This window comes from Erinaceus europaeus, chromosome 2, assembly GCF_950295315.1.
Source record: "Erinaceus europaeus chromosome 2, mEriEur2.1, whole genome shotgun sequence".
NCBI classification, from domain to species: Eukaryota; Metazoa; Chordata; class Mammalia; order Eulipotyphla; family Erinaceidae; genus Erinaceus; species Erinaceus europaeus.
Genome location: NC_080163.1, coordinates 150,694,781 through 150,766,869, shown reverse-complemented (window position 1 = coordinate 150,766,869; position 72,089 = coordinate 150,694,781). Strand labels below are relative to the sequence as shown.

At 43.5% G+C, this 72,089-nt stretch overlaps 1 protein-coding gene across 5 annotated transcripts; it reads right to left on the bottom strand.

The window, feature by feature from the left end:
* Positions 1-29,392: 29,392 nt before the first annotated feature.
* SLC38A7 (solute carrier family 38 member 7) lies at positions 29,393-71,840 on the bottom strand. 5 transcript variants are annotated; one of them, XM_060185442.1, is made up of 12 exons: positions 71,810-71,840; positions 64,487-64,887; positions 61,209-61,407; positions 60,883-61,021; positions 59,995-60,093; positions 59,204-59,261; positions 58,874-58,988; positions 47,061-47,208; positions 46,392-46,591; positions 36,824-36,878; positions 36,524-36,622; positions 29,393-31,339 (listed from the first exon to the last, which is right to left on the bottom strand). In XM_060185442.1, exons 2-12 carry the CDS (start codon positions 64,754-64,756, stop codon positions 31,237-31,239), a joined length of 1,485 nt encoding a protein of 494 aa, XP_060041425.1. In that variant the 5' UTR covers positions 64,757-64,887; positions 71,810-71,840; the 3' UTR covers positions 29,393-31,236. The 5 variants fall into 5 exon arrangements, with proteins under 5 accessions (XP_060041425.1, XP_060041424.1, XP_060041426.1 ...); XM_060185441.1 differs by lacking the exon at positions 71,810-71,840 and adding an exon at positions 68,214-68,328; XM_060185443.1 differs by lacking the exons at positions 36,524-36,622; positions 71,810-71,840 and adding an exon at positions 68,214-68,327 and having other exon boundaries at positions 46,392-46,454.
* Between the last annotated feature and the right edge of the window lie 249 nt (positions 71,841-72,089).

Here is a 72,089-nt window from a genome sequence, read left to right as displayed (position 1 = left end):
AGGTGCTCCACCACCTGGCCCCCAAAAATAAATTCTCTCTCTCTCTCCCTCTCTCTCTTTCACTATCTGTCTCCTTCTCTCTCTCCTTCTTTAAAAAATATTTAACTGGGAGTCAGGCGGTAGCACAGCAGGTTGAGCACACATGGCGCAAAGTGCAAGGACTGGCTTAAGGACCCCGGTTCCAGTCCCTGGCTCCCCACCTGCAGGGTAGTTGCTTCACAGGCAGCGAAGCAGGTCTGCAGGTGTTTATCTTTCTCCCTCTATCTTCCCCTCCTCTCTCTATTTCTCTCTGTCCTGTCTAACAAGGATGACATCAATAACAAAAAATAATAATAACTACAACAACAATAAAAAACAAGGGCAACAAAATGAAAAATAAATATTTTTTAAAAACTAACTTATCATTTGTTTATGAGAGAAAAATAACTATAGCATCAGTCTGGCACATGTGATTCTGGAGGGATCTGTCTTAAGATATCATACTCACAAGCTCATTTCACAGATGAGAAAATTAGGCCTACAGAGGTTGCATAACTTTAATTTATAGCTCTAACTCCCAGGCCAGCAGTGATTCTTTGCCTGTATCTGCTCAAAGCAAGCAAACTGTGGAGAGGGAGCATTCATTTTACACTGGGTTAGACCTTGGACTCCTGTCATCTTAAACTGCATTAAGTTAGATTTTAGGTTCATGGCAGGCAGAATCCCATAGGCTGTGAAAAACTAGATTTGAGAGTCAATAAAAGCAGCAAGATTCAAGCAAACTGGTACACAAAGACTTCCTCCATTTTTCTGAAAGGTTAAGCAGGTTTATTTTGCACATAAAAATTCATCAGAGAGTCAGGCGGTAGTGCAGCGGGTTAAGTGCACGTGGCGCAAAGCGCAAGGACCAGCGTAAGGATCCCAGTTCGAGCCCCTGGCACCCCACCTGCAGGGGAATCGCTCCCCTTCTTTGTCCCCTCCTCTCTCCATTTCTCTCTGTCCTATACAACAACAACGGCATCAATAACAACAACAATAATAACTACAACAATAAAACAACAAGGGCAACAAAAGGAAATAAATACATTAAAAAATTCAGCTGAGCCCCCACACCTATGGACATCTAATCTTTGACAAGGGGGCTCAGACTATTAAATGGGGAAAGCAGAGTCTCTTCAACAAATGTTGTTGGAAACAATGGGTTGAAACATGCAGAAGAATGAAACTGAACCACTGTATTTCACCAAATACAAAAGTAAATTCCAAGTGGATCAAGGACTTGGATGTTAGACCACAAACTATCAGATACTTAGAAGAAAATATTGGCAGAACTCTTTTCCGCATAAATTTTAAAGACATCTTCAATGAAACGAATCCAATTACAAAGAAGACTAAGGCAAGTATAAACCTATGGGACTATATCAAATTAAAAGGCTTCTGTACAGCAAAAGAAACCACTACCCAAACCAAGAGACCCCTCACAGAATGGGAGAAGATCTTTACATGCCATACATCAGACAAGAGTTTAATAACCAACATATATAAAGAGCTTGCCAAACTCAACAACAAGACAACAAATAACCCCACCCAAAAATGGGGGGAGGACTTGGACAGAATATTCACCACAGAAGATATCCAAAAGGCCGAGAAACACATAAAAAAATGCTCCAAGTCTCTGTCAGAGAAATGCAAATAAAGACAACAATGAGATACCACTTCACTCCTGTGAGAATGTCATACATCAGAAAAGGTAACAGCAGCAAATGCTGGAGAGGGTGTGGGGTCAGAGGAACCCTCCTGCACTGCTGGTGGGAATGTCAATTGGTCCAACCTCTGTGGAGAACAGTCTGGAGAACTCTCAGAAGGCTAGAAATGGACCTACCTTATGACCCTGCAATTCCTCTCCTGGGGATATATTCTAAGGAACCCAACATATCCATCCAAAAAGATCTGTGTACACATATGTTGTTGGCAGCACAATTTGTAATAGCCAAAACCTGGAAGCAATCCAGGTGTCCAAAAACAGATGAGTGGCTGAGCAAGTTGTGGTATACATACACAATGGAATACTACTCAGCTGTAAAAAATGGTGACTTCACCGTTTTCAGCCGATCTTGGATGGACCTTGAAAAAATTATGTTGAGTGAAATAAGTCAGAAACAGAAGGATGAATATGGGATGTTCTCACTCTGAGGGCAAAGTTGAAAAATAGGATCAGAAAAGAAAACACAAGTAGAACCTGAAATGGAATTGGCGCATCGCACCAAAGTAAAAGACTCTGGGGTGGGTGGGTGGGTGAGGAGAATACAGGTCCAGGAAGGATTCAGAGGACCTAGTGGGGGTTGTATTGTTATATGGGAAACTGGGGAATGTTATGCATGTACAAACTATTGTACTTAACTGTTGAATGTCAAACATTAATTTCCCAATAAAAAAGAAGAAAAAAAGAAATTAAAATGAAAAAAAAATTCAGCTATGACAATATAAGGTTAATATTTAATCTGAGCTCACAATGTTGAGAATGACTCTCTCCTGAAGAGGCCCCGAGGGTCCTAAAGGTCAAGAAGTTCAGGGTTAGGCCTGAGATAGCCTATGCAGTGATCACTAGGTTAGAGATTCTTCCAGATGGTGTTGTCAAAAGGTTCAGCAGATACAATGGCATCTCAGACTTTTTTTGGTGGACTTTGCTTCTTGGGATTTTCCCTTCTTTCTTTCTTTCTTTCTTTCTTTCTTTCTTTCTTTCTTTCTTTCTTTCTTTCTTCTTTTTGCCTCTAGAGTTATTGTTGGGACTTGGTGCCTGCACTACACTACGAATCCACTGCTCCTGGAGGCCATTTTTTCCCATCTTTGTTGCTTTTGTTGTTGTATTTTTTTTAATTTCTTTATTGGGGAATTAATGTTTTACATTCAATAAATACAGTTTTACATTACAGTAAATACAGTAGTTTGTACATGCATAACATTTCCCAGTTTTCCATATAACAATACAACGCCCACTAGGTCCTCTGTCATGTTGTTGTATTTATTGTTATTGTTGTCACTGCTGCTGTTGTTGTTGTTGTTGTATAGAACAGATAGAAATCTAGAGAGGGGGGCCAGGTGGTGGCGCACCTGGTTGAGCACACGTTACAATGCTCAAGGACCTAGGTTCAAGCCCCCAGTCCCCGCCTGCAGGGTGAAAGCTTTGCGAGTGGTGAAGCAGGGCTATAGGTGTCTCTCTGTCTCTTTCACTCACTATTTCCCCCTTCTTCTCAATTTCTGGCTGTCTCTATACAATAAATTAATAAAGATAATTTAAAAAAAGAAAAGAAAAAAAGAAGTCTAGAGGGGGGAGAGAAAGATAGACAACTGCAGACCTGCTTCACCTGCTTCCCCCCCCCCCCCCCCGAAGATGGGGATCTGGAAGACTTGAATTGGGATTCTTATCCTGGTTGGTGAGCTTTGTGCCATGTGCCCTTAACCCACTGTGCTACCGCCTGGCCCCCTGCTTCTTGGGATTTGATGGCGGTTCTTTTTATTCTTTGCTGATTCTTTGGAGAGAGAGACATTGTAGGAGCAAGTCCTTGAAACACTGGTTCTTCTTGTGACATAGCCTCAGGGCATCAACTGTTCGGGATGAGTGAAGGGCTGAGGCTGGATTGAAGTCACACTGGACATAAAGTCTTCTTCTTATTATTATTTTACTAGAGCACTACTCAGCTCTGGCTTTTGGTGGTATGGGGGTGCTGAACCTGGGGCTTTGGAGCCTCAGGCATGGAAGTCTTTTTGCATAACCGTTATGCTATCTCTCCCAACCATTATGCAGCAGGTTCAGACCCTGTGCTCTACAACAAGGTTCTTTCATTTTATTTATTTACTTATTCATTTATTTATTTTTGTCTTTTTATTTTTCACTTGTGGTTAGTAGTAAGTTACAAGATTATGAAATTGTAGACTGTAGTTCCACACAACACCCACCACCAAAGTTCTGTGTCTTTACCATCCCATCCCCCGAAGATAAAGTTGTCACTGTTAGACTGTTTGCTTGGGAGTCGGGCGGTAGCGCAGTGGGTTAAGCACATGTGATGCAAAGCACAAGGACCGGAGTAAGGACCCTGGTTCGAGCCCCCAGCTCCCCACCTACAGGGGAGTCGCTTCAAAAATGGTGAAGCAGGTCTGCAGGTGTCTGTCTTTCTCTCCTCTCTGTCTTCCCCTCCTCTCTCCATTTCTCTGTCCTATCCAATAAAAAAAAATGGAAAAAAAAAGGTTGCCAGGAGCAATGGATTTATAGTGAGGGCACTGAGCCCCAGTGATAATTCTGGAGTCAAAGAAAACAAAAACAAAACAAGAAGAAGGGGAAAAAAAGGAGGAGGAGGAGAAGGAAAAGAAGGAGGAGAAGAAGAAAGGAAGAAAAAAAAATAGCCTACTTTGCCACATACCCAGGTTCAAGCCTTGTCCACACTGCACAGGAGGAAACTTCAAGTGTTGGTGTGTCTTTCCCTCTCCTTCTGTCTCACTTTTATCTGAAAAAGCTTCTTCAAAGCAGTGAAGTCCCAGCAATGGCAAAGGGAAAACAGAAAAATAAAAACCAAAACTGACTATCCAGATCTTGTCTGTGAACATTCAGTAGTGATGTGTTTTGGCTGCCACACCTACTGTGCCCACACTCTGGGTTAAGCCTGGTGCCAAGGGCTTTCCAACAGGGAACTCCTCTAATCCACCCAACAAACCTGTCAGTTGCTATTTTTGTTTCCACTTTGCAGATGTAGAAATTGATACTCAGAGAGGTAAAGTGCCTTTCCTGAAATCTCTTACGCAATGCTTTAGAGCTTACTAACTGAATGAGATAATGCAAGGGCAGTGTTGAACATAATGCCAGATATATAGTAAGTGCTCAATAAAAGTTAGGTATTAAAAAATGTTAAGGGTTTGGGCAGTGGCACACCTAGCTAAGTGCACATATTACCAAATACAAGGACCTGGGTTCAAGCCCCTACTCCCCACAAGCAGTGAAGCAGGTCTGCAGATGTCTTTGTTTCCCACTTTTTAAAAAATTTTTACTTATTTATTTCCCCTTTTGTTGCCCTTGTTGTAGTTATTATTGTTGTTGTTATTGATGTTGTTGTTGTTAGGACAGAGAGAAATGGAGAGAGGAGGGGAAGACAGAGAGGGGGAGAGAAAAATTGACACCTGCAGACCTGCTTCACTGCTTGTGAAGCGACTCCCCTGCAGGAGATGGAAGGGAAGGAAGGAAAGAAGGAAGAGATAATGGCACACCTAGTAGAGTGAGCATGTTCCCATACCCAAGGACCTAGGTTCAAGTCCCTGTACCTACTTACAAGGGAGTAATTTCATGGGTGGTGAAACAGATATCTCTCTTTCTTCCCTTCTCTCCCTACTCTCTTCCCTCTTCATTTCTCTTTCTCTGTTAAAAAAAAAAAAAAACAGAGAGGAAGAGGAAAGAATGATTCACCAGGGAGTGGTAGTTTCAGAGCACAGGCATCAAGGCGGCAAAATAACAACAGCAACAAAGGCTGGAGAGACAGCATAATGGTTATGCAAAAGACTTTCATGTCTGAGGCTCTAAGGTCCCAGGTTTAGTCCCTAGCACCACCATATACCAGTAGCTTAGCAGATCTCTGGTAAAAATCTATCATAAAGAATTAAACTTTCAAGCATGATGTCCTGAGTTTGATTCCTTGCAGCATATATGTACCAGAGTGATGTCTAGTTCTTTCTCTTCTCCTACCTTTCTAATAAATAAAAAAAATCTTTAAAAAATCAATCAATTTGAGGCAAAATTTTGTTTGCCTCTGGGGTTACTGTTGGGGCTCAGTGCCTGCACCATGAATCCACTGCTCCTGGAGGCCATTTTCCTCCTCTTTTGTTGCCCTTGTTGTGGTTATTATTGTTATTGTTGATGTTGTTCATTGTTGTATAGGACAGAGACAAATGGAGAGAGGAAGAGAAGACAGAGAGGGGGAGAGAAAGATAGACACCTGCAGACTTGCTTCACCGCCTGTGAAGCGACTCCCCTGCAGGTAGGGAGCTGGGGGCTCGAACCTGGATCTGGATCCTTACACGGGTCCTTGTGCTTTGCCCCACGTGCGCTTAACCCGCTGCGCCACCGCCTGACTCCCAATTTTAATGATTTTTTAAAGTTATTTATGTATGTATGTATGTATGCATGCATGCCTGCATTATTTATTTATTTATTTATTTATTTATTTATTTATAAGATAGAAAGAACGAGACATCATTCTGATACCTGTGCTGCCAAGGGTTGAACTTAGGACCTCATGCTTGAGAGTCAGCACTTTATCTACTGCACCAGCTCCTGGACCACAATTAAAACGACTTTTTGCAAAGCACAAGGACCGGCATAAGGATCCCGGTTCAAACCCCGGCTCCCCACCTGCAGGGGAGTCGCTTCACAGGCGGTGAAGCAGGTCTGCAGGTGTCTATCTTTCTCTCCCCCCCTCTGTCTTCCCCTCCTCTTTCCATTTCTCTCTGTCCTATCCAACAACGACAACAACAATAATAACTACAACAATAAAAAACAACAAGGGCAACAAAAGGGAATAAATAAATAAAATAAATATTTTTAAAATAACGATTTTTTTACATTTTTTTTAAACTTAAATTTTTTTTTTCCCTTTTGTTGCTCTTGTTGTTTATTGTCATTGTTGTTGTTATTATTGCTGTCGTCGTTGTTGGATAGGACAGAGAGAAATTGAGAGGAGGGGAAAACAGAGAGGGGAAGCGAAAGACACCTGCAGACCCGCTTCACCGAGTGTGAAGCAACCCCCTTGCAGGTGGGGAACCGGGGGCAACCAGGATCCATAAGCGGGCCCTTGCGCTCTGCAGCACGTGCGCAAAACCCGCTGCACCACCACGCGGCTCCCCAAAACGATTTTTTTAAATAACTGAATTATTTATTTTCCTTTTTGTTGCCCTTGTTTTTTTATTGTTTCTATAGTTACTGTTGTTGTTATTGATATCGTCGTTGTTGGGTAGGACAGAGAGAAGTGGAGAGAGGAGGGGAAGGCAGAGAGGGGGACAGAAAGATAGACACCTGTAGACCTGCTTCGCTGCCTGTGAAGTGAACCGGCTGAAACCGGGATCCTTACGATGGTTCTTGTGCTTCACACCACGTGCGCTTAACCTGCGGCTATGCCTGACGCCCTAAAACGATTTTTAAAAGGTTGGGTATACAAGACCTCACTGACTGGAAACGATAAAATCAGATTTAGATGCAGATCTAATCCAATTCCATTCCAATGTTTTATTATCTGGACTCTTGTGATGCTGATTGGTTAAATCTCAGGTGACTTGTACTCAGTTATATAGAGTTCACAATTCAGTTTATTTTTCCCTAAACTTTCACCTCAAAAGAGTGGGAAAGGGGGTGTTAGCGCACCTGGTTAAGCACATGTTACAATGCTCAAGGACCAGGAGGAAAGCTTTGCAAGTGGTGAAGCAGTGTTGCAGGTATCTCTGTCCCTCTCTATCACTCCCTTCCCTCTGGACTTCTATCTCTACCAAATAAAGATAATAAAAATATTTTTAGTGGTGCGAGAGGTGGCGCAGTGGTGAAGCTTTGGACTCTCAAACATGAGGGCTCCAGCTCAATCCCCGGCAGCACATGTGCCAGAGTGATGTCTGGTTCTTTCTCTCACCTTCTATCTTTCTCATAAATAAGTAAAATCTTTAAAAATACATACTTTTTTTTTAAAAAGAGTGGAAAAAGTAGCAAAGCCACAACAAACAAACTATGATTCAGATGTTAGTGTAAGAAAGCGAGTCCTAAGTACCCACTCTAACTGCTTGTGTTTTCTATGTCCTGAAGCCTAAACAGAGGATGGTAAATGATAACACTTTCTTTTTCTTTTTTTCTTTTTTTTCTTTTTTTTTTTTTGTTTTTTTTTTTTGTTTTAACACTTTCTTTTTCTTTGAACAGGGTTAACACTGGAGCTCAGTGCCTGCATGATTCCACTGATCTTGGCAGTCATTTGAAATAAATGTATTTATTTGGATAGAGGCAATGAGAAATCAAGAAGGGAAGGAGAGACAGAAAGGGAGACTGAGACATAGCAGTAGCACTGTTTTCATCTTTCATAAAGCTCCTCACTCTGTAGGTGAGGGGGCAGGGGTTTGAACCCAGGTGCACTGACCACTGTTTTCTTTCTTCTAGATAGAGGATGAGAGACAAAGAAAAGAGATAAGAGAGGAGAGACACCCCTTTTGTTTGTAAAACTTCCCTTGTGCAGGCTTGAACCCAGATCCTTGTGCTTTTCACTTTGTGTGCTTAACCTGGTGCGCTGCAGCCTGGTCCCTATTTTATTTTATTTTATTTATCTATTTATTGGGCAGGAATGATAGCATAATGGTTACACAAAAAGGCTTTCAGGCCTGTGACTCTGAGGTCCAAATTTTCATTTGTACCTTCCTATACCACCATAAACTAGAGCTGATCAGTGTTCTATTAAAAAAAAAGGGTGAGTCAGGCAGTAGCTCATCGAGTTAAGCACAGGTGGCACAAAGCGCAAGGACTGGCCTAAGGATCCTGGTTCAAGCCCCAGCTCCCCACCCGCAAGGGAGTCGCTTCACAGGTGGAGAAGCAGGTCTTCAGGTGTCTATCTTTCTCTCCCCCTCTCTGTCTTCCTCTTCTCTCTCCATTTTTCTCTGTCCTATCCAACAGTGATAACAACAACAGTAACTACAACAGTAAAACAACAAGGGCAACAAAAGGAAATAACTAAATAAAATGTATTTACTTATAAATAGGGGAAAGGGGAGAACCAGAGTTACCACATGTGATACCAAGGATAAAACTTGGTCCTTTCAGCGGGTTAAGCACAGGTGGCGCAAAGCACAAGGACCGGCATAAGGATCCCGGTTCGAACCCCGGCTCCCCACCTGCAGGGGAGTCGCTTCACAGGCGGTGAAGCAGGTCTGCAGGTGTCTATCTTTCTCTCCTCCTCTCTGTCTTCCCCTCCTCTCTCCATTTCTCTCTGTCCTATCCAACAACGACAACAACAATAATAACTACAACAATAAAAAACAATAAGGGCAACAAAAGGGAATAAATAAATAAAATAAATAATAAAAAAAATTAAAAAAAAAAACTTGGTCCTTCATACTTGAGTCCAATACTTTATCTACTTACTATACTACCTCCTAGGCTACTCTTTAACAAAGATTTATTTATTTATTTATTTATTTATTTTAATTAGTTAATTAATTTTACCTTTTTTTCCCCATTTTAATTGTTGTTGTAGTTATTATTGTTGTTGTTATTGATGTCGTCATTGTTAGATAGGACAGAGAGAAATGGAGAGAGGAGGGGAAGACAGGGGGAGAGAAAGATAGACACCTGCAGACCTGCTTCACTGCTTGTGAAGTGACTCCCCTGCAGGTGGGGAGCCGGGGGCTCGAAGCGGGATCCTTACTCCAGTCCTTGTGCTTTGCGTCACCTAAGCATAACCTGCTGCACTACCACCCGACTCCCAGATTTATTTATTTATTTATTAATGAGAAAAGAAGAGAGAGAGAGAAAGAACCAGACATCACTCTGGTACATGTGCTGATGGTGAATGAACTCAGGATCTCATGCTTGAGAGTACAGTGTTTTATCCATGATCCTACCTCTTGGACCACAGGCCTTTTTTTTTTTAACTTTTTAATTTTAATTTTATATTTATTTATTTATTTCCTCCAGGGTTATTGCTGGGGTTATTGCATGCACTATGAATCCACTGCTCCTGGAGGCCATTTTTCCCATTTTGTTGCCCTTGTTGTTGTTATTATTATTATTGTTAACATTGCTGTTGTTGGATAAGACAGAGAAATCGAGAGAGGAATACAGAGGAGGAGAGAAAGATAGACACCTGCAGACCTGCTTCACCGCTTGTGAAGCGACCCCCCCCTCCCCCATGCAGGTGGGAAGCCAGGGGCTCAAACCGGGATCCTTACTCTGGTCCTTGCATCTTGCGCCATTTGCGCTTAACCTGCTGCGCTACCGCCCAACCACGACCTTTTTTTTTTTTTTAAGATATTATTACTACTACCACTACCACTACCACTAGAAAAGAATGAGGGAAAGAACAAGAACATCACTTTGGTACATGTCTTGCCACTACATTACCTACACTACAATACCACTGAGCTACCAAATAGATTTACTACCTAATTTAATTACAGCTTCAGCCTCTCCTAGGAATGGAATCTTAAAATCAGTCAGTCAGGAATTACCTGGCCAGGTAGTGAGGTAATTTGCCTCATAAAACCCTGCCCTCCCTTAAAGGAAGGTGACTTTGTCATAGCTGATCTGCTTTTCTTAGTGTGTCTTCCTGATTTTGTTTCCTTCTGCCTGTAGATTTTTTTTTTCTTCTTTTGAACAAAGAAAGGATCTCCTTTCTGTCAGAGATGCTGCCTGATTTATGAATCATAGCATAAAGAATACCATCTCATTAAAATTCATGTAGGCATCCCAGGGGGTGACACAGTGGCACAGTTCAAGACGTTCAAGTCCTGAGTTAGGTCACTGGCATCGCATGTGCCAAGGCAATACTCTGGATCTCTGTCTCTCTTATGAAATGTTGTGAATTTGGTTTTTTTGTTTGTTTGTTTTTATATTTATTTTATTTATTTATTCCCTTTTTGTTGCCCTTGTTGTTTTATTGTTGTAGTTATTATTGTTGTTGTTGTTGGATAGGACAGAGAGAAATGGAGAGAGGAGGGGAAGACAGAGAGGAGGAGAGAAAGACAGACACCTGCAGACCTGCTTCACCGCCTGTGAAGCGACTCCCCTGCAGGTGGGGAGCCGGGGTTCGAACCGGGATCCTTATGCCGGTCCTTGTGCTTTGCGCCACCTGCGCTTAACCCGCTGCACTACAGCCCGACTCCCGTGAATTTGTTTTTATTGGGTTTGGGGAAATGGCTAGAGAATAATGTTTGTTTTGATCTTCCTGGGACTTTTTTTTTTCCTTTTTCTTGGAGCTATTCTTCCAGCAACCTCTTCAAGTTCACTGCTGGGTGGCTCATTAGTGAATTTCCTTTTCTTTTTCTTGGTAAGTCTTTGTCTCTTCCTGATAACTAACTGGTTCCTCTTTGGGTGATTTTTTCCTCTTGGGAAGACTTACAATACTGATTGTCTCTTCAAGAGCACTATTAAGATCATTATCCCGGGAGTCATGCAGTAGTGCAGTGGGTTAAGCGCAGGTGGAGCAAAGCTCAAGGACCAGCCTAAGGATCCCTGTTCCAGCTCCCGGCTCCCCATCTACAGGGGAGTCGCCTTACAGGCGGTAAAGCGGGTCTGCATGTGTCTATCTTTCTCTCCCGTTCTCTGTCTTCCCCATTTCTCTCCATTTCTCTCTGTCCTAACAACAAAGACATCAATAACAACAACAATAATAACTACAACAACAACAAAAAAAGAATGATAGGTGGAGAGAAAAAAATCAGGTACATGTGCTGCCAGGGACTGAACTTGGGACCTCATCCTTGAGAATTCAGTGCTTTATCCACTGCACCATCTTCCAGACCACTGTAATTTTTTTTTTAAAGATTTTTTTTTAAAGATAATATTGCATCCGCCGATCACAACCTAACCAAAGCAACGATTGCCATCTCAACATGCTTCACCTCAGAGTGTATCCAGAGACTTCGCGTGTGGAATGACAACCCTTCAGCTTCATTACTCGGGTGAGACCTTTCCTTTTATAGTACACTCTAATTTCATCTCAGGTGGTTCACTTTCTGGCAGGGTCCCATGACCTAGACATACACCAGTTTCTGTGAGAGAGAGCGTATGTGCACACGTATCCATAAACTACTGCAAAATATATACCTGAAAGCAGGATTACACTGGAGTTTGCAGTGAGTACCTCCCTAACACTTCCTCTCCACTATTCCAAACTTGGGATCCATGATTGCTCAACAAATTGTTTGGCTTTGTGTGTTAACTCTCTTTTCAATCACCAGGTTCCAGATGCCACCAGGATGCTGGCTAGGCTTCCCTGGATTGAAGACCCCACCAATGTGTCCTGGAGCTCAGCTTCCCCAGAGACACACCTTACTAGGGAAAGAGAGAGGCAGACTGGGAGTATGGACCGACCAGTCAACGCCCATGTTCAGCGGGGAAGCAATTACAGAAGCCAGACCCTCTACCTTCTGCAACCCTTAACGACCCTGGGTCCATGCTCCCAGAGGGCTAGAGAATGGGAGGGCTATCATGGGAGAGGGTGGGTTGTGGGGATTGGGTGGTGGGAATTGTGTGGAGTTGTACCCCTCCTACCTTGTGCTTTTGTTCACTAATCCTTTCTTAAATAAAAAATTAAAAAAAAAAAGATTTTGTTCACTTATGAGAAAGATAGGAGAGAGAGAGAGAGAGAGAGCCAGACATCACTCTGGTACATGTGCTGCCGGGTATTGAACTCAGGATCTCATGCTTGATAGTCTAATGCTCCATCCACTGCGCCACCTCCTGAACCACAACTTTTTTTTTTTTAATTTTCTGATTTTTTTTTTTTCTTTTTAACCAGTACACTACTCAGCTCTGGCTTATGGTGGAGTGGGGGATTGAACCTGAGACTTCAGAGCCTCAGGCATGGGAGTCTCTTTGCATAACCATTATGCTATCTACCCCCACTTTTTTTTTCTTTTAATTTTCTGTATGACATATCAGAGTTTCACATAAGGACACACAGAGAAAATGCCAAAATACCACTCTGGCATATGCAGCATTGGAAATCAAATCAAGAACCTTGGGTATCCAAGTCTGACACTCTATTAGTTGAGCTATTTTTCTAGCTCCAACTTTTTTTTTAAATAGGTGCTTCACTGTGATTTACTAGGCAGTAGCTGAATCACCAGCAGTCCTACTGACTCAGAGACTTGGAACTTTCTTTTATTTATTTATTTTTAATCTTTTAACCTGAGCACAGTTCAGCTCTGGCTTATGGTGGTGTGGGGAATTGAACCTGGGACTTTGGAACCTCAAGCATGAGAATCTGTTTGCATAACCATTATGCCATCTACCCTCCGCCCAGAACTTTCTATTTTTTAAAAAATATTTTATTTATTTATCCCCTTTTGTTGTTTTATTGTTGTAGTTATTGTTATTGATGTCATTGTTGTTGGATAGGACAGAGAGAAATGGAGAGAGGAGAGGAAGACAGAGAGGGGGAGAGAAAGACAGACACCTGCAGACCTGCTTCACCACCTGTGAAGCGACTCCCCCGATGGTGGGAAGCCAGGGGCTTGAACCGGGATCCCTGTGCTGGTCCTTGTGCTTTGCTCCACATGCGCTTAACCCACTGTGCTACCACCCGACTCCCGGAAGTTTCTGTTTTTAACTTGAAACATTTTTATTGAGACCTGGAATCTTTGAAATCACAGCCACCTTATTTTTATAAACAGAAATTACACAAAGGTGACCTCTGTTGATCAAGGGTAGGAACTACAGTTCTAACACTCCACCAACATACTGCAGCTACATGCCAAGCACTTCACATGTATGATTATATCATCTGCCCTTAGATTTGTATGTGCAGTTGTCTCTTAGTTTCTGGGAGGAGATATTTCTTTTTTAAAAAAAATATTTATTTTATTTACTTATTCCCTTTTGTTGCCCTTGTTGAGGAGGACATATTTCTAAGACACCCCCCCATGGATACTAAAATCCAAGAATATGCAAATCCCTTATATAAAATGGAATAGTATTTGCACATAACCTATACCCATCTTGCAGGATATGTGCACTTACGCAAGCACACACATACATACATTTTCTTTTTTCTTTTTAATTTTTTTGCTTCCAGAGTTATCGCTGGGTTCTGTGCCAGCACTACAAATCCACTGCTCCTAGTGGTCATTTTTTTTTTCTCTTTTCTTAAATCTTTATTTATTTACTGGATAGAGATAGTCAGAAATCAAGAGAGGAGAGCATGATAGAGAGGGAGAGAGACAGAGAGATACTTGTAGCCCTGCTTCACCACTCATGTAGTTTTCCCTCTGCAGACGGGGACTGGGCACTTGAACCTGAGTCTTTGTGCATTGTAACATGTGCACTCAACCAGGTGTGCCACCACCCAGCCCTCTGTGGTCATTTCCCCCCATTTTATTTGATAGGATAGAGAAATTGAGAGAGGTGGTCCAGGAGGTGGTGCAGTGGATAAGGCACTGGTCTCTCAATCATGAGGTCTCAAGTTTAGTCCCTGGCAGTACATGTACCACAATGATGTCTAGTTCTTTCTCTCCTCCTAACTTTTTCATTAGTAAATAAATAAAATGTTAGGGGCCAGGTGGTAGTGTACCTGGTTGAGTACACTTGTTATAATGTGCAAGGACCCAGGTTCAAGCCCCTGGTCCCCACCTGTAGGGGGAAAGCTTCATGAGTGGTGAAGCAGGGCTGCAGGTGTCTCTCTGTCTCTCTCCCTCTCTATCTCCTCCTTCCCTCTCAATTTTTGGCTGTCTCTAACCAATAAATATATAAAGATAATTTAAAAAATATAAATAAATAAAATCTTAAAAGAGAGAGAGGGAAATTGAGAGGGGGGGGAAATAGAAGAGAGAAAGCCCGGGAGTCGGGAGGTAGCGCAGCGGGTTAAGCCCACGTGGCGCAAAGCTCAAGAACCGGCATAAGGATCCCGGTTCGAACCCCAGGCTCCCCACCTGCAGGGGAGTCACTTCACGGTTGGTGAAGCAGGTCTGCAGGTGTCTCTCTTTCTCTCCCCCTCTCTGTCTTCCCCTCCTCTCTCCATTTCTCTCTCTGTCCTATCTAACAACGACGACATCAATAACAACAACAATAATAATAACTACAACAATGAAAAACAACAAGGGCAACAAAAGGGAAAACAACTAAATATAAAAAAATTAAAGAAAAAGAAGAGAGAGAGTGCTAAGCAGTGGCATACTTGGTTAAGCACACATTAGTGCATGAGGACCCAGGTTCAACCCTCTGTTCCCCACCTGCAGGGAGAAAACTTAAGGAGTAGTGAAGCAAGGCTGCAGGTGTGTGTCTCTCTTCTCTCTCTCCCTCCCATCTCTCTGTCACTATCCAATAATAAATGGATAAATAATATTTTAAGGGTGGGGCTGGGTTGCATAATGGTTATGCAAAGAGTCTCTTGTGTCTGAGGCTCCAGAGTCCCAGGGTCAATCTTCCACACCACCATAAGCCAGAGCTGAGCAGTGCTCTGGTTAAAAAAAAAAAAAAAAAAAGTGGTCTAGGAGGTGGTGCAGTGGATCAAGGATTAGATTGTAAAGCTTGAGGTCCTGAGTTCAATCCCTGGCAGCACATGAGCCAGAATGATGTCTGGTTCTTTCTCTCTCTGTTTCCATCCTTCTTGTAAATAAATAAATAAATAAACCTTTAAAATAATATTTTCTTAAATATTTATTTTATTTATTTATTCCCTTTTGTTGCCCTTGTTGTTTTATTGTTGTAGTAAAATAATATTTTTTAAAATGAGGAAAGAGAGACACCTGCAAACTTGCTTCACCATCTGTGAAGCATCTCCTCTGTAGGTGAGGAACAGAGCTCAAACCCGGAACCTTGCACATCATATTATATGCACTTAACTGAGTGCCTCATCACCTGGTCCCCCACACATACATTTTGGTTAGGCCTTACGCATGTATTATTTCACCTCTGTGGTCCTTTTTTATTTATTTATCTATTCCCTTTTGTTACCCTTTTTTTTTAAAATTGTTGTAGTAATTATTGATGTCGTTGTTGGAGAGGACAGAGAGAAATGGAGAGAGGAGGGGAAGACAGAGAGGGGGAGAGAAAGATAGACACCTGCAGACCTGCTTCACTGCTTGTGAAGCGACTCCCCTGCAGGTGGGGAGCAGGGGGCTCGAACTGGGGATCCTTCCGCTGTGCTTGCGCTTTGCGCCACATGTGCTTAGCCCGCTGCACGACCGCCCGACTCCCCTCTGTGGTCCTTTTTATTTTTATTTTTTTACCAGAGCACTGATCAACTCTGTGTTTGTTTTTTTTTTTGCTTCCAGGGTTATTGCTGGGGCCCGGTGCCTGTGCCATGAATTCACTGCTCCTGGAGGCCATTTTTCCTTTTTTTTTAATGTTTTACATTCAACAGCAAATACAATAGTTTGTACATGCATAACATTTCCCAGTTTCCCATTTAACAATAGAACCCCCACTATGTCATTTATCATCCTTCATGGACCTGTATTCTCCCCACCCACCCACCCCAGAGTCTTTTACTTTGGTGCAATATGCCAATTCCAGTTCAGGTTCTACTTGTGTTTTCTTTTCTGATCTTGTCTTTCAACTTCGGCCTGAGAGTGAGATCATCCCATATTCATCCTTCTGTTTCTGACTTATTTCACTCAACATGATTTTTTCAAGGTCCATCCAAGATCGTCTGAAAATGGTGAAGTCACCATTTTTTACAGCTGAGTAGTATTCCATTCTGTATATATACCACACTTGCTCAGCCACTCATCTGTTGTTGGACACCTGGGTTGCTTCCAGGTTTTGGCTATTACAAATTGTGCTGCCAAGAACATATGTGTACACAGATCTTTTTGGATGGATGTGTTGGGTACCTTAAGATATATCCCCAGGAGAGGAATTGCAGGGTCATAGGGTAGGTCCATTTCTAGGCTTCTGAGAGTTCTCCAGACTGTTCTCCACAGAGGTTGGACCAATTGACATTCCCACCAGCAGTGCAGGAGGGTTCCTTTGACCCCACACCCTCTCCAGCATTTGATGCTGTTACCTTTTCTGATGTATGACATTCTCACAGGAGTGAAGTGGTATCTCATTGTTGTCTTTATTTGCATTTCTCTGACAATCAGAGACTTGGAGCAATTTTTCATGTGTTTCTCGGCCTTTTGGATCTCTTCTGTGGTGAATATTCTGTCCATGTCCTCCCCCCATTTTTGTATGATAGTTTTCCATCCTTTCACTTTAAGTCTGTGTTTGTCTTGTTGCGTTAGGTGAGTTTCCTGTAGACAACATATTGTTGGGTTGTGTTTTCTGATCCATCTTCCTACTCTGTGTCTTTTAATAGGTGAATTCAGGCCATTGACATTTATTGATATCAAAGATTGAAGATATTTTAACGCCATTCTTGTAGAGTTTTAGAGTGTTTTGATATATGTTCTATTTGTGGTGGTCTGGTTGTTTATAGGAAACCTTTCAGAACTTCTTTCAAGGCAGGCTTGGTGATGGTTGCTTCCTTCAACTGTTGCTTGTCTGAGAAGGTTTTGATGCTTCCATCTAGTCTGAATGACAGTCTAGCAGGATATAGTATTCTTGGCTGAAAGCCTTTCTCATTGAGCACTCGATAGATATCTTGCCATTCTCTTCTGGCCTGTAGTGTTTGTATGGAGAAGTCTGCTGCTAATCTTATGGGTTTTCCTTTGTAGGTGACTCTTTGTTTTTCTCTTGCAGCCTTGAGGATCCTTTCTTTATCCTTATTCCTTTCCAATCTAAGTATGACATGTCTTGGTGTCTTTAGGTCTGGGTTAATTCTGTTTGGGACCCTCTGGGCTTCTTGAATCTTTATGTCTTTGGTGTTGTCTAGACTAGAGAAATTTTCAGCTATTATGGCCTGGAGAACGCTTTCTTCCTCTCCTTCTCTTTCTTCCTCTGGTAAGCCAATAATGCGTATATTGTTTCTTTTGAAGTCATCCCATAGGACTCTGTTGTTGTTTTCAGCATCTCTTAATCTCTTTTTGAGGTCTCTTACTTCTTTTTTAGTTGTCTCTAATTCATCCTCAATCTTGCTAATTCTGTCTTCAGCCTCATTGATTCTATTCTCTCTGCCCTCTACTGCTTTCTGGAGTTCATCTATTTTGTTGCCCTGCTCTGATACTGTTTTAGCTTGTTCAGCTAGTTGCCTTCTTAGCTCAGCAATTTCAGCTTTCAGCTCTCTAATAACCATGAGATTATTAGAATTTTCTTCCATATTCTCATTTGTTGTTCCTGCAGTTCTGATTACAATTTTTTCAAATTCTTTACTCACTCCTGTTATTATTTCCTTAGCTAATGTTTGGATGTTGAACTCGTTGTTTTGTGCTTCACCCTCTGGAGGACTTTTAGCTGGACTCTTGTCCTGGTTCGAGTCTCCATTATTTTTTCTTGTTGTTTTAACCATTTTATATAAGTTAACAGTTTTTTCAATCCCTGAGTTGGAGTTCAGTGGTGTAAAAGCCTTTTTTTTTTCCCCCTGTAGGCTACGGTAGCCTGAGGGCTTTTAAACTATCAATAGGCTTCTTGGTTTAATCAATGACTCCTGACCAAGTGATAAAGCAGGGTGTGGCAGAGATAATCCAGTGGTTATGCAAAGAGACTTTCACAGCCCTTCAGCTATGCCACCGAGGTATAGATCTTCTCCTGAGTTTCCCGGTTAGATCTCTGTGCCCTCCCTGTTGCTGCTCCAGATTCTGAGGGTAGTAGCAATGGATACTCAGAGTTGTACTTGGTGAGTCTCTGGGGAGTCCTTTCCTCCCTTCAGCTGTCCCCTTGTTGGTGGAGCAGACTGGAGGTGGTGTCTCCACTGACAAACTGTCGAACTGTTAGCAGTCACTTAATCTCTCCTTAGGCCCCTCTCTCCTCTCTGTCACCAGCCACGCGTGTTTGTACTCACGGGTGATTTACTGGGTTCCCGTGGTCATTCTAGTCCTGTCCTGCTTCGGTCCGGGTGTTCTCCTTTGGTATTCCTAGTTGATCCGGGAGAGGAGAGGAGAGGAGAGAAAGCGATCTGCTGCTCGTAGCTCCGCCTCCGGAAGTCGAATCCAACTCCCCCCATTTTTGGATGGGGTTATTTGTTGTCTTGTTGAGTTTGGCAAGCTCTTTATATATGTTGGTTATTAAACTCTTATCTGATGTATGGCATGTAAAGATCTTCTCCCATTCTGAGAGGGGTCTCTTGGTTTGGGTAGTGGTTTCTTTTGCTATACAGAAGCTTTTTAATTTGATGTAGTCCCATAGGTTTATACTTGCCTTAGTCTTCCTTGTAATTGGATTCGTTTCATTGAAAATGTCTTTAAAATTTATGTGGAAAAGAGTTCTGCCAATATTTTCTTCTAAGTATCTGATAGTTTGTGGTCTAACATCCAAGTCCTTGATCCACTTGGAATTTACTTTTGTATTTGGTGAAATACAGTGATTCAGTTTCATTCTTCTGCATGTTTCAACCCATTGTTTCTAACAACATTTGTTGAAGAGACTCTGCTTTTCCCATGTAATAGTCTGGGCCCCTTTGTCAAAGATTAGATGTCCATAGGTGTGGGGCTTTTTTTTTTTTTTTTTTTTTTTTAACCAGAGCACTGTTCAGCTCTGGCTTATGGTGGTGCAGGGAATTGAACCTGGGACTTGATGGAGCCTCGGGCATGAGAGTCTGTTTGCATAACCATTATGATATCTATTCCCACCCAATTTTTCCCATTTTGTTGCCCTTATTATTATTATTGTTGTCATTTCTGTTGGATAGGACAGAAATCGAGAGAAGAGGGGAAGACAGAGGGGGACAGAAAGACAGACACCTGCATACCTGCTTTACCGCTTGTGAAATGACTCCCCTGCAGGTGGGGAGCCAGGAGATCGAACCAGGATCCTTACACTGGTCCTTGCGCTTAGTGCCATGTGCGCTTAACCCGCTGCGCTACTGTCCCACACCCCCCTTTTTAAACATTCAGATATACACAGAGAGAGACACTACAGCACCAGGGCCTTCTCCAGTATTATAGAGGTGCTAGAAACTTGAACCTTTGGTCACAAACCTTGGCATGTGCCCTACCCATTGAGTTGTCTCCCCAGTCTTGCAGCACACTTTAGATCATCTTGTGATTACTTATAATATTTTTCATTGTTGTAGTTATTGTTGTTGTTATTTATGTTATTGTTGGATAGGACAGAGAGAAATGGAGAGAGGAGGGCAAAGCAAAGAGGGGGAGAGAAAGATAGACACCTGTAGACCTGCTTCACCACCTGTGAAGCGACTCCCCTACAGGTGGGAAGCCGGAGCTCGAACCCGGATCCTTACACCAATCCTTGCGCTTTGCGCCACGTGCACTTAACCCGCTGCACTACTGCCTGATTCCCATTACTTATAATACTTAACATGATGTGAATGTAGATTGTTATACGGTACTGTTTGGGGATAATGACAATGAAGATAAAAAGTCTGTACTTTTTGGTACAACCATCATGCCTAGTTACCCTATTTTTGAACCAAGGTTGGTTAAAGCAGTGGATACAGAAGGCTGGTCACACATCCACTAAGTGGACACTATTACTTTTAGTAGTTGGGCAAAATGGGGTTTCCTGAGAAGTGGGTTGACTCAAAAACTTTTCACTAGTCGGGTTAAGCACACATGGCGTTAAGCGCAAGGACCGGAGTAAGGATCCACGATCGAGCCCTTGGCTGCCCACCTATAGGGGGGGGTCGCTTCATGGGCCATGAAGCAGCTCTGTAGGTGTCTTTCTCTCCTACTCTCTGTCTTCCACTCCTATCTTTCTCTCCCCCTGATTGTCTTCCACTGCTCTCTGGATTTCTCTCTGTCCTATCCAACAGTAGTAGTAATGGCAACAATAAACACAACAAGGGCAACAAAATGGGAAAATGGCCTCCAGTTAAAAAAAAAATAGGGGTGTCGGGGCGGTAGCGCAGCGGGTTAAGTGCACGTGGCGCAAAGCTCAAGGACTGACATAAGGATGAGGGTTAAGGCGGAGCTACAAGCAGCAGATCGCTTTCTCTCCTCTCCTCTCCTCTCCTCTCCTTGATCAACTAGGAATACCAAAGGAGACCACCCGGACCGAAACAAGACAGGACTAGAATGACCACAGAAACCCAGTAAATCACCCGTGAGTACAAACACGCGTGGCTGGTGACAGAGAGGAGAGAGGGGCCTAAGGAGAGATTAAGTGGCTGCTAACAGTTCAACAGTTTATCAGTGGAGACACCAACTCCAGTCTGCTCCACAACAAGGGGACAGCTGAAGGGAGGAAAGGACTCCCCAGAGACTCACTAAGTGCAACTCTGAGTCTCCATTGCTACTACCCTCAGAATCTGGAGCAGCAACAGAGAGGGACACCAGGGGACAGAGATCTAACCAGGAAAACTCAGGAGAAGACCTATACCTCGGTGGCATAGCTGAGGGGCTGTGAAAGTCTCTTTGCATAACCACTAGATTATCTCTGCCACACCCTGCTTTATCTCTTGGTCCGGAGTCAGTGATTAAGCTGAAGCCTATTGATAGTTTAAAAGCCCTCAGGCTCCCATAGCCTACAGAGAAGAAAAAAAACGAGGCTTTTACACCACTGAGCTCCAACTCAGGGACTGAAAAAACTGTTAACATATATAGAATGGTTAAAACAACAAGAAGAAATATTGGAGACTCGAACCAGGACAAGAGTCCAGCTAAAAGTCCTCCAGAGGGTGAAGCACAAAACAACGAGTTCAACATCCAAACATTAGCTAAGGAAATAATAACAGGAGTGAGTAAAGAATTTGAAAAAATTGTAATCAGAAATGCAGGAACAACAAATGAGAAAATGGAAGAAAATTCTAATAATCTCATGGTTATTAGAGAGCTGAAAGCTAAAATTGCTGCGCTAAGAAGGCAACTAGCTGAACAAGCTAAAACAGTATCAGAGCAAGGCAACAAAATAGATGAACTCCAGAAAGCAGTAGAGGGCAGAGAGAATAGAATCAATGAGGCTGAAAACAGAATTAGCAAGATTGAGGATGAATTAGAGACAACTAAAAAAGAAGTAAGAGATCTCAAAAAGAGATTAAGAGATGCTGAAAACAACAACAGAGTCCTATGGGATGACTTCAAAAGAAACAATATACGCATTATTGGCTTACCAGAGGAAGAAAGAGAAGGGGAAGAAGAAAGCATTCTCCAGGCCATAATAGCTGAAAATTTCTCTAGTCTAGACAACACCAAAGACATAAAGATTCAAGAAGCCCAGAGGGTCCCAAACAGAATTAACCCAGACCTAAAGACACCAAGACATGTCATACTTAAAATGGAAAGGAATAAGGATAAAGAAAGGATCCTCAAGGCTGCAAGAGAAAAACAAAGAGTCACCTACAAAGGAAAACCCATAAGATTAGCAGCAGACTTCTCCATACAAACACTACAGGCCAGAAGAGAATGGCAAGATATCTATCGAGTGCTCAATGAGAAAGGCTTTCAGCCAAGAATACTATATCCTGCTAGACTGTCATTCAGACTAGATGGAAGCATCAAAACCTTCTCAGACAAGCAACAGTTGAAGGAAGCAACCATCACCAAGCCTGCCCTGAAAGAAGTTCTGAAAGGTCTCCTATAAACAACCAGACCACCACAAATAGGACATATATCAAAACACTCTAAAACTCTACAAGAATGGCGTTAAAATATCTTCAATCTTTGATATCAATAAATGTCAATGGCCTGAATTCACCTATTAAAAGACACAGAGTAGGAAGATGGATCAGAAAACACAACCCAACAATATGTTGTCTACAGGAAACTCACCTAACGCAACAAGACAAACACAGACTTAAAGTGAAAGGATGGAAAACTATCATACAAGCCAATGGCCCACAAAAAAGGGCAGGAACAGCTATTCTCATATCTGACATGATAGACTTTAAAATAGATAAGATTAAAAAAGATAGGAATGGACACTATTTAATGCTCAGAGGATCAGTCAATCAAGAGGACTTAACAATTATTAATATCTATGCACCCAATGAGAAGCCATCTAAATACATCAAACTTCTACTGAAAGAGCTACAGCAATATATTAAATGGACCTACCCTATGACCCTGCAATTCCCCTCCTGGGGATATATCCTAAGGAACCCAACACATCCATCCAAAAAGATCTGTATACACATATGTTCTTGGCAGCACAATTTGTAATAGCCAAAACTTGGAAGCAACCCAGGTGTCCAACAACAGATGAGTGGCTGAGCAAATTGTGGTATATATACACAATGGAATACTACTCAGCTGTAAAAAAAAACCGTTTTCAGCCGATCTTGGATGGACCTTGAAAAAATCATGTTGAGTGAAATAAGTCAGAAAGTGAAGGATGAATATGGGATGATCTCACTCTCAGGCCGAAGTTGAAAAACAAGATTAGAAAAGAAAACACAAGTCGAACCTGAAATGGAATTGGAGTATTACACCAAAGTAAAAGACTCTGGGGTGGGTGGGTGGGTGGGGAGAATACAGGTCCATGAAAAATGATGTATGAAATAGTGGGGGTTGTATTGTTAAATGGGAATCTGGGGGATGTTATGCATGTACAAACTATTGTATTTACTGTTGAATGTAAAGCATTAATTCCCCAATAAAGAAATAAATTTATTTAAAAAAAAAGGATGAGGGTTAGAGCCCCCGACTCCCCACCTGCAGGGGAGTCGCTTCACAGGTGGTGAAGCAGGTCTGCAGGTGTCTTTCTCTCCCCCTCTCTGTCTTCCCCTCCTCTCTCCATTTCTCTCTGTCCTATCCAACAATGAATGAAATCAACCATAACAATAATGACCACAGCAAGGCTACAACAGCAAGGGCAACAAAAGGGGGGAAAAATGGCCTCCAGGAGCAGTGGATTCATGGTGCAGGCACTGAGCCCCAGCAATAACCCTGGAGGCAAAAAATAAATAAATAAATAAAATTAGAAAACTATTACTTTGAAGCAACCCAGGTCTGAAAGGCCAAAACATCTGCTCTACTCTGTCCACCAGTCCCTAGCCTCTGAATATCTTTTTTGTCAGGACTAAGGAGGGAGACTGGCTCCACAACTAGGACTCTGGGACGACTATTTTTTTTAAAATCATTTTTAAGAAAGTATTTATTTATTCCCTTTTGTTGCCCTTGTTTTATTGTTGTAGTTATTAATGTTGTCGTTGTTGGATAGGACAGAGAGAAATGGAGAGAGGAGGGTAAGACAGAGAGGGGGAGAGAAAGATAGATACCTGCAGACCTGCTTCACTGCCTGTGAAGCGACTCCCCTGCAGGTGGGGAGCCAGGAGCTCGAACATTTTATTTATTTTTGAGAGAGATGCAGAGAAAGACAGAGAGAAACACCAGAACACTACACAGCTCTGGCTTATTGTGGTGGGGGGGATTGAACCTGGGACTTTGGAGCCTCAGGCATGAGAGTCAGTTTGCATAACCATTATGCTATCTACCCCTGCCCTCTTTTCCTCTGTCTCCCCCTCCTTCCTCAATTTCTGTCTCTATCCAAAGGGGGGAAACGATTAAAAAATAATACTAAAAAAGGGAAAGACACCATGGCACTGCTGCAATGTTCATGAGGCTTCATACTTCTTTGTGGTGGTCCAGGGCTACAATCTGCCTTCCTGTGCATGGCAAAGCATATACTCTACTGGATGAATTATCTCCTGGCTCTTAAGAAAATACATATATATACATACATATATATATATATATATATATATAATTTTATTTATTCCCTTTTGTTACCCTTGTTGTTTTATTGTTGTAGTTATTATCGATGTCATTGTTGTTGGATAGGACAGAGAGAAATGGAGAGAGGAGGGGAAGACAGAGGAGAGAAAGATAGACACCTGCAGACCTGCTTCACCGCCTGTGAAGTGACTCCCATGCAGGTGGGGAGCTGGGGGCTCAAACTGGGATCCTTTCACTGCTCCTTGTGTTTGGCACCACCTGCGCTTAACCCGCTGTGCGACTGCCCGATTCCCGTCAAATACATATATATTTAAGTTTGTAAACATTAACAACCACAACAAAAGATTTGTGTGACCTGGGAGATGGTGTGGTGGATAAAGCACTGGACTCTCAGCCATGAAGTCCTGAGTTCAAACCTTGGCATTGCATTTTCATTGAAGTCTCGAAACATTTTGATTTCTTCCTTGATTTCCTCTTTGACCCAGAAGTTGTTAAGAAGTGTACTGTTGAGCTTCCACATTTTGGGACTGTTACTAATCTTTTGTTGATTGGTAAGTGTTAGTTTAATTCCACTGTGGTCTGAGAAGATGCTTGGGATGATTTTAGTGCTCTTGAATTGACTGATGTTGTCTTTGTGGCCTAATATATGGTCTATCCTTGAGAATGACCCATGTGGATTTGAATAAAATGTGTATTCCAGTTTCTTGGGATGAATGACTCTGAAAATGTCCAATAGTTCTAGTTTATCTATCTCTTCATTTAGCTTCCTTATGTCTTTATTGATTTTCTGCCTGGATGATCTGTCAAGTTGATAGAGTGGGGTGTTGAAGTCCCCTACTATGATTGTGTTACTGTTAATGCATTGCTGTAGCTCTTTCAGTAGAAGTTTGATGTATTTAGATGGCTTCTCATTGGTTGCATAGATGTTAATAATTGTTAAGTCCTCTTGATTGACTGATCCTCTGAGCATTAAGTAGTGTCCATTCCTATCTTTTTTAATCTTATCTATTTTAAAGTCTATCATGTCAGATATGAGAATAGCTGTTCCTGCCCTTTTTTGTGGGCCATTGGCTTGTATGATAGTTTTCCATCCTTTCACTTTAAGTCTGTGTTTGTCTTGTTGAGTTAGGTGGGTTTCCTGTAGACAGCATATTGTTGGGTTGTGTTTTCTGATCCATCTTCCTACTCTGTGTCTTTTAATAGGTGAATTCAGGCCATTGACATTTATTGATATCAAAGATTGAAGATATTTTAACGCCATTCTTGTAGAGTTTTAGAGTGTTTTGATATATGTCCTATTTGTGGTGGTCTGGTTGTTTATAGGAGACCTTTCAGAACTTCTTTCAGGGCAGGCTTGGTGATGGTTGCTTCCTTCAACTGTTGCTTGTCTGAGAAGGTTTTGATGCTTCCATCTAGTCTGAATGACAGTCTAGCAGGATATAGTATTCTTGGCTGAAAGCCTTTCTCATTGAGCACTCGATAGATATCTTGCCATTCTCTTCTGGCCTGTAGTGTTTGTATGGAGAAGTCTGCTGCTAATCTTATGGGTTTTCCTTTGTAGGTGACTCTTTGTTTTTCTCTTGCAGCCTTGAGGATCCTTTCTTTATCCTTATTCCTTTCCATTCTAAGTATGATATGTCTTGGTGTCTTTAGATCTGGGTTAATTCTGTTTGGGACCCTCTGGGCTTCTTGAATCTTTATGTCTTTGATGTTGTCTAGACTAGAGAAAATTTCAGCTATTATGGCCTGGAAAATGCTTTCTTCCTCTCCTTCTCTTTCTTCCTCTGGTATGCCAATAATGCGTATATTGTTTCTTTTGAAGTCATCCCATAGGACTCTGTTGTTGTTTTCAGCATCTCTTAATCTCTTTTTGAGATCTCTTACTTCTTTTTTAGTTGTCTCTAATTCATCCTCAACCTTGCTAATTCTGTCTTCAGCCTCATAGATTCTATTCTCTCTGCCCTCTACTGCTTTCTGGAGTTCATCTATTTTGTTGCCCTGTTCTGTTACTGTTTTAGCTTGTTCAGCTAGTTGCGTTCTTAGCTCAGCGATTTCAGCTTCCAGCTCTCTAATAACCATGAGATAATTAGTATTTTCTCCCATAGTCTCATTTGTTGTTCCTGTATTTCTGATTACAATTTTTTCTAATTCTTTACTCATTCCTGTTATTATTTCCTTAGCTAATGTTTGGATATTGAACTCATTATTTTGTGCTTCACCCTCTGGAGGACTTTTAGCTGGACTCTTGTCCTGGTTCAATTCTCCAATATTTCTTCTTGTTGTTTTAACCATTTTATATATTATGAGTTCCCTTTATCAATACTTTTCAAATTATTGTTCACTGTTGCCTGGATTGACTTGTGTCTAAGTAAGTTAATTAAAGGGTTCACAGTGGTGAAAGTTAGCAGTTGTTTCAATAGTATTTTAATCCCTGAGTTGGAGCTCAGTGGTTTAAAAGCCTTTTTTTTTCTTCCCTGTAGGCTATGGGAGCCTGAGGGCTTTTAAACTATCAGTAGGCTTTTTAGCTTAATCACTGACTCCTGACCAAGAGATAAAGCAGGGTGTGGCAGAGATAATCTAGTGGTTATGCAAAGAGACTTTCACAGCCCCTCAGCTATGCCACTGAGGTATAGGTCTTCTCCTGAGTTTTCCTGGTTAGATCTCTGTCCCCTGGTGTCGCTCCCTGTCGCTGCTTCAGATTCTGAGGGTAGTAGCAATGGAGACTCAGAGTTGCACTTGGTGAGTCTCTGGGGAGTCCTTTCCTCCCTTCAGCTGTCCCCTTGTTGGTGGAGCAGACTGGAGGTGGTGTCTCCACTGATAAACTGTTGAACTGTTAGCAGTCACTTAATCTCTCCTTAGGCTCCTCTTTCCTCTCTGTCAGCAGCCACACGTGTTGTACTCACCAGTGATTTACTGGGTTCCTGTGGTCATTCTAGTCCTGTCTTGTTTCGGTCCCGGGTGGTCTCCTTTGGTATTCCTAGTTGATCTGGGAGAGGAGAGGAGAGGAGAGAAAGCGATCTGCTGCTGCTCGTAACTCCACCTCCGGAAGTCCCATGCATCAAACCTTGGCATTGCATATGCTGGGATGACACTGACCTTTTTCTATCTCATGAATACAGTATTTTGTTTGTTTGTTTGTTTTCTGCCTCCAGGGTTACCATTGGGGCTCAGTGCCAGCACTATGAATCCACTGCTCCTGGAAGCCATTTCCCCCCCCCCATTTTTGTTGCCCTTGTTGTTATTATTGTTATGTCATTGTTGTTGGGTAGGACAGAGAAATGTAGAAAGGAGGGGAAGACAGAGAGGGAGAAAGATAGACATCTGCAGACCTGCTTCACTGCTTTCAAAGTGACCCACCTGCAGGTGGGGAGACAGGAGCTTGAACCGGGATCCTTACGCCAATCTTTGCATTTTGAGATATGTTCTTAACCCACTGTGCTACTGCCCGACCCCCCTTATTCTATTTTTTAAATTTTTTATTTATTCCCTTTTGTTGCCCATGTTGTTTTATTGTTGTAGTTATTGATGTCGTTGTTGTTGGATAGGACAGAGAGAAACTGAGATAGGAGGGGAAGAGAGGAGGAAAGGTAAGACACCTGCAGACCTGCTTCACCACTTATGAAGTGACTCTCCTGTGGGGGGGAGCTGGGGACTCAAACTGGGATCCTTACAACCGGTCCTTGTGCTTTGTGCCACGTGTGCTTAACCCACTGCACTACTGCCCAACTCCCTTTTTATTGTTTTTTTTAAAATTTTTATTTATAAAATAAAAATATTGACAAGACTATAGGAGGGATACACTGCCACAGAATTCCCACCCCCAGAGCTCATATCCAATTCTCTCCCTTGTTAGCTTCCCTGTTCTTTATCCCTCTGTGAGTATGGACCCAGGATCATTGTGTGGTGCAGAAGGTGGAAGGTCTGGATTCTGTAATTGCTTCTTCAATGAACATGAGCACTGGAAGGTTGATCCATACTCCCAGTCTGTCTCTCTCTTTCCCTAGTGGGGCAGGGATCTGAGGAGGCAAGGCTCCAAGACACATGGTGGGGTCATCTGCTCAAGAAAGTTGGTTGGCATCATGGTAGCATCTGGAACCTGGTGGCCAAGAGTCCCAAGTTGAAAGCAGCTTCCTTACAGAACTCACACCAGGTGTTGTCTCTCCAAGCCTCCATCTTGGCTCCACCTTCTCATTTTTTTTTTTAATTAGGGAAGAGAAATTGAGAGGGGTGGGAGGGAGAAAGGGAGACAGAGACACCTGCAGACCTGCTTCACCATGTGTGAAGTCCCCCCCCCCCCCACAAATAGGAAGCCAGGGGCTGAAACTAGATCCTTGTGCTTCCTACTATGTATGCTTAACCTGGTGTGTCACCACTGGGCTCCACAATAAGCTGTTTTAAAAAGACTTGTTTGGGCTGGGAGATAGCATAATTTATGCAAAAAAGAATTTGTTCATTTCAATAGAAACAAGAATTAGAGAGTCAGAGCCAGACAGAGAATATTAGCACCTGTGTTGCTGGGATTGAACATAGCACCTTACCTGCAATCTCACTGTTTGAAAGTCTCACTTTCTACTACTGAGCCACCTCCCTAGCCTATAAATATATCCTTAACAGAGAGGGGGGTGGTGGAGACAGACAGGAAGATAGCATAGTGGTTACACAAGAAAACTTTCATGCCCCTCTCTCTCCCTGTCTATCTTCCCCTCCCCTCTCAATTTCCCTCTGTCCTATAAAAAAACAACAAAAAAACTTTCATGTCTGAGACTCAAGAGATCCCAGGTTCAATTTCTGATGTCATCAAAAGTCAGAGCTATGTAGTGCTCTCATTCTTTTTTTTTTTTTTTTTTTTCCATTTGAAGTTTTCTTTTTTGGTAAAGACATCATGAAACTGGTACATGTTTCTGAGACACATGGTAAAGCCAAAGGCATTGCTGCAACCCACCTCCAACCCCCCCCCCCCCACACTGTGTGAAGAGACTTGAATTCCATCTTCAGCAGCAGACACAGGCCACACAGCTCAGCAGCACAAGCCCCTTTATTAAATTCCCTAACCTGCATGTGTGCAGGAAGAAAACAAACAGTAATGTGGCCTGGTGGCCAGGACAGGATGGGGATGCCTGAGTTTAGGCCAGAAGGCTTAATTTCAGCTTCTTTTTCCAACAGATCTATGCAGTGGCCCTGCTTACTCCACCCACTTCCATTCCTGATGCCGTGATGGAGGCTCTGCAGTCCCGCTAACTGTGTCATCCTGACCTTGTCAGGCTGGGTGCTGTGTAGCAGGTGAGAAGTAACAACAGAGTGGGTCTGGCTTTGGGCCTGAAAAGGGATGTGAAGAAATGCAAGTCATATAGTCTGAGACCAAGTACACATGATCAATTTTGTTGTCCTGAGTGGGAAGGCTGATGGCTGGTTGGGGGGTGGGGGGAGAAGGGTCTGCTTCCCCTACCACATACCCCAGCGTGTAAGTTTTGTGCAGGTGGGATTGAGGAGTTTACTGAGTGTTCCAGAAGGAAGTCTAATTTGGTGCTTGTGGTTGGCCAAAGTAAAGGGGCCAAGGTAGCTCTATGGGAGTACTGGGGGGGGAGGGGTGGACGTGGGTAGTATCCTGTTCAACCCTGCCTGGGGCAGTAATCCAGATGTGACTCCATTGTGATTGACAGGCTGCCATGGGCGGGCTTGGTAGGTGTGTGGAATTGAGGAAACAAGCAAAGAAGACTCGGAATAGCCCCTCTCACCCTCCCATACTTAGGTGAGCAGGAGAGATTGAGCTGTGCAGAGAAATGGGGTAGGGGGGGTTAGAAGTGACAGACAGTGAGATTCAGATTGGGAGGGAAACCTGCATCTGTGTTGCTCAGTCAGCCTTTCTTCTCTCTGGGTTATCATGGTAGGGCTGGCTGGGGAGGGGGAGAGAAGTAGGCATGGGAAAGGGAAGCAATCATAGGAGAGAAGACATCAGGGAGGTTCTCCTTGACCCTGACCTGCCCAGCCTGCATAGGTCTAAAAGGCTCTGAGCTTCTCCATCACCCAAACTAGTGTCTCTGAAAAAGGAGCCCAACCGGAGTCTGAGAGTGAGAGAGAGCGAGCAAAGCAGACTCTCCCACCCTCGTGAGGAAAGCTAACGGAGTACTCAAAGCACCATGGGACGGGGCCGCCCTGGCCTGGTGTCCAGAGCAGGGCCGGTACCGACTGTAAACATTAGACTTGATCATGTCTGAGGATGGAGGGGGAGAAGGAGAGAGGTGCCTGGACCAGCAGGTTTGGGGAGATAGTTGAGGTCCAAAGACTCTGGAAATACCCACCGGCCATAGGAAAGAGGGTTGTCGGGTCTATTCTAGGTGCTCGGGGTGTGGACAAGGCCTGAATCTATCTGCCTCTGAGCTTCTGCACAACTTCAGTGCTACCTTTGGAAGATACCAGATAGCTATTAGAGGAAGCCATTGCTAGCTGAGTGACAGACACACTGGAGCAGGCACTGAGTCTTGGGGTAATGAGCACAGTCCCTGCTCAGGACAGCTGCTGCTTTGGGAAGGATGATCACTCTTTCTTCTGAGACCCGTTGACCCTCTTCACTGATGGGATCTGAGCATGGAACAGTTGAGAGTTGGAGTGGGGTGAAGGGCCCTCTGTGACATGAGACTTCCCACCATCCACTGCCAGGGTGTGGACACAGGAAGGGAGCTGGGTTTGAGTTGTTCAGAGATGTGGGGACTGATTTCACCCCACACCTGTCCCTGGAAGAGGATGTCCAGATGTCCTCCCACCAGTAGAGGGCACTGATACCAAACTCAGGACACCGTGTAGTTGTGTGTTGGGCTCCTACAACCGTATGATTAAAGGTCACGAGTTCCTTGGAGTGAGTGGTTATGCCAAGAGATCCACAAAGATGGCATTGGCTGTGGTCTGACCAAAGATGAAAGCTCCCATGGTGACCAAAAGGACTCCATAACTGACCAGCACCCACCAGCTGTAGATAAGAGAGAGGTCTGGTTAGTCACCCTACCCGGGACACTGCAGACTCCAATATAGAGATCATTAACCTTCGTAATGACTTAAAACACATTCTCTGTGTGGCCAGAGATCAAACCCAGGGTCTGAGGCAGTAATGTTGTTGGTCTGCTTCTAAATTCTGCTTCTAAGACCCCTTCTGTTTCATTGGTTTAATCCCCCCTGCTTAAGACTGTATTCTATTTACATAACCAGTTAACTAAGCACCACCCTGCCTCCAGGGCACTGGTTTAATCCTCACTGTTTCGCACGCTTTTTCCTTCTCCCCACCCCCTATCCTATGTACATCCTCTTCGGACCAGACTCTTCCACATCAGGATATATAAGGACAAGATTGTGATTAGAGATAGCTTAGATTGCGCTGCGTTCCACATGAATAAAGACTGAACTGCATACCACTCAGCCATGAGTCCCTGGTTGTCTCTCTCCCGCCCGCAAAGCTAGCCCGACAAACGTAACTCTACCAACTGAGCTATCGCTTCTGTCACTGTTTTCTTTTACTGATTAGTGTGTTAATGATTTGCCCAGGTGGTGGAGTGGGGGTAGGTGGGCACGGAGAACCAGAGCATCAATCTAGTACACGCAATGCTAGGGATCAAACTCAGGGTCTCATTCTTGAGAGAGTCTAACATTTTATCTACTGCACCACTTCCCAGGCCACTCACTCCTCTTACCTTAAAAAAAAAAAAAAAAAAAGAAGATTCATTGATGGGGGCCAGGTGGTAGCACACCTGGTTAAGCACACATATTACTAAGTGCAGGGACCCATGCAAGGATCTAGGTTTGAGGCCCTGCTCCCCACCTGCAGGTGGGAAGCTTCACGAGTGATTAAGCAGGTCTGAAGGTGTCTATCTTTCTTTCTCCATTTCTACCTCCCCCTCCTCTCTCAATTTCTCTTTCTGTCCTATCCAATAAAATGAAGGGAAAAAAAAGTTGCCAGGAGCAGTGGATTCATAGTGCTGGCACTAAGCCTCAGTGATGACCCTGGAGGCAAAAAAAAAAAAAAGTTGATGCTCTTACAGGTAAAGCTATCTCTCTAGTCCCTGGCATTTTCTTTTTCAAGGAAGAAGTGGATCTTCCTGTGCTGAAAAAGAATGCTAAGATAGATATACACAGTGCAGTTAAAATAAAAAAAGGGGCAGACAAATGTGTTTGGCATAAACTAATTTTTGGACTTAATTCTTTTTACTGCCAGATGGGGTTTTTGATTGGGCTTTGTGACTACTACAGAATCCACTGCTCTCACTGGTCTTTATCTTATTTTATTTTTTTTCCCTTTAGAGGTTGAGACATAGAGAGGGAGAAAGAGAAGAAAAAGAGGAGTTCCAGTAGTGCAATCAGTTAGTGTGCGGTACTTATACAGAAAAAGAGACACCACTGCACTACACAGCTCATGAAGGATAAAGGTTTCCCTTTTGCATCACTCTCACTCTGTAGCGGCTAGGTACTTGAACCTGGGTCCTTGCACAAAGTAAAGTGTGAGTTCTACTGGATGAGTTATCTTTTTTTTTAATTATTTATGTATTTATTTTCCCCTTTGTTACCCTTTCTTATTGTTGTAGTTATTATTGTTATTGTTGTTGATGTCATCATTGTTAGATAGGACAGAGAGAAATGGAGAGAGGAGGGGAAGACAGAGGGGGGAGAGAAAGATAGACACCTGCAGACCTGCTTCACCACTTGTGAAGCGACTCCTCTGCAGGTGGGGAGCTGGGGGCTTGAACCGGGATTCTTATGCTAGTCCTCGTGCTTTGCGCCACGTGTGCTTAACTCGCTACCAATGCCTGACTCCCGAGTTATCTTTTATTTTTTAAATTTTATTATTATTATTGGATAAAGACAGAGAAATTGAGAGGGGTGGGGGAGATAGGGAGAGAGACAGAGAGACACCTGCAGCCCTGCTCCACCACTTGTGAAGCTTTCCCCCTGCAGGTGGGTACCTGGGGCTTGAATCTGGGCCTTTGTGCACAGTAATGTGTGCGTTTAACCAGGTGTGCCACCACCTGGCCCCTCTAGTCCCCATTTCTGGTTCTTTTTGGAGCTTTGTGTATGACTCCACAACTTCTGAGCCAACTTTTTTTTTGCCTCCAGGGTTATTGCTGGGGTTCAATGCTTGCACTATGAATCCACTGTTCCTGGAGGCCATTTTTTCCCAATTTTTGTTGTACTTGTTGCCCTCGTTGTTGTTATTGTTGTCATAGCTGCCATTATTGTTGCTGGATAGGACAGAGAGAAATTGAGAGATGAGGAGAAGACAGAGAGGGGGAGAGAAAGACACTGGGGGTCAGGCCGTAGTGCAGTGGGTTGAGCGCACATGGTGTGATGTGCAAGGACTAGTGTAAGGATCCCGGTTCGAGCCTCCGGCTCCCCACCTGCAGGGGGAGTCACTTCAAAGGCTGTGAAAGGTCTGCAGGTGTCTGTCTTTCTCTCCCCCTCCTCTCTCCATTTCTCTGTCCTATCCTACAATAGCATCAATAACAATAATAATAACCACAACAACAAGGGCAACAAAAAGGGGGAAAAATAGCCTCCAGGAACAGTGGATTCATGGTGCAGGAACCGAGCCCCAGCAATAACCCTGGAGGCAAAAAGAAAGAAAGAAAGAAAGAAAGAAAGAAATCTGCAGATCTGCTTCACCGCTTGTGAAGCAACTCCCCTGTAGGTGGGGTGCCGAGGGCTCGAACCAGAATCCTTATGCTGGTCTCTGCACTTCGTGCCATGTGCCCTTAACCCGCTGGGCTACCGCCCGACTCCCTATTTATTTTTAAAGACTCTCCTGCCTGAGGCTATGAGGTCACAGGTTCAATCCCCAGTACCACCACAAACCAGAGCTGAGCAGGGTTCTAGTTAGTCTCTCTCTATGTATACAAACACACACACACACACACACACACACACATATACATACATACTGTAAAACGCAGTAGCCTTGAAGTTCCCTTTTTATGCAGAAGTTTTTAAGTTCCTTTTAGTATAAGTTGCTTGTAGTGTGAGATGGAAAATTCCTTTCCCTTTCCCCCTTGAAGAACAGGACCTAATCAGTAAGCCACTGGTTGTTTACCAAGACCCTGCAAACAGGCAGAGCTTATAAGGGCCTTTGCACTAGGAAATTATTTTCTAGGAAGGGGCAGCTGATGGCGGGGGGATGTGGTGACCCCACCTGGCTAGATTCTATTGGTTGTGTGATTTTGCAGTGTTTGAAACTAGCCTGCACTTTGCTTTGAATGGATCATGCTTTTGCTAAGTTTGAAATGATTGGATTTTGCGTTTTCTATAGCATGTTATTAGATATAGGCTGATAAGGTGATGTGTTCCCCGTCCCTGAGTGTAGTCTGAATTCCTATAAATTGTGTGGTTTGAGCCTTGTTCAGGGTTGAGCTGGTAGACTGCTGTCAGTCACCACTCGGCCCAGATTCGAATTCGTGAATAAACATCTTTTGCTTCCTTGCAGTGGATGGTGGTTTGATTTTTGCTCGCTAACACATACATATACGTTCATATTCATTACTGGATAGAGACAAAGAGAAATTGAGAGAGGAGTAGATAGAGAAGGAGACAGAGAGACATCTGCTGCCTTGTTTCACAACTTGTGAAGCTTTCCTCCTGCAGGTGGGAACCAGGGGCTTGAATCCGAGACCTTGTACACTGTAATGTGAATGCTTAACCAGGTGCACCACCGCCTGGGCCTTATTTTTATTTTAGATAAGGAGTGGGGGAAGACTCGGATGGGGAGATATCACAGAACTGTTCTACCATCTCTGAAACTCCCCCTAGTGACATGGTAGTATCACATGACACTTAGGCTCAAATCCAGAACCTCACATAAGGTAATGTGTGTGTTCCACTGGGTAAGTTTCTCCTAACTCCTGAGTCCATTTTTGGAAACAAAGTATACAGAAAACTGTGTGTTTGTGTGTACATTACACAGGTACACACACAAGCACAGAAAGCATCTAGAAGGGCTGTGCTGTGGATAGAAAGCTCTCTTGGGAGATGGGGTGGGAGAATAGGAGTACCACTTTGTTCCCTAAAATCCTGTTATATTTGAACTGCATGTGCTACATATTTATTTATTTATTTATTTATTTATTTATTATTGATAGAGACAGAAATTGAGAGGGGAGGGGAGGAAGAGAGACAGAGAGACATCTGCAGACTTGCTTCTCCACTTGTGAAGCTTTTCTCCTGCAGGTAGGGACCAGAGGCTTGATCCCAGGTCCTTGCACACTATAACATATGCAGGTGGGCCACTGCCTGGACCTGGGGCTACATATTTATAAAAACGTATTTAAAATAATAGGGCTGCCAAGATAGCAAAAAAGCTATGCAAATAACTTTCATGCCTAAAGATGTGACTTCCCATGTTTAATCCCCAGTACCATAGTAAACCAGAGCTAAGTCATAATTTGGTTTCACCATTCACAAAGCTTTCCCCTGCAGGTGGGGGCCAGGGGCTCAAACTCGGGTCCTTTCGCACTGTAACTGTAACCACTCGGCCCCAAGATTTAAAAAAAATATTTATTTATTTATTCCCTTTTGTTGCCCTTGTTTTATTGTTATAGTTATTATTGTTGTCATTGTTGGATAGGACAAAAAGAAATGGAGAAAGGAGGGGAAGACAGAGGGGGAAAGAAAGATATCGACACCTGCAGACCTGCTTCACCGCTTGTGAAGCGACTCCCCTGCAGGTGGGGAGCCGAGGGCTAGAACCGGGATCCTTATGCCGGTCCTTGAGCTTTGCACCACGTGCGCTTAACCTGCTGCACTACCGCCTTACTCTCCTATTTTATTTTATTTTTATTGCAGGAGCTCAGTGCTAGCACTATGAATCACTGCTCCTGGTGGCCTCTCTCAATTCCTTTTTTTTTCTCTTAAATTTATTTTATTTGATAGGACAGAGTGAAATTGAGAGAGGGAAGGGGTGGTAGAGGGGAAGAGGGAAAGACACCTGCAGACCTGTTTCACAGCTTGTGAAGCGTCTTTCCTGTAGTTAGAAAGCAGGGATAACGGTGTCAGGATGGCCGAGCGGTCTATGGCGCTGCATTCAGAAAGCAGGGGGCTTGGGGGGCCGGGTGGTGGTGCACCTGGTTGAGCGCACATGTTGCAATGTACAAGGACCCAGGTTCGAGCCCCCAGTCCCTACCTGCAGAGGGAAAACTTTGCAAGTGGTAAAGCAGTGCTACAGATGTCTCTGTCTCTTTTCCTCTCTATCTTCCCCTTCTCCGTCAATTTCTGGCTGTCTCTATCCAATAAATAAAAACAGATCAAAAAAAAAAAAGAAAGAAAGCAGGGGGTTTGAACCAACATCCTCATGTATTGTTATGTGTTCAGGCAACCAATTGGATTGTGCCACTGCCTGGCCCCCTGACTCTTACATTTTAAAGTCCCTCCTCTCCTGAACCAGGACCTCCCTAGGAACACCACGGACTGGGCCTAGCTTTACCTGGCTGGCTTGACTTCTTCCATTTCAGAGAGTTTGGCTTGAATGAGGCAAAGTCCTGAAATAGAAAAAAGAAGAACTCAGAATTTGGTGGTAGAATCCCTTTTTCAGGTCCAGCCTCCCTGTGTTAGCCAAAGGTAGGCGGATGGATGGAGAAAGGCCCACAGCCAAAGGCCCTTCCTTCCTAGTGCACTTCTGAGCACAAGGGGGCCCCTTATTCCAAGCAGAGTGGCAAGGTCTTTCAAAGTGATCTCTTGCATAGAAATAATTCCAGTACAGGTGGAACTATGGCTAGGCAGATGGAACAAATTTCCAGGATTCTTCAGGCATATATCTCTCTGTCTGAAACAAGTTTTCTAGCTCTGTATCAAGTTGTCGTTACTAGACCCCACTGCTCTCTGGGTTGACAGGCTGAATCAGCCAGATTCCTGAGAGGGAGAAACAGATGCAGTCAACTGTCTGTATCCATGGGTTCTACAGTCAGTGCAATTGAATTTGCATTCAACCTACTATGGACTGAAAACAGATTATGTATTAAAACTTAGGCCAACCTTAGTTGTACTTCTACCAAATATGTATGGACCTTTTCTTTGTCTCTCCTTCTCTCCCTTCATTATTATTCCCTTAACAATGCAGCATAATGAAGATTTGCATCACATTTCCATTGTGCTAGGCATTATAGGTAAGTAGAGATGATTTAAAGTCTCTGGGGAAAAATAAATAAAGTCTCAGGGAGTATATGTTTATATAAAGTATGTGGGGGGGCTGGGGAGATAGCATAATGGTCATGCAAAAGTCTTTTTTTTTTTTTTTTGCCTCCAGGGTTAACCCTGGGGCTCGGTGCCTGCACATGAATTCACTGCTCCTGGAGACCATTTTTACCATTTTTTGTTACCCCTGTTGTTTTGCACTTGTAGTTATTGTTGTCATAGCTGTCGTTGTTGGATAGGACAGAGAGAAATGGAGAGAGGAGGGGAAGACAGAGACGGGGAGAGAGAGATAGATACCTGCAGACCTGCTTCACAGCTTGTGAAGCGACTTTCCTGCAGGCGGGAAGCCGGGGGCTCTAACCGGGATCCTTACGCTGGTCCTTGCGCTTTGCACCACATGTGCTTAACACACTGTGCTACTGCCCAGCTCCCGCAAAATACTTTTAAAATTTTTTATTTATTTATTTTCCCTTATGTTGCCCTTGATGTTTTAAATTGTTGTTGTAGTTATTATTGATAATGTTATCATCATTGTTAGGACAGAGAGAAACTGAGAGAAGAGGGGAAGACAGAGGGGGGAGAGAAAGACAGACATCTGCAGACCTGCTTCACTGCCTGTGAAGTGACTCCCCTGCAAGTGGGGAGAAGGTAGCTCGAATCTGGATCCTTACACCGGTCCTTGTGCTTTGCGCCATGTGCACTTAACTCACTGCACTACCATCCAACTCCCCAGCAAGACTTTTATGCCTAAGGCTCCAAATCCCAGGTTCAATCTCCAGCACCACCATAAGCCAGAGATGAACAGTGGTCTGGTAGCTCTGTGTCTATCTTCCTGTATTTCTCTATAATTAAAAAATAAATAGATTCAACTTCTGGAGGCAGAACTATGAGCAGCAGGTCGCTTTCTCTCCTCTCCTCTCCTCTCCTCCCCTCCCCTCCTCTCCTGGATCAACTAGGAATACCAAAGGAGACCACCAAGGACTGAAACAAGACAGGACTTGAATGACCACAGGAACCCACTAAATCACTGGTGAGTACAAACACGTGTGGCTGGTGATAGAGAGGAGAGAGGAGCCTAAGGAGAGATTAAGTGACTGCTAACAGTTCAGCAGTTTATCAGTTGAGACACCACCTCCAGTCTGCTCCACCAACAATGGGACAGCTTAAGGGAGGAGAGGACTCCCCAGAGACTCACCAAGTGCAATTCTGAGTCTCCATTGCTACTACCCTCAGAATCTGGAGCAGTGGCAGGGAGGGACGCCAGGGGACAGAGATCTAACCAGGAAACTCAGGAGAAGACCTATACCTCGGTGGCATAGCTGAGGGGCTGTGAAAGTCTCTTTGCATAACCACTGGATTATCTCTGCCACACCCTGCTTTATCTCTTGGTCAGGAGTCAGTGATTAAGCTAAAAAGCCTACTGATAGTTTAAAAGCCCTCAGGCTCCCATAGCCTACAGGGAAGAAAAAAAAAAACAGGCTTTTAAACCACTGAGCTCCAACTCAGAGATTTAAATACTATTGAAACAACTGTTAACTTTCACCACTGTGAACCCTTTAATTAACTTACTTAGACACAAGTCAATCCAGACAATAGTGATCAATAATTTGAAAAGTACTGATACAGGAAACTCATAACATAATATATAAAATGGTTAAAACAACAAGAAGAAATATTGGAGAATCGAACCAGGACAAGAGTCCAGCTAAAAGTCCTCCAGAGGGTGATGCACAAAATAACGAGTTCAACATTCAAACATTAGCTAAGGAAATAATAACAGGAGTGAGTAAAGAATTAGAAAAAATTGTAATCAGAAATACAGGAACAACAAATGAGACTATGGAAGAAAATACTAATTATCTCATGGTTATTAGAGAGCTGGCAGCTGAAATCGCTGAGCTAAGAACGCAACTAGCTGAACAAGCTAAAACAGTAACAGAACAGGGCAACAAAATAGATGAACTCCAGAAAACAGTAGAGGGCAGAGAGAAGAATCTATGAGGCTGAAGACAGAATTAGCAAGGCTGAGGATGAATTAGAGACAACTAAAAAAGAAGTAAGAGATCTCAAAAAGAGATTAAGAGATGCTGAAAACAACAACAGAGTCCTATGGGATGACTTCAAAAGAAACAATATACGCATTATTGGCATACCAGAGGAAGAAAGAGAAGGAGAGGAAGAAAGCATTTTCCAGGCCATAATAGCTGAAATTTTCTCTAGTCTAGACAACATCAAAGACATAAAGATTCAAGAAGCCCAGAGGGTCCCAAACAGAATTAACCCAGATCTAAAGACACCAAGACATATCATACTTAGAATGGAAAGGAATAAGGATAAAGAAAGGATCCTCAAGGCTGCAAGAGAAAAACAAAGAGTCACCTACAAAGGAAAACCCATAAGATTAGCAGCAGACTTCTCCATACAAACACTACAGGCCAGAAGAGAATGGCAAGATATCTATCGAGTGCTCAATGAGAAAGGCTTTCAGCCAAGAATACTAGATCCTGCTAGACTGTCATTCAGACTAGATGGAAGCATCAAAACCTTCTCAGACAAGCAACAGTTGAAGGAAGCAACCATCACCAAGCCTGTCCAGAAAGAAGTTCTGAAAGGTCTCCTATAAACAACCAGACCACCACAAATAGGACATATATCAAAACACTCTAAAACTCTACAAGAATGGCGTTAAAATATCTTCAATCTTTGATATCAATAAATGTCAATGGCCTGAATTCACCTATTAAAAGACACAGAGTAGGAAGATGGATCAGAAAACACAACCCAACAATATGCTGTCTACAGGAAACCCACCTAAGTCAACAAGACAAACACAGACTTAAAGTGAAAGGATAGAAAACTATCATACAAGCCAATGGCCCACAAAAAAGGGCAGGAGCAGCTATTCTCATATCTGACATGATAGACTTTAAAATAGATAAGATTTAAAAAGATAGGAATGGACACTACTTAATGCTCAGAGGATCAGTCAATCAAGAGGACTTAATAATCATTAACATCTGTGCACCCAATGAGAAGCCATCTAAACACATCAAACTTCTACTGAAAGAGCTACAGCAATATATTAACAGCAACACAATCATAGTAGGGGACTTCAACACCCCACTCTCTCAACTTGACAGATCATCCAGGCAGAAAATCAATAAAGACATAAGGGAGCTAAATGAAGAGATAGATAAACTAGAATTATTGGACATTTTCAGAGTCATTCATCCCAAGAAACTGGAATACACATTTTACTCAAATCCACATGGGTCATTCTCAAGGACAGACCATATATTAGGCCACAAAGACAGCATCAGCCAATTCAAGAGCACTGAAATCATCCCAAGCATCTTCTCAGACCACAGTGGAATTAAACTAACACTTAACAATCAACAAAAGATTAGTAACAGTCCCAAAATGTGGAAGCTCAACAGTACACTTCTTAACAACTTCTGGGTCAAAGAGGAAATCAAGGAAGAAATCAAAATGTTTCGAGAGTTCAATGAAAATGAAGACACAAGCTATCAAAATATTTGGGACACAGCTAAAGCAGTCCTAAGAGGGAAGTTCATAGCTATACAAGCACACATTAGGAAACAAGAAAAAGCACAAATAAACAGCCTGATTGCACATCTTAAAGACCTAGAAGAAGAAGAACAAAGGAACCCTAAAGCAACGAGAAGGTCAGAAATCACTAAAATTAGGGCAGAAATAAATAACATTGAGAATAGGAAAACCATACAAAAGATCAATGAAAGTAAATGTTGGTTCTTCGAAAGAGTGAACAAAATTGACAAACCTTTAGCCAGACTCACAAAACAAAAAAGGGAGAAGACCCAAATAAATTGGATAGTAAATGAAAGAGGAGATATCACAACAGACACTGCAGAAATTCAACATATCATGTGAGGCTTCTATGAACAACTAACTATATGCCACCAAGCTAGAGAACCTGGAAGAAATGGACGATTTCCTAGATATACCTACCAACTTCCAAAACTAAGTAAAGAGGATGTGGATAACATGAACAGGCCCATCACAACTAATGAAATTGAAACAGTTATCAAAAATCTTCCCAAAAATAAAAGTCCTGGACCAGATGGTTTCATAAATGAATTCTACAAAACCTTCAAAGAAGAACTAATACCTCTACTTTTAAAAGTCTTCCAGAAGATTGAAGACACTGGAATACTCCCTGCCAGCTTCTATGAAGCCAACATCACCCTGATACCAAAAGCAGACAGGGACACAACCAAAAAAGAAAACAACAGACCAATATCTCTGATGAACATAGATGCGAAAATATTAAACAAAATTCTAGCCAACCGGATACAGCAGTATATCAAAAAGACTGTTCATCATGACCAAGTGGGGTTTATCCCAGGCATTTAAGGTTGGTTTAATATACATAAATCAATCAATGTGATCCACCACATCAACAAAAGCAAGACCAAAAACCACATGGTCATATCAATAGATGCAGAGAAAGCCTTTGACAAAATACAACATCCCTTTATGATCAAAACACTACAAAAAATGGGAATAGATGGAAAATTCCTGAAGATAGTGGAGTCTATATATAGCAAACCTACAGCCAACATCATACTCAATGGTGAAAAACTGGAAGCATTTCCCCTCAGATCAGGTACTAGATAGAGATGCCCACTATCACCATTACTATTCAACATAGTGTTGGAAGTCCTTGCCATAGCAAATAGGCAGGAGCAAGGAATTAAAGGGATACAGATTGGAAGAGAAGAAGTCAAACTCTCCTTATTTGCAGATGACATGATAGTATACATGGAAATACCTAAGGAATCCAGCAAGAAGCTTTTGGAAATCATCAGGCAATACAGTAAGGTGTCAGGCTACAAAATTAACATTTAAAAGTCAGTGGCATTCCTCTATGCAAACACTAAGTTAGAAGAAATTGAAATCCAGAAAACAATTCCTTTTACTATAGCAGCAAAAACAATAAAATATCTAGGAGTAAATCTAACCAAAGAAGTGAAAGACTTGTATACTGAAAATTATGAGTCACTACTCAAAGAAATTGAAAAAGACACAAAGAAGTGGAAAGATATTCCATGTTCATGGGTTGGAAGAATTAACATCATCAAAATGAATATATTACCCAGAGCCATCTACAAATTTAATGATATCCCCATCAAGATCCCAAGCACATTTTTTAGGAGAATAGAAAAAATGCTACAAATGTTTATCTGGAACCAGAAAAGACCTAGAATTGCCAAAACAATCTTGAGAAAAAAGAACAGAACTGAAGGCATCACACTCCCAAATTTCAAACTGTATTATAGGGCCGCTGTCATCAAAACTGCTTGGTACTGGAACGTGAATAGACATACTGACCAGTGCAATAGATTTGAGAGCCCAGAAGTGAGCCCCCACACCTATGGACATCTAATCTTTGACAAAGGGGCCCAGACTATTAAATGGGGAAAGCAGAGTCTCTTCAACAAATGGTGATGGAAACAATGGGTTGAAACATGCAGAAGAATGAAACTGAATCACTGTATTTCACCAAATACTAAATTCCAAGTGGATCAAGGACTTGGATGTTAGACCACAAACTATCAAATACTTAAGAGGAAAATATTGGCAGAACTCTTTTCCGCATAAATTTTAAAGACATCTTCAATGAAACGAATCCAATTACAAAGAAGACTAAGGCAAGTATAAACCTATGGGACTACATCAAATTAAAAAGCTTCTTCACAGCAAAAGAAACCACTACCCAAACCAAGAGACCCCTCACAGAATGGGAGATCTTTACATGCCATACATCAGACAAGAGGCTAATAACCAGAATATATAAAGAACTTGAAAATCTCAACAATAAGACAACAAATAACCCCATCCAAAAATGGGGGGAGGACATGGACAGAATATTCACCACAGAAGAGATCCAAAAGGCCAAGAAACACATGAAAAATGCTCCAAGTCTCTGATTGTCAGAGAAATGCAAATCAAGACAACAATGAGATATCACTTCACTCCTGTGAGAATGTCATACATCAGAAAAGGTAACAGCAAAAAAAAAAAAAAAAAAAAAAGAAAAGGTAACAGCAGCAAATGCTGGACAGAGTTTGGGGTCAAAGGAACCCTCCTACACTGCTTGTGGGAATGCCAATTGGTCCAACCTCTGTGGAGAACAGTCTGGAGAACTCTCACAAGGCTAGAAATGGACCTACCCTATGATCCTGCAATTCCTCTCCTGGGGATATATCCTAAGGAACCCAACACATCCATCCAAAAAGATCTGTGTACACATATGTTCTTGGCAGCACAACTTGTATTAGCCAAAACCTGGAAGCAACCCAGGTGTCCAACAACAGATGAGTGGTTGAGCAAGTTGTGGTATATATACACAATGAAATACTACTCAGCTATAAAAAATGGTGACTTCACCGTTTTCAGCCGATCTTGGATGGACCTTGAAAAAATCATGTTGAGTGAAATAAGTCAGAAACAGAAGGATGAATATGGGATGATCTCACTCTCAGGCAGAAGTTGAAAAACAAGATCAGAAAAGAAAACACAAGTAGAACCTGAACTGGAATTGGCATATTGCACCAAAGTAAAAGACTCTGGGGTGGGTGGATGGGGAGAATACAGGTCCATGAGGGATTGTTAAATGGGAAACTGGAGAATGTTATGCATGTACAAACTACTGTATTTACTGTTGAATCTAAAACATTAATTCTCCAATAAAGAAATAAATTTAAAATTAAGAAATAATAAATAAACAAAACATTTAAATATAAAGGAATAAATCTCAAATATATATATACATACACACATACATACATGATGGGACCGGGTGGTGGTGCACCTAGTTAAGCGCACATGTTATAATGTGTGAGGACCCAGGTTCGAGTCTCAGGTCCCCACCTGTAGGGGGAAACTTGATGAGTGCTGAGCAGGGTTGCAGGTGTCTCTCTGTCTCCTTCCCTATCTCCCCTTCCTGCTTGATTTCTGGTGGTCCCTATCTAATAAATAAAGATAATAAATTAAAAAAAATATTTATTTTATTTATTCCCTTTTGTTGCCCTTGTTGTTTTATTGTTGTAGTTATTATTGTTGTCGTCATTGTTGAATAGGACAGAGAGAAATGGAGAGAGGAGGGAGAAGACAGAGGGGGGAAAGATAGACACCTGCAGACCTGCTTCACCGCTTGTGTATAAACTCCCCTGCATGTGGGGAGCGAGGGGCTCAAACCCGGATCCTTCTGCCGGTCCTTGCGCTTTGTGCCACCTGCGCTTAACCCGATGCGCTACAGCCCGACTCTCAATAAAATTTTTTTTAAAAGCATGTGCGAGTGGTCTGGGAGGTGGCGCAGTGATAAAGCTTTGGACTCTCAAGCATAAGGTCCTGAGTTCAATCCCCGGCAGCACTGTGCCAGAGTGATGTCTGCTTCTTTCTCTCCTTCTATCTTCCTCATTAATAAATAAATAAATAATATTTTTTTAAGATTTTATTTATTTATGAGGTAGATAGGAGGAGAGAGAGAACCAGACATCTCTCTGGCACATGTGCTGACGGGGAGCGAACTTGGAACCTCACACTTCAGAGTCCAAATCTTTATCACTGCGCCACCTCCCGGACCACAATAAATAAATAAAATCTTTTAAAAAAAAAAAAGCAGGAGTAAGGTATATGAGAGGATGCACATAGCTCCAGTGGATTTGTAGTGCAGGCACCAAGCCCCAGTAATAACCCTGGAGGCTATATATATATATATATATATATATATATATATATATATCTTTATTGCACAATGACTGGCTTAAGGATCCCAGTTCGAGTCCTGGCTCTCCACCTATATGAGTGGTGAAGGAGGTCTGCAGGTGTCTATCTATCTATCCCCATCCCTGTCTTCCCGTCCTCTCTCGATTTCTCTCTGTCCTATCCAACAATGACAACAGCAATAACAAAAATTAGAGTAACAACAACAATGATAAAGAACAAGGGCAACAAAGGGAAAAAGATAGCCTCCAGGAGCAGTAGATTTGTGGTGCAGGCACTGAGCCCCAGCAACAACCCTGGAGGCAGTATATGATGTATATGTATATGTATATGTATATGTATATGTATATGTATATGTATATGATGTATATGTATATGTACAGTCTTTATTTATTTGGTAATGATAGTCAGAAATCAACAGGGAAGGGGGAGATAGAGAGGGAAAGAGAGAAGAGGAACACCTACAGCCCAGGGAGTCGGGCAGTAGCACAGAGGGTTAAGCACATGTGGAGCAAAGTACAAGGACCAGCGTAAGGATCCCGGTTTGAGCCCCCGGCTCCCCACCTGCAGGGGTGTCGCTCCACATGCAGCGAAGCAGGTCTGCAGGTGTCTATCTTTCTCTCTCTTACTCTGTCTTCTCCTCATTTCTCTCTGTTCTACCCAACAACGACAACATCAATAACAACAACAATAAAAAAACAACAAAGGCAACAAAAGGGAAAATAAATAAATGTAAAAAAGAAAGAAGAAACACCTACAGCCCTGTTTCACCACCTGTAAAGCTTTCCCCCTGCAGGTGGGGACTAGGGGCTCAAACCTGCATCCTTTCACAATGTAACATTTATACTCGTGTGTACCACCACCTGCCCCCCTCCCTTTTAGGCAAATTTGTTACCCTCTCTGAACCTTACCTCTATTCCTAGCACAATGGACATAATCACTACACTTCCTCTTCAGGAGATTACGCACTGACGGGGTGAGCATACAGCATGAATTGGGGGATCCAAAAGTGCTGGTAGCTGTTCTGCCTGATAGGTGAACTGAGGCTGGGCAAGTCCTTTGAGTATCTTGGGGGCACTCAGGATCTGTACCTGGGAAGACGAAGATGAAGCAGGCAGCCAGGCCTCCTATGACGGAGATGACCTTGCCGATGTCTGGGATGAAGAGCGCCAGCAGCAGGGTGAGCAGGAACCAGATCAGCGTCTGTAGCACTCGCCGCCGCTGCTCCCGCCCCACGTCCTCCTCCACGGGCACCCCCTGGTAGCGCAGCCACAGCCCCTCCACCACCGCCCTGCCACACAGAGAGGGGCTCAGAGGGGTCTCTGCAAACAGCTCTCCCTCCTCCAGCTCACCCTGATTGTGGGGAAAGCCCTAATCTCTGAGCCCGCTTCCTTTTCTGTAAATGGGCACAACAGCTTTTCTCAGGCTGCTGGGGAACCTGGACAAGACAGTGAGGATGAAGGGCTCGGTACTCTATCTGGTCCAGGGGATGCTCACCCTATGGGAGCTGGAATACTAGGCTCCTGAGAAGGAAGGGCCTTGGGCTCCCAGAAGGCTCGGTATTTGGGAAAGAGATCCTTAGAGGACTCACACAGTGTTCTGGGGATCCTGGGACCAAGTTATTCCAGGTACTGACTCTTCCCTATAGACAACAGTTTATCCTTCTATGAGGTAGGCTCCCCCGACAGGGTCAATGGGCTAAGGGGCTTCCCAGGGGCCTGGTGGGAGAAAGCAGTCCAGTGGGGTGGCAGGGGGCTCACCTCCCGCAGAAGTGAAGGATGGGGTAGGAGGTGAGCACACTCAGGATGATGAAGGCTCGGGCAACGGCTACAGCTATGTCCGCTGAGGGGTAGGACAGCAGCACATCAGGATCCACAGCGGCTCCAAAGGTCAGGAAACCACAGATGCCTGGGGAAGGTGGGCAGAAGACTGGATCAGGCAGTGGCGAGAGGGCAGGGTTCTTAGTGCAACAAGCCTCTTGCATTTGTGATTTCACCTTTCATTCTTTTTTCATTGCCATCAGGGTTATAACAGGGTTATCACTGGGCCTTGGTGCCTGAACAACAAATTCATTGTTCCTACTGCCTATATTTTCCTTTTTAAAAAAAATTTTTAAAATATTTATTTTACTTATTCCATTTTGTTGCCCTTGTTGTTTTATTGTTGTAGTTATTATTGTTGTTGTTGTTATTGATGTCGTCGTTGTTGGATAGGACAGAGAGAAATGGAGAGAGGAGGGGAAGACAGAGTGGGGGAGAGAAAGATAGACACCTGCAGACCTGCTTCACTGCTTGTGAAGCGACTCCCCTGCAGGTGGGGAGCCAGGCGCTTGAACCGGGATCCTTACAAGGGTCCATTAACGCTTTGCGCCATGTATGCTTAACCCGCTGTGCTACTGCCCAACTCCCTATATTTTCCTTTTTTATAACAAGACACACACTCCTCTCTCTCTCTACCCCCCCATGCCACCAGGGGTTGCTGGGGGCTCAGTGCCAGCATTATGAAACGACCACTCCCAGCGACCATTTTATTTCCTTTTTTGTTTTTTCTCCCCCCTTTCTATCTTCTTTGATAGGACAGAACAAAATTGAGAGAGCAGGTGAAGATAGAGAGGGAGAAAGATTGACACTTGTAGACCTGCTTCCTTTCAACCCCTGCAGGTGGGAAGCGGGGGTTCAAACCTAGGCCCTAGCGCCTGGTGGTAACTTGTGTGGTCAACCATGCATCACCACCTCTATTTCACATCTCTTTCACTTGGACAAGACGAGTCCTAAGGCATCAAAAGTTGCTGGAGTGTTTAATGTGCTGAAGTAGAGGGTTGTCCTGAGGAAGCTGGGTCAAAGACAAAGAGTGGGAGAAGTCCAGAGAGCATCCAGAGACCACAACTCTGCCCAGACCTCCAGCTATAGCCATTTAAGAAACTTATCGGGAGTCGGGCTGTAGCGCAGTGGGCGCAAAGCACAGGACTGGCATAAGGATGCCGGTTCGAAGCCCAGCTCCCCACCTGCAGGGGAGTCGCTTCACAGGCGGTGAAGCAGGTCTGCAGGTGTCTATCTTTCTCTCCTCCTCTCTGTCTTCCCCTCCTCTCTCCATTTCTCTCTGTCCTATCCAACAACGACAACAACAATAATAACTACAACAATAAAACAACAAGGGCAACAAAAGGGAATAAATAAATAAAATAAATATTAAAATAAAATAAAAAAAAAGAAACTTATCTAAAGAACAAGGAATATCAAAGATAAGATCACCTGAGACTGCAACAAGATGAGACTGGGACTACTCTGGGAACCCACCAAGTCACGGTGAGTGAACACACATGTGGCTCATGGACAGTGAAGAACCTAAGGAGAGATTCCTGGGGATAAAACCCATATCTACTCCTGAGCGGCTGGTAACAGTCCGGCAGTTTGCCAGTTGAGGAGCCGCCTCTAATCTGTTTTACCAACAAAAAGGCTGCTGAAGGGAGGAGAGGACTCCCCTAAGACTCACCAAATGTAACTGTGAGTCTCCATTTGCTGTGATCAATTAAGTGTAAACACCATTGCACTCAGACCAGCCAAGTCTCCATATGCTACTGCCCCTCAGAGGCTGGAGCAACAGTGGGGAGGCCCTGTGCTGACATGAGGGGAGGGGCAGAGAACTGACCAGGAAACTCAGGAGAAGATCTATACCCTGGTGGTCTAGTGGTGGGGCTGTATAGTGGGAGCCTTTCTGTGACAAGGTCCCCACTTCCTTAGCATAACTGACTCCATCTTGACCTGAACCTGAACCTGAACCTGTGCAACCACTTTACTTGCCAACAAGAAGTAGATTTTAGTGTTCTGAAATAATTGATTAAGTGTTGATTGTTTCCATAATGGATTATCCTGACCACAGTAACAGACCACCTTAACCACCGCATGTTGGACTTCTGTAACCTAGCTTGCTTTCTGCACTTACCACTATAAAGGGCCATGCTACACTGAACTTAGGACTGCACTCTGAGCAGTGCTTTTAGCTGTTGTGTGTAGTCACCAGCCGGCTTAATAAAGACTCTCAAATTTGATTGAACTGGTCTTGGGTGGTCTCTGACGCTTACCCCACAACATTTCCACATTGTCCTTCTTAAGAGAACATGGTGGATAATTGCCTAAGAACCTACAGACGTAAATGGGACTTGTTTAGAAACAGGGCCAAGAAGTGCTGCCAGCAGAGAAGCTGAATTGAGCCTAGACCTTTGGATCCTTGGGGCGTGTGAGTCTCTTGGCATAACCACTGTGCTATCTCTCCCCCACCCTGATTTATCTCTTAGTCAGGAGTGAGTGATTAAGCTAAAAAACCTACTTATGTGAGTCGGGTGGTAGCGCAGCGGGTTAAGTGCACATGGCACAAAGCACAAGGACCAGCATAAGGATTCCGGTTCAAGCCCCCGGCTCCCCACCTGCAGGGGAGTCGCTTCACAGGTGGTGAAGCAAGTCTGCAGGTGTCTGTCTTTCTCTTGCCCTCTCTGTCTTCCCCTCCTCTCTCCATTTCTCTCTGTCCTATCCAACAACGACGACATCAATAATAACTACAACAAAAAAACAAGGGCAAGAAAAGGGAAAATAAATAAATATTTTTTAAAAAACCTACTTACAGGTAAAAAGCCTTCCGGCTACCATAGCCTACAGGGAAGAAAAAGAACAAAGGAACTGAGATAATATTGAAACAACTGTTGATTTCCACAACTGTGAACTCTAAGTACCTTTAGACACAAGTCAATCCAGGCAAGAGTGATAAGTGGATTAAAAAGTACTGAGAGATGGACCTCAGAACACATTATAATAATGGTAAACCAAGAAGAAACATTGCAGAAATGAACGAAGACAAGAGTCCAGCTGAAAGCCCCCGCAAAAATAGAAACCCGTAAGAATGAGATCAACATCCAAATGCTAGCTGAGGATTTAGTTACAGGAGTGAGGAAAGAGTTTGAAATAAATGTCATCAGAAATGCAGAAACAACAAATGAGACTCTGAAAGAAAGCAGTAACTACCTCGAGGTAATTAGAGAGCTGAAAGCTGAACTAGCTGAGCTAAAAGCACAACTAGCTGAACAAGCTAATACAGTATCAAAACAGAGTAACAAAATAGCTGAGCTACAGAAAACAACAGAAGGGAGTGAGAGAATAAAATAAATGAGGCTGAAAAAAGAATTAGCAAGATCAAGGAAGAATTAGAGACAACTAAGAAAGAAGTAAGAGATCTCAAAAAGAGATTAAACAACAACAGAGACATATGGAATGACTTCAAAAGAAATAATATATGAATTATAGGCCTACCGGAGGAAGAAGAGAGGGAGGAGAAGAAAACATTCTACAGGACATAATAGATGAGGCTATAAAATTAACATTCAAAAGTCAGTGGCATTCCTCTATGCAAACACTAAGTTAGAAGAAATTGAAATCCAGAAATCAATTCCTTTTACTATAGCAACAAAAACAATAAAATATCTAGGAGTAAATCTAACCAAAGAAGTGAAAGACTTGTATACTGAAAATTATGAGTCACTACTCAAAGAAGTTGAAAAAGACACAAAGAAGTGGAAAGATATTCCATGTTCATGGGTTGGAAGAATTAACATCATCAAAATGAATATACTACGCAGAGCCATCTACAAATTTAATGCTATCCCCATCAAGATCCCAACCACATTTTTTAGGAGACCAGAACAAATGCAACAAAAGACCTAGAATTGCCAAAACAATCTTGAGAAAAAAGAACAGAACCAGAGGCATCACACTCCCAAATTTCAAACTGTATTATAGGGCCATTGTCATCAAAACTGCTTGGTATGGAACATGAATAGACACACTGACCAGTGGAATAGAATTGAGAGCCCAGAAGTGAGCCCCCACACCTATGGACATCAAATCTTTGACAAAGGGGCCCAGACTATTAAATGGGGAAAGCAGAGTCTCTTAAACAAATGGTGTTGGAAACAATGGGTTGAAACATGCAGAAGAATGAAACTGAATCACTGTATTTCACCAAATACTGAAGTAAATTCCAAGTGGATCAAGGACTTGGATGTTAGACCACAAACTATCAGATACTTAGAGGAAAATATTGGCAAAACTCTTTTCCACATAAATTTTAAAGACATTTTCATGAAACGAATCCAATTACAAAGAAGACTAAGGCAAGTATAAACCTATGGGACTACATCAAATTAAAAAGCTTCTTCACAGCAAAAGAAACCACTACCCAAACCAAGAGACCCCTCACAGAATGGGAGAAGATCTTTACATGTCATACATCAGATAAGAGTTTAATAACCAACATATATAAAGAGCTTACCAAACTCAACAACATGACAACAAATAACCCCATCCAAAAATGGGGGGAGGACATGGACAGAATATTCACCACAGAAGAGAACCAAAAGGCTGAAAAACACATGAAAAAATGCTCCAAGTCTCTGATTGTCAGAGAAATGCAAATAAAGACAACAATGAGATACCACTTCACTCCTGTGAGAATACATCAGAAAAGGTAACAGCAGCAAATGCTGGAGAGGGTGTGGGGTCAAAGGAACCCTCCTGCACTGCTGGTGGGAATGTCAATTGGTCCAACCTCTGTGGAGAACAGTCTGGAGAACTCTCAGAAGCCTAGAAATGGACCTACCCTATGACCCGGCAATTCCCCTCTTGGGGATATATCCTAAGGAACCCAACACATCCATCCAAAAAGATCTGTGTACACATATGTTCTTGGTAGCACAACTTGTAATAGCCAAAACCTGGAAGCAACCCAGGTGTCCAACAACAGATGAGTGGCTGAGCAAGTTGTGGTATATATACACAATGGAATACTACTCAGCTGTAAAAAATGATGACTTCACCGTTTTCAGCAGATCTTGGATGGACCTTGAAAAATTCATGTTAAGTGAAATAAGTCAGAAACAGAAGGATGAATATGGGATGATCTCACTCTCAGGCAGAAGTTGAAAAACAAGATCAGAAAAGAAAACACAAGTAGAACCTGAACTGGAATTGGCGTATTGCACCAAAGTAAAAGACTCTGGGGTGGGGGGGTGGGGAGAATACAGGTCCATGAAGGATGATTAAAAAAAAAAAAAGATCTGTGTACACATATGTTCTTGGCAGCACAATTTGTAATAGCCAAAACCTGGAATCAACCCAGGTATCCAACAACAGATGAGTGGCTTATCAAGTTGTGGTATATATACACAATGGAATACTACTCAGCTGTAAAAAATGGTGACTTCACCGTTTTCAGCTGATCTTGGATGGATCTTGAAAAATTCATGTTAAGTGAAATAAGTCAGAAACAGAAGGATGAATATGGGATTAATCTCACTCTCAGGCAGAAGTTGAAAAACAAGATAGGAAAAAACAAAACAAAACACAGGTAGAACCTGAAATGGAATTGGCGTATGGCACCAAAGTAAAAGACTCTGGGGTGGGTGGGTGGGGAGAATACAGGTCTAAGAAGGATGACAGAGGACCTAGTGGGGCTTGTATTGTTATATGGGAAACTGGGGAATGTTATGCAGGTACAAACTATTGTATTTACTGTTGAATGTGAAACATTAATTCCCCAATAAAGAAATTAAAAAAAAAAAGAAACAGAAGGATGAATATGGGATGATCTCACTCTCAGGCAGAAGTTGAAAAACAAGATCAGAAAAGAAAACACAAGTAGAACCTGAAATGGAATTGGCATATTGCACCAAAGTAAAAGACTTTGGGGTGGGTGGGTAGAGGGGAGAGAATATAGGTCCAAGAAGGATGACAGAGGACCTAGTGGGGGTTGTATTGTTATATGAGAAACTGGGAAATGTTATGCATGTACAAACTATTGTATTTACTGTTGAATGTAAAACATTAATTCCCCAATAAAGAAATAAAAAAATCTAATGTAATAGTATTAAAATATCTTTTTTATATTCCAGGTGTCATCAGGATGCCGGCCAGAATTCCCTGGATTGAAGACCCCACCAATATGTCCTGGAGTTCAGCTTCCCCAGAGACTCACCCTACTAAGGAAAGAGAGAGGCAGACTGGGAGTATGGACCGACCAGTCAACGCCCATATTCAGCGGGGAAGCAATTACAGAAGCCAGACCTTCTACCTTCTGCAACCCACAATGACCCTGGGTCCATGCTCCCAGAGGGATAGAGAATGTGAAAGCTATCGGGGGAGGGGGTGGGATATGGAAATTGGGCGGTGGGAATTGTGTGGAGTTGTACCCCTCCTACCCTTTGGTTTTGTTAATTAATCCTTTCTTAAATAAAATAATAATAATAATAATAATAAAAAGATATATATATATATCTTTTTTATATTTATTTTGCCTTTTGTTGCCCTTGTTTTTATTGTTGTAGTTTTTATTATTGTTGTTTTTATTGATGTCGTTGTTGTTAGATAGGACAGAGAAATGGAGAGAGGAGGGGAAGATAGAGAGGGGGAGAGGAAGATAGACACCTGCTGACCTGCTTCACCGCCTGTGAAGCAACACCTTTGCAGGTGGGGAGTCAGGGGCTCCCTTAAAATATCTTCAGTGAGATAGTGGAGTCTATATATAGCAAACCTATAGCCAACATCATACTCAATGGTGAAAAACTGGAAGCATTTCCCCTCAGATCAGGTACTAGACAGGACTGCCCACTATCATCATTACTATTCAACATAGTGTTGGAAGTTCTTGCCATAGCAATCAGGCAGGAGCAAGGAATTAAAGGCATACAGATTGGAAGAGAAGAAGTCAAACTCTCCTTATTTGCAGATGACATGATAGTATACATGGAAAAACCTAAGGAATCCAGCAAGAAGCTTTTGGAAATCATCAGGCAATACAGTAATGTGTCAGGCTATAAAATTAACATTCAAAAGTCAGTGGCATTCCTCTATGCAAACACTAAGTTAGAAGAAATTGAAATCCAGAAATCAGTTCCTTTTTCTATAGCAACAAAAACTATAAAATATCTAGAAGTAAACCTAACCAAAGAAGTGAAAGACTTGTATACTGAAAATTATGAGTCACTACTCAAAGAAATTGAAAAAGACACAAAGAAGTGGAAAGATATTCCATGTTCATGGGTTGGAAGAATTAACATCATCAAAATGAATATATTACCGAGAGCCATCTACAAATTTAATGCTATCCCCATCAGATCCCAAGCACATTTTTTAGGAGAATAGAAAAAATGCTACAAATGTTTATCTGGAACCAGAAAAGACCTAGAATTGCCAAAACAATCTTGAGAAAAAAGAACAGAACCGGAGGCATCACACTGCCAGATCTCAAACTGTATTATAGGGCCATTGCCATCAAAACTGCTTGGTACTGGAACATGAACAGACACACTGACCAGTGGAATAGAATTGAGAGCCCAGAAATGAGGCCCCACACGTATGGACATCTAATCTTTGACAAAGGTGCCCAGACTATTAAATGGGGAAAGCAGAGTCTCTTCAACAAATGGTGTTGGAAACAATGGGTTGAAACATGCAGAAGAATGAAACTGAATCACTGTATTTCACCAAATACAAAAGTAAATTCCAAGTGGATCAAGGACTTGGATGTTAGACCACAAACTATCAGATACTTAGAGGAAAATATTGGCAGAACTTTTTTCCGCATAAATTTTAAAGACATTTTCAATGAAACGAATCCAATTACAAGGAAGACTAAGGCAAGTATAAACCTATGGGACTACATCAAATTAAAAAGCTTCTTCACAGCAAAAGAAACCACTACCCAAATCAAGAGACTCCTCACAGAATGGGAGAAGATCTTTACATGCCATACATCAGATAAGAGTTTAATAACCAACATATATAAAGAGCTTGCCAGACTCAACAACAAGACAACAAATAACCCCATCCAAAAATGGGGGGAGGACTTGGACAGAATATTCACCACAGAAGAGATCCAAAAGGCCGAGAAACACATGAAAAAATGCTCCAAGTCTCTGATTGTCAGAGAAATGCAAATCAAGACAACAATGAGATATCACTTCACTCCTGTGAGAATGTCATACATCAGAAAAGGTAACAGCAGCAAATGCTGGAGAGGGTGTGGGGTCAAAGGAACCCTCCTGCACTGCTGGTGGGAATGTCAATTGGTCCAACCTCTGTGGAGAACAGTCTGGAGAACTCTCAGAAGGCTAGAAATGGACCTACCCTATGACCCTGCAATTCCCCTCCTGGGGATATATCCTAAGGAACCCAACATATCCATCCAAAAAGATCTGTGTACACATATGTTCTTGGCAGCACAATTTGTAATAGCCAAAACCTGGAAGCAACCCAGGTGTCCTACAACGGATGAGTGGCTGAGCAAGTTGTGGTATATATACACAATGGAATACTACTCAGCTGTAAAAAATGATGACTTCACCGTTTTCAGCCGATCTTGGATGGACCTTGAAAAAATCATGTTGAGTGAAATAAGTCAGAAACAGAAGGATGAATACGGGATGATCTCACTCTCAGGCCGAAGTTGAAAAACAAGATTAGAAAAGAAAACACAAGTCGAACCTGAAATGGAATTGGAGTATTACACCAAAGTAAAAGACTCTGGGGTGGGGGGGTGGGGAGAATACAGGTCCATGAAGAATGATGAATTAAATAGTGGGGGTTGTATTGTTGGATGGGAATCTGGGGAATGTTATGCATGTAAAAAAAAAAAAAGAAGTAGAAACGCAAAGCAGAAATTGACTGAGTTTGGAGTATGGCACCAAAGTAAGAAAGCAGAAGTACACTAGAGTTTGCAGTGAGTACCTCCCTAATACTTCCTCTCCACTTTTCCAAGCTTTGGGTCCAGGAATGCTCAACAATTTGTTTGGCTTTGTATGTTAACTCTCTTTTCAGTCACCAGGTTCCAGATGCCATCAGGATACCGGCCAGACTTCCCTGGATTGAAGACCCCACCAATGTGTCCTGGAGCTCAGCTTCCCCAGAGACCCACCCTACTAGGGAAAGAGAGAGGCAGACTGGGAGTATGGACCGACCAGTCAACGCCCATGTTCAGCGGGGAAGCAATTACAGAAGCCAGACCTTCCACCTTCTGCAAGCCTCAATGACCCTGGGTCCATGCTCCCAGAGGGATAGAGAATAGGAAAGCTATCAGGAGGGGGTGGGATATGGAGATTGGGCGGTGGGAATTGTGTGGAGTTGTACCCCTCCTACCCTATGGTTTTGTTAATTAATCCTTTCTTAAATAAAAAAATAAAAAAATAAAAATATCTTCAGTGAGGTACTTGGGCGGTAGCGCAGCGGGTTAAGTGCAGGTAGTGCTAAGCGCAAGGACTGGCTTCAGGATCCCGCTTCGAGCCCCTGGCTCCCCACCTGTAGGGTAGTCACTTCACAAGTGGTGAAGCATGTCTGCAGGTGTCTGTCTTTCTCTTCCCCTGTCTTCCCCTCCTATCTCCATTTCTCTCCTATCCAACAATAACAGCATCAATAACAACAATAATTAATTACTACAACAATAAAACAAGGGCAACAAAAGGGAATAAATAAATATATATTTAAAAAATCTTCAGTCTATAATATCAATAAATTTCAATGGCCTGAATTCACCTATAAAAAGGCACAGAATAGGAAGATGGATCAGAAAACACAACCCAACCATATTTTGTCTTCAGGAATCCCACCTAACTCAACTAGACAAACAGACTCAAAGTGAAAGGACGGAAAACTACCATACAAGCCAATGGACCACAAAAAAGGGGCAGGAACAGTTATGCTCATATCTGACATGACAGACCTTAAAATAAATATAATTTAAAAAGATAGGGATGGGGAGTCAGGCGGTAGCACAGCGGGTTAAGCACACGTAGCGCAAAGCACAAGGACTGATGTAAGGATCCTGGTTCGAGCCCCGACTCCCTACCTGCTGGGGGGGGGGTCACCTCACAAGCAGTGAAGCATGTCTGCAGGTGTCTATCTTTCTCTCCCCCTCTCTCTTCCCCTCCTCTCTCCATTTCTCTCTGTCCTATCCAACGACAACATCAATAACAACAATAATAACTACAGCAATAAAACAAGGACAACAAAAGGAAATAAACAAATATTTAAAAAAAGATAGGGATGGTGGGCAGGGGTATATAGCATAATGGTTATGCAAAGAGACTGTCATGCCTGAGGCTCTGAAGTCCCGGTTCAATCCCCCGCACCACTATAAGCCAGAGCTGAGCAGTGCTCTGGTATTTCTCTCTGTGTCTTTCTCTCTCTGCATCTCTCTCAAAAATAAAATAAATAAAATACTTTTAAAAAAGATAGGGATAGACATTTTTTTAAATTTATTTCTTTATTGGGGAATTAATGTTTTAAATTCAACAGTAAATACAATAGTTTGTACATGCATAACATTCCCCAGTTTCCCATTTAACAATACAACCCCCACTATGTCATTTATCATCCTTCATGGACCTGTATTCTCCCCACCCTCCCACCCCAGAGTCTTTTACTTTGGTGCAATATGCCAATTCCATTTCAGATTCTACTTGTGCTTTCTTTTCTGATCTTGTTTTTCAACTTCTGCCTGAGAGTGAGATCATACCATATTCATCCTTCTGTTTCTGACTTATTTCACTCAACATGATTTTTTCAAGGTCCAAGGGATAGATATTTTTAGTGCTCAGAGGATCAATTAATCAAGAGAACTTAATGATTATCAACATCTGTGCACCCAAGGAGAGGCCATTTAAATACATCAAACATCTACTGAAAAAGCTACAGCAATATATTAACAGCAACACAGTAATAGTAGGGGACTTAAACACCCCACTCTCTCAACTTGACAGATCATCCAGGCAGAAAATCAATAAAGAAAGGAGGGAGCTAAATGAAGAGATACATAAACTAGAACTACTGGACATTTTCAGAGTAACAATGGTGTTTTCATCATTTTCAGCCCATCTCGGATGGAGCCTGAAGAATTCATGTTAAGTGAAATAAATCAGAAACAGAAGGATGAATATGGGATGATCTCATTCACAGGCAGAAGTTGAAAAAAAACGATCAGAAGAGAAAACACTAAGAATTTCGACTGGAGTTGGTGTATTGCACCAAAGTAAAAAAGTCTCTGGGGTGGGTAGGTGGGAGGGGTGAGTTCAGGATGGAACAGGATGGTAGAGGACCTAGTGGGGGTTGCATTTTTAAAAAAATATTTATTTATTCCCTTTTGTTGCCTTTGTTGTTTTATTGTTGTTGTCGTCTCTGTTGGCTAGGACAGAGAGAAATGGAGAGAGATGAGGAAGACAGAGGGGGGGAGAGAAAGATACACCTGCAGATGTGCTTCACCGCTTGTGAAGAGACTCCCCTGCAGGTGGGGAGCCAGGGGCTCGAACCGGGATCCTGAAGCCGGTACTTGTGCTTTGCGCCACGTGCGCTTAACCCACTATGCTACAGCCCAACTCCCAGGGTTGTATTGTGTGAGAAAATGAGAAACGTTATGCATGTACAAGCTATTGTATTTACTGTCGACTGTGAAACATTAATCGCCCAATAAAGAAAAAAAAAAAGAGAGAGAGAGAGAGAGTGGGAGAAGTCCAAGCCTAGCCCTCGGAGGGCATATTCACCTGTGCCCAGGTAGACAGCGAGGGCTATGACCATGGCAGCCGTCACCACCCAGCCCCATGTCTTCACCTCAGGCCGCCGCATGCTGTTGAAGACAGGAACACTGCTCACATGGCACTGTCAGGGTGGAGAGCACAGTTACCGTGGGGAAGTGGCGTCACCCTGTTTCTAGAGGGAGGTAGCTTAGGGACCAAGACCCCAGGGACAAAGGACATGCTCTGGGGTCTCCACCTGATGCTTCCTCCAGGACCCCTCATCCTGCTTGTAAAGTGGGTCCCCTCCCAGGGTTGGGGAGTGAGCTGAAGGGATAAGAGGGACCTTGCAAACGGCACCTGAAAGCCAAAGCAGATGGTGGGCATGGCATTGAACACAGCTACCCAGGAAGTCGGCCTGTGGATAAACACACCAGATTTTGCTGCCTGTGAAGCCCTCAGAGTCCCCAACTGCCCCGCCCCCTGCCCTGTGCCCTTATCTATCATTCAGTCCATCATGGCTTCCACCCCAAAAGCCACTCATGTACTCCACAGAGGTCGGATATGGGAGATGCCACGTCTCCATTTCACAGATCAGTAAACTGAGGCCCTAAAAGGCTCTCCTAGGACTAGAATCCCGAACACCTGGCTGTTGTGTTACACTTTTGCTTTTTTTTTTTTCTTTCTAATTTGTTTCTTTTAAACTGAGGATACTTAAAAAAAAATCTAAACAACAAGGGCAACAAAAAAGGAAAAAAATAAAAATAGCCTCTAGGAGCAGTGGATTCCTGTAGTGCAGGCACTGAGCCCCAGTGATAACCCTAGAGGCAAAAAAAAAAAAAAAAAAAGATTCATCCTCACAAAGAAGATGCCCAAGTTACAGATAAACACAAGATGGAAAAATAGGCAGTTCTACCCAGGTGGTCTCCTGACCTCATGCTAGTCCAATGTGTTAGAAGGCTCTTGTCTCTGTTGCTCACTCTTGAGTAAACAGAGAGCATGACATCCTGTCTCCCTCCTACAATAATCAATGAGTCCAGCAACGTCCAATAAGCAATGAGTTTTGGTGGGAGCATCTCTGTGGCCTTCTGATTCCTGGAGGGAGCAAACAGCTGATTCTACCTCATGTGTCTGTCTCCTGGAGGCCTCACCTGGTCATGATGTCCCCTGGGGTCATCTCTTTATCTGGCCAGATGTATTTGATGATAACGATGGCAGTGACATACCAGGTGCCCACGACACTCAGGAAGCTGCCACGAAGGAGAAGTTAAGTTTCTTCCTCCCTGGCTCAAGCTGCCCCTCCTGCCACTATACCCTACTCCCTTCAGATCTGTAACTGTAACTGACAGACAGGACTGGAAGACCATGATTCAGGAAATGCATGAGAAACAAACTTCAGAGAAATAAGCCACAGCTAGGTGGGAGCAGGATGCCAACAGGCGACCCCGATGATATTCATGAGTATTGGGAAAGGCTCTGGTTTGGTTCTGTGGCTGAGACCAGGGGTGGGAGCCAGCTTCACTGCACAACAGCTGCTTCAGGCAGTGCAGCCTGGATGCAGTGAGGGCTGCGAGCAGGTCCCTGAGGACTACAAGGTACAGGATGTAGAAAGGGACGGAAGTACAAATACTGGAGCTCCCTTGCCCTGAAGGATGACAGGAAATAATCGAGCTAGCGCCAGTCCTCTCCTTTCAGACCAAGTTACAAGGAGGATACTTCCTGGTTGACAACTGCAAAGGATCAAAAACCCATCTTTCCAGGAAAAGCCAAGGCTCAGGCAAGGGGGCTGCCTTCACACTCCTGGCATCTCCTGTCGCTTCACTAACAAGGACATCTGAAACTGAATCTCTCACTGATGCAAAGGGCCACTGTCTCCCTGGTTAAACCCCTACAATCTGCTAGAGTCTGCTCTACTTTGCCCCCACCCCCTTCTCACAGTGAGGTGGTATGGAGGAGCAGGGTTCCCAGAAGCCCTTGGGGGACCATCTGGCTGCTAATGGAACTTCTGTTGGGTCCGGGCAGGGGTGGGGTCTCCAAACCTGGCATATTTCTGGAAGCCAATCTCCCTGGGGATGGAGAGGGGCAGGATAAAGAGGAAGGCAGTGAGGCTGATGGTGAACTTTCGGTCTGTGTACCAGGAGCTGGTCCCCTCAGGCTCCTTTGTCATCACTGCTATAACTGCACAAGGAGGAAGGAGGGTATGTCAGATCAGACCACTACAGGGTATGGCCCTCCTGCTCTGCTTAGTCCCAGCAGGAGGATTCTCAAGTCAAGGCTTGACTCTGGCTTGGGGAGGGGTGCCCCGTCCCCCAAATCCCTAGGACCAAGGGGAGGGATGAGATGGGTACTGGAGAGGGGTTCTCACTCTTGTCCTGCTGGTCTCCGATGATGATGAGGAAGGCGATGCAGGTGCCGAAGGTGTAGGTGGCGATGGCCACCTCACACAGCACGCCTGTCAGCTTGCCACATACCGCCCAGACCACCTCCTGGTAGGTCCTCTCGTTGCTGGCCTGGGAGCAGTAGGCCAGGATGACAAGGCCGCTGATGATGAAAACCAGCATGCTCTGCAGGCAGGGGCAGAGCAACAGTGGGTGAGAAAGCAGTGGCTGCAAAGGGCAGCAACCTGGTATTACTCAGCACCGCCTGCACTGATGCCTCGAGCTGGCTTGGCAAATCAGTCTCATTTTGTAGGGCAATTCTGATGAGATGACCAAGGGTGGCCAAGTTAAGATCTCCAGTGGCTGGGAGATGACACGAATGCGTAAAATGTTGACTCTGAATGTGACCCCTGGCATCAAAAGTGCCAGAGTGATGCTTTCCTGTTCTTCCTCATTAATAAATACAAACCTTTGAATGCTTTTTTTTTTTTTTAAATATTTTATTTATTTTTTAAGAAGATAGAAGGAGAGAGAGAGAGAGAGAGAACCAGACATCACTCTGGTACTTGTGCTGCTGGGGACTGAACTCAGGACCTCATTCTTGAGAATCCAACGCTTTATCCACTATGCCCCCTCCTGGACCACTGAATACTTTTTTTTTTTTTTAATTTCCTTCAGCAACGGGAGGTGGTTCGATGAGGCATTAGGCTCTTATATATGAGGTACCATGTTTAATCCCAGGCACTGCATGTGTCAGAGTGATGCTCTAGTTTGCTTTCTCTCTCTTTCTCTCTCTCTCTCCCTCTCCCTCAGTAAATATAATTCTACCAGATTTTTTTTTTAAATTAAAGTTTTGTGGGAAATCTCAAATATATATGAGAGTAGACAGAATAACATTATAGGTCCTTCACTCAGCTTCAAAACATTAACTTGAGGTCCATCAAAGCAGTTCACCTGGATACTGCACTGCTTTGCCATATGCATGACACAGATTTGAGTTCAGTCCCCACTGCACTGAAGGAAGCTTTAGCTCTATGGTCTCTTTCTCTTTGCCTCTTTGTCTCTGTCTCTATCTGGAAAGGGAAAAAAAAATCATCTTGCAGCTGTGACGACAAAAACCAAAACATACTAACAAACCATCGATTTGGGTTAGCAAGTTGCTTAGTGAGCCTGCTCGGTTATATGTATGACTCAGGTTTGATCCCAGCCTCCACATCATTGGGCGAAGCCTCAGTGTTATGGTCCACTCCCCCTTTCTTCCCACAACCCCCTGCACTCTTGTCTCTACCTATAAGTCAGCCCAGAGTAAGGTAGCCCCTATGACAGACAGACAGACAGACAGACAATTCATCAATCCATCTACTCCCTCTTCCACTCTGTATTACTTTTTTTTTTTTGCCTCCAGGGTTATTGCTGGGAATTGGTGCCTGCACTACAAATCCACTGCTCCTGGAGGCTATTCCCCCCCTTTGTTGCCCTTGTTGTTTATCATTGTTATTATCAATTTTTGTTATTACCATTGTTGTTGGGATAGGACAGAAAGAAATCAAGATAGGAAGGGAAGACAGAGAGAGAAGGGAAAGACTGACACCTGCAGACCTGCTTCACTACCTGTGAAGCGACTCCCCTGCAGATGGGGAGCTAGGGGCTCGAACCGGGATCGTTAAGCCAGTCCAAGTGCTTTGCACCACATGCACTTAACCCACTGTGCCACCACTTGGCTCCCTCTTTTTTTAATATATTTATTTATTTATTTTTCCCTTTTGTTGCCCTTGTTTTTTTTATTGCTGTTGTAGTGATTTTTGTTGTTATTGATGTTGTCGTTGTTAGATAGGACAGAGAGAAATGGATAGAGGAGGGGAAGACAGAGAGGGGGAGAGAAAGATAGACACCTGCAGACCTGCTTCACCGCTTGTGAAGCTTTCCCCCTGCAGGTGGGGGCCAGGGGCTTGAAGCTGGGTCCTTGTGCACTGTAATGTAAGTGCTTAACCAGGTGAGCCACCACCTGGCCCCATCCTCTTTTTTTTTTTTTTATTGTGAGAAAGTGACTAGAATACTATTCTGCACCCTCAATTTTTTTTCTTTTTTTGAGTGAGAGAGAGAGAGAGAGAGAGAGAGAGAAAGAGAAAGAGAGACACCAATCACAGCACTAAAGCTTCCTTCAATGCCAGGCTCAAACCTGGATCACATCCGTGGCACAGCAGTGCACTATTCCAGTGGGCAATTTTATTGCCTCCTGTTGTGCCATTTTAAATGATCTATTGTTTCTGTCTTTTTTGTTTCTATATGGTTCCAGGGATTGAAGCAAGGGTCTTACATATGCAAGGTGCGAGCTCTACCACTGAACCACCTCTCTGGCCCCTGGATTAACTCTGAAGAGACTATAAGCTAAGATATCATTTCACTAGTAAATGTTTACTGTAATACTTTAGCAGGTAGGTAGCTAATTCACCTTTTAAATATTCGGAAAGTCTGCTGTCCAAACTCCTCTAACTGCTGGGATTCCTTAGTAGCATCAACCATTTTGTGAAGGAGGGAAAATGTGCTACCTACTGACCATTCCTGATCTTTCCTTTTTTTTTTTTAATTGCTGCTAGGCTTATCACTAGGGCTTGGTGCCACCTCTATGAATGCAATGCACTGCTCCGAGTGGCCATTTTTTCCTTTCTATTTTGTTTGATAGGACAGAGAGAAATTGAGAGAGGAGAGGGGGAGATAGAGTGGAAGAAAGATAAGACACCTGCAGACCTGCTTCTCCGCTTATGAAGTTTCCCCCAGCAGGTGGGGACCAGGGCTTGAACCCAGGCCACTGTGTATGGTAATGTGTGCTCTCAGGTGGGTATGTCGACGCCTGGCCCCCCTATCCCTGATCTTGAGCCTCATTCTTTTTTCTTTTGCTGCCAGGATTTTCACTGGGGCTCCATGCTGGCATGGTAATGCCATCACTCCTGACAGATTCATTCTCCCTTCTTGTTCCTCCCCTTTCTCCCCCTCCTTTAAGAGGGTAAGACAGTGAGGGGGAGAGAAACAGAGAGACTATGAAAGATACCACAGCACTGCTATACTGATCTTGAAGCTATCTGCATGGTGATCTCATGTGGTAGCAGAGAGCTGGAACCCGGGTCCTGGCACATGCTACAGTATGTGCTCTACTGCATGCACTATATGCTATCTATCTCCTGGTCCCTTAAATCTCACTGTTGAGGCAAAGAGCCTAGCCCCACGATCCAAACCGCATCTCTGCTCTCTCAACTGACATACTCACCATTTGTAGTGTGATGCCGGCTGCCACACCCCCGGCAGTACTGAAGGCTGCCGGGAAGTTGAGCAGCCCTGCACCCAGGCAGGCATTGACTACGATGAAAACGGCCCCCAGTGTGGAAGTGTTGCCTCTGGCCAGGCTCCCAGGAGAGAATTCCCCTTCAGTTTTGGGAGCTGTGTCCACACAGGGACTCTGCAGCAGACGGGCCCGCTCCCCAGCATCTGTGCTTGAGCCCAACTCATCGTAGTCACTGTTGATGCTGACCTGGGCCATAGCCCTGGGAGCCCCCTTCCTGCAGGGTCTGTGGGTTCCACCTCACGACCACATCCGATGAACAGCAGAGGGAACACCTTTGGCTGGAGGATGGCACCAACCTATTCACTGTGGGTCTGACTTTTCTTAACCTAGATAGGACAGAGGCAGGTACAGAACGGTGAAGCAGAGAAGTGAAACAACTGTTCTGAGGTCACCTGCCTGGGGATTCCACATAGGACGTATGCCTCCACATAGGACACTGCACAGGGACAACCTCCGGGGGGCAGAGACAGAAATGTCAGGTGTGAACCCTACATGTTTACAGACCCACAGAGTAAAGAGTGGGCATAAATGTAAAAGAGAGGAGTCTAACCTACTTTGAGAAAGAAGCCACATGCTGGGCAGGAGTGTCATGAATGTGTCTGATCTCATTTAGCCCTGATGAAACGTATCAAGCTCAGAGAGATCAAAGTGTTCACCCACAGTCATAGATTCTCACAATGTAAAGTAAGATTTGGATTCCAATCCGCCTGCTTTCCCAGCCTGTTTCCACATTATAGAACCTCAAGAATAATTCTCAGTCAGGATTGTGATTTTTTTTTTTTTTTTTAATCAGAGCACTGCTCAGCTCTGGATTACAGTGATTACAGGCGATTCAAACTGGGACTTTGGAGTCTCAAGGCATGAGAGTCATTATGCTATCTACCCCTGCCTTTTTTTTTTTTTTTTTTACTGGAGCACTGTTCAACTCTGGTTTATGATGGTGCTGGGGACTGAGCCTGGGGCTTTTGGTGCCTCAAGTATGGAAGGCTTTTTGCATAACCATTATGCTATCTCCCCAACCCAGATTGTGACTTTCTCAATGAGTTACACCCAGTCCACCTCCTTGTTTTCCACAGGCTAAATTCAGGCTGGCTTTAAGGTTCTTTAAAATTCAGGCCAGTCTTGTGGTCCCAGAGGTGGTGCAGTGACTAAAGCATTGGATTCTCAACCATAAGGCCCTGAGTTCGATCCCCGGTAGCACATGTACCCAGAGTGATGTCTGGTTCTTTTTCTCCTTCTTTCTCATGAGTAAATAAATTCTTTTAAAAAAAGAAAAATTAATTTAAAAAAAATTCAGGCCAGTCTCACTCTTTTCCCAAATGCTTCATTTCCCACCGGCACTTATCATGATTAGAATCTGGAAAACAATTAGCAAAGCATACAGCCCCTCAGTCAGCCAGACACTTTTCCTTTCTTTCTTTTTAGAAAAAAAATATTTTTTTCTCCTTATTTGGGATAGAGACAGAGAAAAATTGAGAGGGAAACTAAAGAGAAACACCTGCAGCACTACTTCAACACTTGTGAAGCTTTCCCTCTGTAGTTGGGTACTGGGGGGTTTGAACCCAGATCCTTGCACATTGCAACATGTACAGTCAACTGGATGAGGCCTCAGCCTCTTTTTCTTTCTTTTTTTTTTTTAATATTTGTTTATTTATTATTGGATAGAAACAGAGAGAAATTGAGAGGGGAGGAGGAGATAGAGAGGGAGAGAGACAGAGAGACACCTTCATCCCTGCTTCACCTGGTTGAGTGCATACGTTACAATGCACAAGGACCCAGGTTTGAGGCCCCGGTCTCCACCTGCAGGGGGAAAGCTTCACAAAGTGGTGAAGCAGTGTTACAGGTGTCTCTCTGTCTCTCACCCTTTCTATCCCTCCCTTCCCTCTCAATTTCTGACTGTCTCTATCCAATAAATAAAAAGAATAAAAAATTTTAAAAAATAGTTTTTTAAAAGAAACAGTTAAGGGAGGGAATCAGGCGGTAGCACAGCGGGTTAAGCACAGGTGGCGCAAAGCGCAAGGACCGGCATAAGAATCCTGGTTCGAGCCCCTGGCTCCCCACCTGCAGGGGAGTTGCTTCACAAGCGGTGAAACAGGTCTGCAGGTGTCTATCTTTCTCTCCCCCTCTCTGTCTTCCCCTCCTCCATTTCTCTCCGTCCTATCCAACAACGACAACAATAAAACAACAAGGGCAACAAAAGGGAATAAATAAATAAAAATCACCTTTAAAAAAAGTTAGGAAGGGGGAGTCAGGCAGTAGTGCAGCGGATTAAGCACAGTGGTGCAAAGCGCAAGGACTGGCATAAGGATCCGGGTTTGAGCCCCTGGCTCCCCAGCTTCACAGGTGGTGAAGCAGGTCTGCAGGTGTCTATCTTTCTCTCCCCCTCTCTGTCTTCCCCTCCTCTCTCCATTTCGCTCTGTCCTAGCCAACAATGATGACATCAGTAACAACAACAATAATAACTATAATGATAAAACAAGGGCAACAATGGGAATAAATTATTTTTTTAAAAAAAAGCCTACAATATTTTTAAGATTCAGTTGAGAGTCTCAAGAGAAATGATGGCCATAAAAAGCCAAATATGGATAGGGGAGATAGCATAATGATTATGCAAAAATGACATACCACAATAATCCAGAGCTGAGCAGCACTCTGGTGTGTCTCCCTTTTCCTTTCTTTCCCCCACTTCTGTATCTTTTTGTCATTGGAATAAAAAACAAAATATACTTTATATAAAAAAGAGCCAAGGGGGGAGTTGGGCGGTAGCACAGCAGGTTAAGTGCAAGTGGCACCAAGCGCAAGGACCAGCGTAAGCATCCTGGTTCGAGCCCCAGCTCCCCACCTGTAGGAGAGTCGCTTCACAGGCGGTGAAGCAGGTCTGCAGGTGTCTATCTTTCTCTCCCCTTTTCTGTCTTCCCCTCCTCGTTCCATTTCTCTCTGTCCTATCCAACAATGACGACATCAGTAATAACAACAATAATATTTACAACAACAATAAAAAGGCAACAAAAGGGAAAGTAAATAATTTAAATAAATAAATGATATAAATTTTTTTTAAAGCCAAAAAAAAAAAAGACACTATAGTGCGCAAGGAGGAAAAATATGAAGGTTAGATTAAATGGGCAGAGGTTAAGTGTGTGGTAAGGAGTCTGATGTGAGGGAGCTGGGTGGTGGTGCATACAGTTTAAGAGCACATATCGCGAGTCGGGCGGTAGCGCAGGTGGCGCAAAGCGCAAGGGCCTGCGTAAGGACCCCGGTTCACGCCTCCGGCTCCCCACCAGCAGTGGCGAAGCAGGTCTGCAGGTGTCTATCTTTCTCTCCCCCTCTCTGTCTTCCCCCTCCTCTCTCCATTTCTCTCTGTCCAGTCCAACAACGACGACATCAATAACGACGACAATAATAACTACAATAATGAGACAACAAGGGCAACACAAGGGAATAAATAAATATTTAAAAAAAGAGCAAGTATCATGGGGGTCAGGCGGTAGCGCAGCGGGTTAAGCACAGGTGGGAAAAGCATAAGGACCGGCGTAATAACCCTGGTGGTGGGGGGGGGGAATCGGGTGGTAGCGCAGTGGGTTAAATGCATGTGGCGCAAAGCGCAAGGACGGGCATAAGGATCCCGGTTCGAGCCCCGCTCCCCACTCCCCACCTGTAGGGAAGTCACTTCACAAGCGGTGAAGCAGGTCTGTAGGCGTCTTTCTCTCACCATCTCTGTCTTCCCCTCCTCTCTCCATTTCTTTCTGTCCTATCAAACAACGATGACATCAGTAACAACAACAATAATAACTACAACAATTAAAAAAAAAAAAGGGCAACAAAAGGAAATAAATATTTAAAAAAGTATCCTGGTTCAAGCCCCCAGCTCCCCACCTCCAGGGGGGTCGCTTCATGGGCAGTGAAGCAGGTCTCCAGGCGTCTGTCTTTTCTCTTCTCTCAATTTCTTTCTGTTCTGTCAAACAACAACAATATCAATGGCAACAATAACAACAAGGGCAACAAAGTGGGAAAAAAGGTGGCCTCCACGAGCAGTGGATTCATGGTGCAGGCACCCAGCCCTAGCAATAACTCTGGAGGCAGAAAAAAAAAAAAAGAGCACATATGGGGGAGGTGGTGTAGCGGGTTAAGGGCACCTGGTGCAAAGTGCAAGGATCCCGGTTGGAGCCCCCAGCTCCCCACCTATGGGAAGGGGGGGGTCACCTCACAGGCAGTGAAGCAGATCTGAAGGTGTCTTTCTCACCCCGTCTTTATCCTCCCTCCTCTCTCAATTTCTCTCTGTTCTATCCATCAACAATGACAGCAATAATAATAACGATAAACAACAAGGGCAACAAAAGGGAAAAAATAGCCTCCAGGAGCAGTGGATTCATAGTGCAGGCACTAAGTCCCAGTGGCTTTCCCAGGAGGAAAAAAAAAAAAAAAGAAGCACATATCACCATGCTAAAGGATATAGGTTTGAGCCCTGCTCCCCATCTGTAGGCAGTATGCTTCATGAGCGACGAAGCACGTCTTTCTCCCTATCTCCCCGACACTCTCAATTTCTCTCTATCCTGTCAAATAAAAATAGAAAGGGGAAAAAAAAAAAAAAGGAAAAAGTGGCTAAAGGAAGTGGTGGATTTGTAGTACAGGCACTGAATCCCAACGATAATCCTGGTGGAAAAAAAAAGGGGTTGGTGGTGGTGCACCTGGTTGAGTGCATATGTTACAGTGCATAAGGACCCAGGTTTGAACCCCTGGATCCCACCTGCAGGGGTAAAGGTTCACAAGTGGTGAGGCAGGGCTGCAGGTGTCTCTCTCTCTCTCTCTCCCCCTTCCTTCTCCATTTCTGGCTGTCTCTATCTAATAAATAAAGATTTTAAAAAATTAAAAGAAAAAAAAAGGAATCACATGAGAAATTTGCCAAAGACTCCTTTTCCCAGAGTGTTTGCCTTCCTGAGCTCTGAACCCAGACTATTCACACAATTTTTTAAAATATTTATTTATGGGAGTTGGGCTGTAGAGCAGCGGGTTAAGCGCAGGTGGCGCTAAGCACAAGGACCCGCATAAGGATCCTGGTTCAAGCCCTGGCTCCCCACCTGCAGGGGTGTCGCTTCACAAGCGGTGAAACAGGTCTGCAGGTGTCTATCTTTCTCTCCCTCTCTCTGTCTTCCCCCTCCCCTCTCCATTTCTCTCTGTCCTATCCAACAACAACAACAATAATAACTACAACAATAAAACAACAAGGGCAACAAAAGGGAATAAATAAATAAAAATAAATATTAAAAATATTTTTAAAATATTTATTTATTATTTATTCCCTTTTGTTGCCCTTGTTGTTTTATTGTTATAGCTATGATTGATGTCATTGTTGTTGGATAGGGCAGAGAGAAATGGAGAGAGGAGGGGAAGACAGAGAAAGGGAGAGAAAGACAGACACCTGCAGACCTGCTTCACCGCTTGTGAAGCGACTCCCCTGCAGGTGGGGAGCTGGGGGCTCGAACCAGGATCCTTAGGCCTGTCCTTGTGCTTTGCGCCACCTGCGCTTAACCCACTGTGCTACCGCCCGACTCCCTGTTCACATAAAATTTGCACTGTATTCTTTTATAAAAATATTTTTATTTATTATTGGGTAGAGACAGACAGAAATTGAGAGGGGAGGAGGAGATAGGGAGAGAGAGAGAGAGAGAGAGAGACACCTGCAACCCTGTTTCACCATTCATAAAGCTTTCCCCTTGCAGGTGGGGACCAGGGGTTAGAAACTGAGTCCTTGTGAATTGTGATGTGAGCATTTAATCAGTTATGCCACCACCTGGCCCTTGTAATTTACTTTTCATAGTACACAAAGAAGAAACATGCCAGATTCAGCCATAATCACTGACATAACTACTGTCTGTCAAGAGACATAATCTCTGATGCCCTCATCACACTGGGGGGGTTTGGAATGGCTGATCAGGCCTTTTGAGTAGTCAGATAGTTCCCATTGTCCTTTCTGGTGATGATGGAACAAAGCTGGAAACTGAACATTGACAAAAAAGGGAAAACTGCAGCCTAGGAAGTAGTGTAATGGCAAGAACGTTGGACCTAAGAGTATGAGGTGCCAGGTTTGACTCTTGGCATTGCATGTTTACCAGAGCGATACTCTGCCCTGTCCTCTCTCTCTCTCACTGTAATTAAGTCCTTAAAAAAAGAAAAAAAAAAAAGGAAAATGGATTCGGGTTCTCTCAGCAAGCATGCACCCAGCGAACAAAGATCTGGAGGAGATATTCCTCTGCTGGACCCAAATCCAGAAAGATCAGTTAAGACTTCCTCTTAAGCAACCTGCCACCCAGCCAACAACTGAGGGGAAAAAAAAAAAAATCAAAGCACTAAGTAATGGAGGCAGTTCCTGGTTCCCAGACTTACAGAATAGCTGCAGAGAGCCCTGCAACGTTAACGCGGCTAGAGCTATTCTTCCAACAGGTTCACACAGAGATCTCTTTGTGGAGCTACCATCTCCCACCTTACCCCCTCCAACTCCCTCCAATGTGTTCTATTAACTCCTGTTTACATACTTTCCCCACTGGATTGATAGCAGTGGGAGAGAAGGGGGCCCTTGCTCTGGGATCTGATTCTCTTTACTTCCCTTTCTGGTTCCAGTTTCTCCTTTCTCAAGATTTTACTCCAAATTTGCTGGTAGCAGAGATAAGAGTTTGGGCTATTTTCTGAGCTGGTCAGCAGACTAAAGGAAACTGAGCAGCTCTAGCTAACTCATGCACTGGAGCACATGATCATATAGGGAAAGAGACTCTAGGATGAAAAGAAAGAATAGACTAATGACACAGTGGGTGGGTGACGGAGTCAGAACTACAAATCTCGTGCCCACATGGTCAATCTAGGGCTGTAACTATTCCCAGTCCAATTTGGGACTGAATTGCAGATTTAAAAAAAATAAAAAAAGAAAAGAAAAAAGAGGGTTGATGGTGGGTGGATTGAGAGGTGATCCAGAGCACATTTTGGGCGATCAAGCCTGACAGGAGAGTGGGCTGTTGAGGGTGTAAACTAGGGAGGATTTCCAGGACTCGGTCCCGGTCTGGGACAAGGAAACAGGCCCGATAGGAGCAGTGCAGAGTCCTCCCAATAACAGAATGGCGTGAGACCGAGGGCGCCAGGGCTCAGAGCCCTGCAGAGGTCCTTGGGACTAAGAAGGGTTCTGATGTTGCGGGGGTTACCGGGACCAGGGGACGTCATGTTTCCACCCTTAAGCGACTCTACCAGCAAGCACTTACTTACCTTGGGTGCTTCACTCACGAGCCGGCTTACGGTGGCACGTGAACAATGGTCACATGACCATCGAACTTGGGCGGGCCACGGGGCACGCTGGGAGTTGTAGTTCTTAACAGGCTGTAGAGGCTTCCAGGTCAATATAATTCCAAACCCAGTTTGGGGCCCAGCCCACCCATGTTTATTCTGGCATTTTGGCCCAGTCAAGTATCATTTCTTCCTCCCTGGAAGAGCTTTAAGAGTTTTGGTATCTCTGCCATTCCTGCAGCAGTGGATGAAAACGTCCTGA

What these genes read in the sequence shown, in the direction of transcription:
- SLC38A7 (XM_060185442.1), bottom strand. Translation starts at nt 64,756, where the DNA reads ATGGCCCAGGTCAGCATCAACAGTGACTACGATGAGTTGGGCTCAAGC. An exon ending in GGCTTCCAGAAATATGCCAG is followed by an intron (nt 60,094 to 60,882) that starts GTTTGGAGACCC and finishes CCTTCGTGGCAG; the next exon opens with CTTCCTGAGTGTCGTGGGCA. An exon ending in CCATCTGCTTTGGCTTTCAG is followed by an intron (nt 58,989 to 59,203) that starts GTGCCGTTTGCA and finishes CCACCCTGACAG; the next exon opens with TGCCATGTGAGCAGTGTTCC.